Source organism: Prunus avium, chromosome 5 (assembly GCF_965620075.1).
Source record: "Prunus avium chromosome 5, drPruAviu1.hap1.1, whole genome shotgun sequence".
Classification (NCBI taxonomy): Eukaryota; Viridiplantae; Streptophyta; class Magnoliopsida; order Rosales; family Rosaceae; genus Prunus; species Prunus avium.
The window spans coordinates 1,940,891-2,012,979 of NC_142288.1; the positions used below are offsets into that span (position 1 = coordinate 1,940,891).

General features: G+C 40.6%; 1 protein-coding gene and 1 non-coding gene across 2 annotated transcripts; one reads left to right on the forward strand and one right to left on the reverse strand.

Annotated features, from left to right (window-relative positions):
- Positions 1-12,375: 12,375 nt before the first annotated feature.
- LOC148294204 (uncharacterized) lies at positions 12,376-17,940 on the reverse strand. The gene is made up of 4 exons (XM_088253328.1): positions 16,887-17,940; positions 15,212-15,347; positions 14,457-14,599; positions 12,376-12,386 (listed from the first exon to the last, which is right to left on the reverse strand). The coding sequence occupies exons 1-4, from the start codon at positions 17,938-17,940 to the stop codon at positions 12,376-12,378; spliced, it is 1,344 nt and encodes a 447-aa protein (XP_088109454.1).
- Positions 17,941-18,859: 919 nt separating this feature from the next.
- LOC148294205 (small nucleolar RNA R71) lies at positions 18,860-18,966 on the forward strand. The gene has a single exon (XR_015836143.1). It is a non-coding gene; the product is annotated as a small nucleolar RNA R71 (small nucleolar RNA).
- Positions 18,967-72,089: the final 53,123 nt, after the last annotated feature.

Here is a 72,089-nt window from a genome sequence, read left to right on the forward strand (position 1 = left end):
ATGAACTGCCGTTGAACTTGAATTGTCCAATTTCTCACACCTATTGATTTCGGAACGAGCCCCAAACTTGGTCAACATCATAATATGGTGGGAGGAGTCATTTGGTGAGTTTTGAGTGAAATCCAATCGCTGGAAGTATGGAATACACCAACCACTCCAATTAGGAACGAACTGCCGTTGAACTTGGATTGTCCAATTTGGAACACCTATTGATTTCGGATCGATCCCCAAACTTGGGCAACATCATAATATGGTGGGAGGAGTCATTTGGTGAGTTTTGAGTGAAATCCATTCGCTAGAAGTGTGGAAGACACCAACCATTCGAATTAGGAACGAACTGCCGTTGAACTTTAATTGTCCAATTTCGAACACCTATTGATTTCGGATCAGGCCCAAAACTTGGGCAACATCATAATATGGTGGGAGGAGTCGTTTGGTGAGTGTTGAGTGAAATCCAATCGCTAGAAGTATGGAATACACCAACCACTCCAATTTGGACCGAACGGCCGTTGAACTTGAATTCTTCAATTTGGAACACCTATTGACTTCGGATCGAGCCCAAACTTGGGCAACATCATAATATGGTGGGAGGAGTCATTTGGTGAGTTTTGAGTGAAATCCAATCGCTAGAAGTATGAAATACACCAACCACTCCAATTAGGAACGAAGTGCTGTTGAACTTGAATTGTCAAATTTGGAACACCTATTGATTTCGGATCGAGCCCAAAACTTGGGCAACATCATAATATGGTGGGAGGAGTCGTTTGGTGAGTTTTGAGTGAAATCCAATCGCTAGAAGTATGGAATACATCAACCACTCCAATTAGGAACGAACTGCCGTTGAACTTGAATTGTCCAATTTGGAACACCTATTGATTTCGGATGGAGCCACAAACTTGGGCAACATCATAATATGGTGGGAGGAGTCATTTGGTGAGTTTTGAGTGAAATCCAATCGCTAGAAGTATGGAATACACCAACCACTCCAATTAGGAACGAACTGCCGTTGAACTTGAATTGTCCAATTTCTCACACCTATTGATTTCGGATCGAGCCCAAAACTTGGGCAACATCATAATATGGTGGGAGGAGTCATTTGGTGAGTTTTGAGTGAAATCCAATCGCTAGAAGTATGGAATACACCAACCACTCCAATTCGGAACGAACTGCCGTTGAACTTGAATTGTCCAATTTGAAACACCTATTGATTTCGGATCGAGCCCAAAACTTGGGCAACATCATAATATTGTGGGAGGAGTCATTTGGTGAGTTTTGAGTGAAATCCAATCGCTAGAAGTATGGAATACACCAACCACTCCAATTAGGAACGAACTGCGTTGAACTTGAATTGTCCAATTTCTCGCACCTATTGATTTTGGATCGAGCCAAAAACTTGGGCAAGATCATAATATGGTGGGAGGAGTCATTTGTTGAGTTTTGAGTGAAATCCAATCGCAAGAAGTGTGGAATACACCAACCACTCCAATTTGGAACGAAGTGCCGTTGAACTTGAATTGTCCAATTTCTCACGCCTATTGATTTCGGATCGAGCCCAAAACTTGGGCAACATCATAATATGGTGGGAGGAGTCATTTGGTTAGTTTTGAGTGAAATCCAATCGCTAGAAGTAAGGAATACACCAACCACTCCAATTAGGAACGAACTGCCGTTGAACTTGAATTGTCAAATTTGGAACACCTATTGATTTCGGATCGAGCCCAAAACTTGGGCAACATCATAATATGGTGGGAGGAGTCGTTTGGTGAGTTTTGAGTGAAATCCAATCGCTAGAAGTATGGAATACATCAACCACTCCAATTAGGAACGAACTGCCGTTGAACTTGAATTGCCCAATTTGGAACACCTATTGATTTCGGATGGAGCCACAAACTTGGGCAACATCATAATATGGTGGGAGGAGTCATTTGGTGAGTTTTCAGTGAAATCCAATCGCTAGAAGTATGGAATACACCAACCACTCCAATTAGGAACGAACTGCCGTTGAACTTGAATTGTCCAATTTCTCACACCTATTGATTTCGAATCGAGCCCAAAACTTGGGCAACATCATAATATGGTGGGAGGAGTCATTTGGTGAGTTTTGAGTGAAATCCATTCGCTAGAAGTGTGGAAGACACCAACCACCCGTATTAGGAACGAACTGCCGTTGAACTTGAATTGTCCAATTTCTCACACCTATTGATTTCGGATCGAGCCCCAAACTTGGGAAATATCATAATATGGTGGGAGGAGTCATTTGGTGAGTTTTGAGTGAAATCCAATTGCTAGAAGTGTGGAATACACCAACCACTCCAATTAGGAATGAACTGCCGATGAACTTGAATTGTCAAATTCGGAACACCTATTGATTTCGGATCGAGCCCAAAACTTGGGCAACATCATAATATGGTGGGAGGAGTCATTTGGTGAGTTTTGAGTGAAATCCAATCGCTAGAAGTATGGAATACACCAACCACTCCAATTCGGAACGAACTGCCGTTGAACTTGAATTGTCCAATTTGAAACACCTATTGATTTCGGATCGAGCCCAAAACTTGGGCAACATCATAATATTGTGGGAGGAGTCATTTGGTGAGTTTTGAGTGAAATCCAATCGCTAGAAGTATGGAATACACCAACCACTCCAATTAGGAACGAACTGCGTTGAACTTGAATTGTCCAATTTCTCGCACCTATTGATTTTGGATCGAGCCAAAAACTTGGGCAAGATCATAATATGGTGGGAGGAGTCATTTGTTGAGTTTTGAGTGAAATCCAATCGCAAGAAGTGTGGAATACACCAACCACTCCAATTTGGAACGAAGTGCCGTTGAACTTGAATTGTCCAATTTCTCACGCCTATTGATTTCGGATCGAGCCCAAAACTTGGGCAACATCATAATATGGTGGGAGGAGTCATTTGGTTAGTTTTGAGTGAAATCCAATCGCTAGAAGTAAGGAATACACCAACCACTCCAATTAGGAACGAACTGCCGTTGAACTTGAATTGTCAAATTTGGAACACCTATTGATTTCGGATCGAGCCCAAAACTTGGGCAACATCATAATATGGTGGGAGGAGTCATTTGGTTAGTTTTGAGTGAAATCCAATCGCTAGAAGTATGGAATACACCAACCACTCCAATTAGGAACGAACTGCCTTTGAACTTGAATTGTCAAATTTGGAACACCTATTGATTTCGGATCGAGCCCAAAACTTGGGCAACATCATAATATGGTGGGAGGAGTCATTTGGTTAGTTTTGAGTAAAATCCAATCGCTAGAAGTTTGGAATACACCAACCACTCCAATTAGGAACGAACTGCCGTTGAACTTGAATTGTCCAATTTCTAATCCCTATTGATTTCGGATCGAGCCAAAAACTTGGGCAACATCATAATATGGTGGGAGGAGTCATTTGTTGAGTTTTGAGTGAAATCCAATCGCTAGAACTGTGGAATACACCAACCACTCCAATTTGGAACGAACTGCCGTTGAACTTGAATTGTCCAATTTCTCACACCTATTGATTTCGGATCGAGCCCAAAACTTGGGCAACATCATAATATGGTGGGAGGAGTCATTTGGTTAGTTTTGAGTGAAATCCGATCGCTAGAAGTATGGAATACACCAACCACTCTAATTAGGAACGAACTGCCGTTGAACTTGAATTGTCCAATTTCTCACACCTATTGATTTCGGATCAAGTCCAAAACTTGGGCAACATCATAATATGGTGGGAGGAGTCATTTGGTGAGTTTTTAGTGAAATCCAATCGCTAGAAGTATGGAATACACCAACCACTCCAATTAGGAATGAACTGCCGTTGAACTTGAATTGTCCAATTTCTCACACCTATTGATTTCGGAACGAGCCCCAAACTTGGTCAACATCATAATATGGTGGGAGGAGTCATTTGGTGAGTTTTGAGTGAAATCCAATCGCTGGAAGTATGGAATACACCAACCACTCCAATTAGGAACGAACTGCCGTTGAACTTGGATTGTCCAATTTGGAACACCTATTGATTTCGGATCGATCCCCAAACTTGGGCAACATCATAATATGGTGGGAGGAGTCATTTGGTGAGTTTTGAGTGAAATCCATTCGCTAGAAGTGTGGAAGACACCAACCATTCGAATTAGGAACGAACTGCCGTTGAACTTTAATTGTCCAATTTCGAACACCTATTGATTTCGGATCAGGCCCAAAACTTGGGCAACATCATAATATGGTGGGAGGAGTCGTTTGGTGAGTGTTGAGTGAAATCCAATCGCTAGAAGTATGGAATACACCAACCACTCCAATTAGGACCGAACGGCCGTTGAACTTGAATTCTTCAATTTGGAACACCTATTGACTTCGGATCGAGCCCAAACTTGGGCAACATCATAATATGGTGGGAGGAGTCATTTGGTGAGTTTTGAGTGAAATCCAATCGCTAGAAGTATGAAATACACCAACCACTCCAATTAGGAACGAAGTGCTGTTGAACTTGAATTGTCCAATTTCTCACACCTATTGATTTCGAATCGAGCCCAAAACTTGGGCAACATCATAATGTGGTGGGAGGAGTCATTTGGTGAGTTTTGAGCGAAATCCAATCGCTAGAAGTATGGAATACACCAACCACTCCAATTAGGAACGAACTGCCATTGAACTTGAATTGTCCAATTTGGAACACCTATTGATTCCGGATCGAGCCTAAAACTTGGGCAACATCATAATATAGTGGGAGGAGTCATTTGGTGAGTTTTGAGTGAAATCCAATCGCTAGAAGTATGGAATACACCAACCACTCCAATTAGGAACGAACTGCCGTCGAACTTGAATTGTCCAATTTGGAACACCTATTCTTTTCGGATCGAGCCCAAAACTTGGGCAACATCATAATATGGTGGGAGGAGTCATTTGGTTAGTTTTGAGTGAAATCCAATCGCTAGAAGTATGGAATACACCAACCTCTCCAATTAGGAACGAACTGCCGTTGAACTTTAACTGTCCAATTTCGAACACCTATTGATTTCGGATCAGGCCCAAAACTTGGGCAACATCATAATATGGTGGGAGGAGTCATTTGGTGAGTTTTGAGTGAAATCCAATCGCTGGAAGTATGGAATACACCAACCACTCCAATTAGGAACGAACTGCCGTTGAACTTGGATTGTCCAATTTGGAACACCTATTGATTTCGGATGGAGCCCAAAACTTGGGCAACATCATAATATGGTGGGAGGAGTCATTTGGTGAGTTTTGAGTGAAATCCAATCGCTAGAAGTGTGGAATACACCAACCACACCCATTAGGAACGAACTGCCGTTGAACTTGAATTATCCAATTTCTCACACCTATTGATTTCGTATCGAACCCCAAACTTGTGCAACACCATAATATGGAGGGAGGAGTCGTTTGGTGAGTGTTGAGTGAAATCCAATCGCTAGAAGTATGGAATACACCAACCACTCCAATTAGGACCGAACGGCCGTTGAACTTGAATTCTCCAATTTGGAACACCTATTGACTTCGGATCGAGCCCAAACTTGGGCAACATCATAATATGGTGGGAGGAGTCATTTGGTGAGTTTTGAGTGAAATCCAATCGCTAGAAGTATGAAATACACCAACCACTCCAATTAGGAACGAAGTGCTGTTGAACTTGAATTGTCCAGTTTCTCACACCTATTGATTTCGAATCGAGCCCAAAACTTGGGCAACATCATAATATGGTTGGAGGAGTCATTTGGTGAGTTTTGAGTGAAATCCAATCGCTGGAAGTATGGAATACACCAACCACTCCAATTAGGAACGAACTGCCGTTGAACTTGGATTGTCCAATTTGGAACACCTATTGATTTCGAATCGAGCCCAAAACTTGGGCAACATCATAATATGGTGGGAGGAGTCATTTGGTGAGTTTTGAACGAAATCCAATCGCTAGAAGTATGGAATACACCAACCACTCCAATTAGGAACGAACTGCCATTGAACTTGAATTGTCCAATTTGGAACACCTATTGATTCCGGATCGAGCCTAAAACTTGGGCAACAACATAATATAGTGGGAGGAGTCATTTGGTGAGTTTTGAGTGAAATCCAATCGCTAGAAGTATGGAATACACCAACCACTCCAATTAGGACCGAACGGCCGTTGAACTTGAATTCTCCAATTTGGAACACCTATTGACTTCGGATCGAGCCCAAACTTGGGCAACATCATAATATGGTGGGAGGAGTCATTTGGTGAGTTTTGAGTGAAATCCAATCGCTAGAAGTATGAAATACACCAACCACTCCAATTAGGAACGAAGTGCTGTTGAACTTGAATTGTCCAATTTCTCACACCTATTGATTTCGAATCGAGCCCAAAACTTGGGCAACATCATAATATGGTGGGAGGAGTCATTTGGTGAGTTTTGAGCGAAATCCAATCGCTAGAAGTATGGAATACACCAACCACTCCAATTAGGAACGAACTGCCATTGAACTTGAATTGTCCAATTTGGAACACCTATTGATTCCGGATCGAGCCTAAAACTTGGGCAACAACATAATATAGTGGGAGGAGTCATTTGGTGAGTTTTGAGTGAAATCCAATCGCTAGAAGTATGGAATACACCAACCACTCCAATTAGGACCGAACGGCCGTTGAACTTGAATTCTCCAATTTGGAACACCTATTGACTTCGGATCGAGCCCAAACTTGGGCAACATCATAATATGGTGGGAGGAGTCATTTGGTGAGTTTTGAGTGAAATCCAATCGCTAGAAGTATGAAATACACCAACCACTCCAATTAGGAACGAAGTGCTGTTGAACTTGAATTGTCCAATTTCTCACAACTATTGATTTCGGAACGAGCCCCAAACTTGGTCAACATCATAATATGGTGGGAGGAGTCATTTGGTGAGTTTTGAGTGAAATCCAATCGCTGGAAGTATGGAATACACCAACCACTCCAATTAGGAACGAACTGCCGTTGAACTTGGATTGTCCAATTTGGAACACCTATTGATTTCGGATGGAGCCCAAAACTTGGGCAACATCATAATATGGTGGGAGGAGTCATTTGGTTTTCTTTGAGTGAAATCCAATTGCTAGAAGTATGGAATACACCAACCACTCCAATTAGGAACGAACTGCCGTTGAACTTGAATTGTCCAATTTGGAACACCTATTGATTTCGGATCGAGCCCCAAACTTGGGCAACATCATAATATGGTGGGAGGAGTCATTTGGTGAGATTTGAGTGAAATAAAATCGCTAGAAGTATGGAATACTCCAACCACTCCAGTTAGGAACGAACTGCCGTTGAACTTGAATTTTCCAATTTGGAACACCTATTGATTTTGGATCGAGCCCAAAACATGGGCAACATCATAATATGGTGGGAGGAGTCATTTGGTGAGTTTTGAGTGAAATCCAATCGCTAGAAGTATGGAATACACCAACCACTCCAATTAGGAACGAACTGCCGTTGAATTTGAATTGTCCAATTTCTCACACCTATTGATTTCGGATCGAGCCCAAAACATGGGCAACATCATAATATGGTGGGAGGAGTCATTTGGTGAGTTTTGAGTGAAATCCAATCGCTAGAAGTATGGAATACACCAACCACTCCCATTAGGAACGAACTGCCGTTGAACTTGAATTGTCCAATTTCTCACACCTATTGATTTCGGATCGAGCCCCAAACTTGGGCAACATCATAATATGGTGGGAGGAGTCATTTGTTGGGTTTTGAGTGAAATCCAATCGCTAGAAGTGTGGAATTCACCAACCACTCCAATTTGGAACGAACTGCCGTTGAACTAGAATTGTCCAATTTCTCACACCTATTGATTTCGGATCGAGCCCAAAACTTGGGCAACATCATAATATGGTGGGAGGAGTCATTTGGTTAGTTTTGAGTGAAATCCAATCGCTAGAAGTAAGGAATACACCAACCACTCCAATTAGGAACGAACTGCCATTGAACTTGAATTGTCAAATTTGGAACACCTATTGATTTCGGATCGAGCCCAAAACTTGGGCAACATCATAATATGGTGGGAGGAGTCGTTTGGTGAATTTTGAGTGAAATCCAATCGCTAGAAGTATGGAATACACCAACCACTCCAATTAGGAACGAACTGCCGTTGAACTTGAATTGTCCAATTTGGAACACCTATTGATTTCGGATGGAGCCACAAACTTGGGCAACATCATAATATGGTGGGAGGAGTCATTTGGTGAGTTTTGAGTGAAATCCAATCGCTAGAAGTATGGAATACACCAACCACTCCAATTTGGAACGAACTACAGTTGAACTTGAATTGTCCAATTTCTCACACCTATTGATTTCGAATCGAGCCCAAAACTTGGGCAACATCATAATATGGTGGGAGGAGTCATTTGGGGAGTTTTGAGTGAAATCCATTCGCTAGAAGTGTGGAAGACACCAACCACTCGTATTTGGAACGAACTGCCGTTGAACTTGAATTGTCCAATTTCTCACACCTATTGATTTCGGATCGAGCCCCAAACTTGGGCAACATCATAATATGGTGGGAGGAGTCATTTGGTTAGTTTTGAGTGAAATCCAATCGCTAGAAGTATGGAATACACCAACCACTCCAATTAGGAACGAACTGCCTTTGAACTTGAATTGTCCAATTTCTCACACCTATTGATTTCGGATCGAGCCCAAAACTTGGGCAACATCATAATATGGTGGGAGGAGTCATTTGGTTAGTTTTGAGTAAAATCCAATCGCTAGAAGTATGGAATACACCAACCACTCCAATTAGGAACGAACTGTCGTTGAACTTGAATTGTCCAATTTGGAACACCTATTGATTTCGGATCGAGCCCCAAACTTGGGCAACATCATAATATGGTGGGAGGAGTCATTTGGTGAGTTTTGAGTGAAATCCAATCGCTAGAAGTATGGAATACACCAACCACTCCAATTAGGAACGAACTGCCGTTGAACTTGAATTGTCCAATTTCTCACACCTATTGATTTCGAATCGAGCCCAAAACTTGGGTAACATCATAATATGGTGGGAGGAGTCATTTGGTGAGTTTTGAGCGAAATCCAATCGCTAGAAATGTGGAATACAACAACCACTCCAATTTGGAACGAACTGCCGTTGAACTTGAATTGTCCAATTTCTCACACCTATTGATTTCGGATCGAGCCCAAAACTTGGGCAACATCATAATATGGTGGGAGGAGTCATTTGGTGAGTTTTGAGTGAAATCCAATCGCTAGAAGTATGGAATACACCTACCACTCCAATTAGAAACGAACTGCCGTTGAACTTGAATTGTCCAATTTGGAACACATATTAATTTTGGATGGAGCCCCAAACTTGGGCAACATCGTAATATGGTGGGAGGAGTCATTTCGTGAGTTTTGAGTGAAATCCAATCGCTGGAAGTATGGAATACACCAACCACTCCAATTAGGAACGAACTGCCGTGGAACTTGAATTGTCCAATTTCGAACACCAATTGATTTCGGATCGAGCCTAAAACTTGGGCAACATCATAATATGGAGGGAGGAGTCGTTTGGTGAGTTTTGAGTGAAATCCAATCGCTAGAAGTATGGAATACACCAACCACTCCAATTAGGACCGAACGGCCGTTGAACTTGAATTCTCCAATTTGGAACACCTATTGACTTCAGATCGAGCCCCAAACTTGGGCAACATCATAATATGGTGGGAGGAATCATTTGGTGAGTTTTGAGTGAAGTCCAATCGCTAGAAGTTTGGAATACACCAACCACTCCAATTAGGAACGAACTGCTGTTGAACTTGAATTGTCCAATTTCTCACACCTATTGATTTCGAATCGAGCCCAAAACTTGGGCAACATCATAATATGGTGGGAGGAGTCATTTGGTGAGTTTTGAGCGAAATCCAATCGCTAGAAGTATGGAATACACCAATCACTCCAATTAGGAACGAACTGCCATTGAACTTGAATTGTCCAATTTGGAACACCTATTGATTTCGGATCGAGCCTAAAACTTGGGCAACATCATAATATAGTGGGAGGAGTCATTTGGTGTGTTTTGAGTGAAATCCAATCGCTAGAAGTATGGAATACACCAACCACTCCAATTAGGAACGAACTGCCGTCGAACTTGAATTGTCCAATTTGGAACACCTATTGATTTCGGATCGAGCCCAAAACTTGGGCAACATCATAATATGGTGGGAGGAGTCATTTGGTTAGTTTTGAGTGAAATCCAATCGCTAGAAGTATGGAATACACCAACCACTCCAATTAGGAACGAACTGCCGTTGAACTTGAATTGTCCAATTTCTCACATCTATTGATTTCGGATCGAGCCCCAAACTTGGGCAACATCATAATATGGTGGGAGGAGTCATTTGGTGAGTTTTGAGTGAAATCCAATCAGTAGAAGTATGGAATACACCAACCACTCCAATTAGGAACGAACTGCCGTTGAACTTGAATTGTCCAATTTCTCACACCTATTTATTTCGGATCGATCCCCAAACTTGGGCAACATCATAATATGGTGGGAGGAGTCATTCGGTGAGTTTTGAGTGAAATCCAATCGCTAGAAGTATGGAATACACCAACCACTCCAATTAGGAACGAACTGCCGTTGAACTTTAATTGTCCAATTTCGAACACCTATTGATATCGGATCAGGCCCAAAACTTGGGCAACATCATAATATGGTGGGAGGAGTCATTTGGTGAGTTTTGAGTGAAATCCAATCGCTAGAAGTATGGAATACACCAACCACTCCAATTAGGAACGAACTGCCGTTGAACTTGAATTGTCCAATTTGGAACACCTATTGATTTCGGATCGAGCCCAAAACTTGGGCAACATCATAATATGGTGGGACGAGTCATTTGGTTAGTTTTGAGTGAAATCCAATTGCTAGAAGTATGGAATACACCAACCACTCCAATTGGGAACGAACTGCCGTTGAACTTGAATTGTCCAATTTGGAACACCTATTGATTTCGGATCGAGCCCCAAATTTGGGCAACATCATAATATGGTGCGACGAGTCATTTGGTGAGTTTTGAGTGAAATCCAATCGCTGGAAGTATGGAATACACCGACCACTCCAATTAGGAACGAACTGCCGTTGAACTAGAATTGTCCAATTTGGAACACATATTAATTTTGGATCGAGCCCCAAACTTGGGTAACATCGTAATATGGTGGGAGGAGTCATTTGGTGAGTTTTGAGTGAAATCCAATCGCTGGAAGTATGGAATACACCAACCACTCTGTTCACACCACTTTGCAAAACCCAAGGGAGATGTCGTATAGCAGTGTAGGTCGGAAGTCCGAGTGTCGTATCCACAGAGAGCAGTGTATAGAAAATAACAGAGATGAAAAAGAACAATTATGATTGAGAGGTAGATTTATGCAAGATTTGATTTAGAGAAAATTTAATTGATTAAAACACTAAGGCATTGGGGTTCCACTTTTAACATAAGCATGCAACTCTTAATAATTTGATCCACAAAATATTTTCCACTGTAGTTGTTCAAAATAATTAAAGCTCTTTTTAATTTCCTTTAGAAGTATTCTAAGCATAACTTGTACCATTGGCAACAAACTATCAAAAAATAAACTTCATCGAAATTCTATTAATCTTTAGTAATTCTCTTCTCTTTTAAAAGCATGAAAGTTTTTACTACACAATGGGAAAAACATGATTGAACCCATGAAATAGATTATCAAACATTCATCAATTAATTAAAAAGAAAACTACAAATTCCATTTGAACAAAAAACTACAAATTCACATTAAAGCTTAAGTTTGGATCAAACTAATAACAATTACACACTCATATTAAAAGCTTTCCCCCTAGCCTTAGCTAGGGAGTTAGTTCCCCATAAAATAAAACTAAAACAGAAATTTAGAACTAGAAGAATTGGAGGAAGGAGAGAGAGCTCAAGAGAAGATTGTGAGCTTGGTGTATTTTCCTTCTATGGCAACACTCTATTTATAGAGAATGGGAATTGCTCATGTTGCAACTTGCTTTGATTAAACTATTATTCCACATTGCTACTACCAAGTGTTTCACCCGTCAATTGCCATCAAATGCTTCCTTTTGCTTAATTCATTGTGTTGATGACTCCACTTCCTCTTGCTTTTGTTATTCAATCTCTTTTATTTTGGCTAAGTGCGGCACCTTCTATCTTCATTCTTCATTTAATTTGCTGCACTCATAAATTTATTATTCCATGATTCCAAATCTTCTCAAGCCACCATCCAAACAACAATTGTTTACTTCCATTAAGTCTTGTTTGTTGCTTCATCCACTTCATGTTTTTCTTTCTTACTCTTTTATGTGTGGTGGGTATGAACATAGCCAATGAACCTCAAAGTCTAGCTACAAAGAGATAAACACACAAAATAATATCAAATTAAATAAAATTAGTTACTAACAAATATAATGTAGGGATAATAAATGTGATAATTATGTACTCATCAAATACCCCCAAACCTATAATTTGCTAGTCCTCGAGCAAACTAAAATTAAAAACTAAGCATAAATGAAAACTAACTAAGCCACTTTCGTAGGGATCTCGATTGCATTTAGCGCATGCAATAAGCCTTTAAACCCCTAGGTTGCCCTAGTGGACGAGTTGTAGTCTCGTGAGGGTTTACAGGGATGATACCCCCAAACATCTGAAATTTTAAGTAACTCTCCTGCCAAATCATCATCAAGAATGTCAAAGCTCAAAAACCAAGATTCTCAATTCATGAACAAATTTAAAAGAGCGAACACAAATCCAAAACTTTAAGTTCTCCCAGTCTAAAGTCAAAGTCATTTATCACCATTAATAAACTTTTCATTTGCTTGCTTTGGTGTAAAGTGAACTAACACAGTTGAGAAGACAAAAATTCAATCATAATCACACCATCCTTGCTATCTTAGATTTTTTTTTATTTTTTTAATAAATATATACATGCTATTATGTGGACTGTGCAATGTTTAGCTCCCTTAAGCTTTCTAATTAACCCATGTAGCGAGTGTTAGGCCAATGACTCTCAAACACAAAGGCTTTAAGGCATTAGGTGTTAAAACACCCCGATGAGCTTAATAACTCGAGTTAAAAAGGCTACAAAGCTAAACAAGTCACACATGCTTTTTTTTTTTTTCTTTTTTTTTTAAAAAGAACTTCACGGTTTGACGCGAACACTCACTACTGATTAGGCAAGAGGCCCGGTTACTAAGTGAAAGTTCTCTTTTTATTCTTTTTTATTCTTTTTTTTTTTAAGACAACAAAGATAAATACAATCAATCTCAAACTCTATCTTCTCAAGCGCATTAGTGTGAGTGTGAATTTTTCAAAGCTTAGCTCATAAATCATTCATTAAGTAGAAATAAATGAAAAAGACTAAAGACTGGATTAGTTATCGTATCGCTCAAGTGTTCTCAATTTTAAACTCATGCATGAATATCAAATCTCAATTTAATGCAAATATATTTCGATGACAACAAGCATAGAGGTTTTTTTTTTTTTTTTTAAGGAGAAAATTTTAGAAACAAATTGTGATAACTAATTCCACTCCCCCCCCAACTTGAATGAAACATTGTCCTCAATGTATAAAACTTAGAAATAAGCAATGTTATAACAACAAATGAAGGGTATTAAAGTAAAATAAAAAAAAATTAAAATACAAAATAAATAGAAAATACAATTACAAAACAAATAACAAACAAACAAAAGAAACAGGAACCCTTAATCACACAAGTACACAAGCAACTCATGGATGACCAGTTAAGGGCCTCAGAAAAGACAGCCAGGGGTTCCGGGAAGGTGGGAGGGGTCACAATGGTCCCGCTTAAAACCCAAACTTCTTAGACACCGAAAGTGTCGCCTAAAGAACTCCTAGACACTGTATTGACAGAGACGCTCACTGGAGTTACCAAAAGTCAACTCATATTATTTTAATTATTTAAAAATTTAAAAAAAAAAAAAAAAAAACTTAAAATAATAACCAAATAAGTAAAGAGAAAGGATTGGAATGCTCCCCCTTGAAGCGATTAGGTCGAGCATGATACCAAGTAAAGATAGTCTGAAAATTCAATCCTGATAAACAGGATTCTCCAAGTGAATCGTGTCATCCTGCAAAACAAAATTCTCCAAAAATGGTTTAAGACGTTGACCATTAACTTTAAAAACATTACCATTCTTTGGATCCTCAATCTCTACTGCTCCAAAAGGAAAAACTTTTGTGACCACAAATGGACCTGTCCATCTGGAACGCAGTTTACCAGGAAAAATATGCAATCTTGAATTATATAAGAGAACTTTCTGTGATGGTTCAAAGTTTTTCCTCAAAATATTTCTATCATGAAAAACCTTCATTTTCTCTTTGTAAATTCGAGAGTTTTCATAAGCATCATTCCTTAATTCTGCCAACTCATTCAACTGAAGCTTCCTATTCGAACTTGCATTATTTAAACCAAAATTAAACAATTTAATTGCCCAATATGCCTTATGTTCAAGTTCAACTGGTAAATGACAAGCCTTATCGTAGACAAGTCTGTACGGTGACATCCCTATGGGGGATTTGTATGCTGTACGGTATGCCCATAAAGCATCAGTTAATCTCAAAGACCAATCTTTACGGTTAGGACTCACAGTTTTTTCCAAAATTTGTTTTATCTCCCGATTAGCAAGTTCAACTTGACCGCTTGTTTGTGGGTGATATGGGGTAGCGACTTTATGAGTGACACCATATTTTTTCATTAAAGCCTCAAAAGGTTTATTACAAAAGTGTTTCCCCCCATCACTTATTATAGCTCGAGGTGTTCCAAATCTTGAGAAAATGTTTTCTTTTAAAAACCGCAAAACAGTTTTATGATCATTATGTCGACAAGGAACAGCCTCAACCCATTTGGAAACATAATCAATACCAACCAAGATATAAAGATATCCAAAAGAAATAGGAAATGGACCCATAAAATCAATGCCCCAACAATCAAATATTTCAATTACCAAAATTGGGTTCAAAGGCATCATATTTCTACGGGTAATTGCCCCTAACTTTTGACAACGGTCACAAGTTCGACAAAAAGAATTAGTGTCTTTAAAAAGCGTAGGCCAATAAAATCCACACTGCAAAATCTTTGCAGCGGTTTTCTTTACAGAAAAATGACCACCACATGCTTCATTATGACAAAAAGAAATTACTGCATGGATTTCATTATCAGGTACACACCTCCTAATGATTTGATCAGGGCAGTATTTAAACAGATAGGGGTCATCCCAAAAGAAATTTTTAACCTCTGTAAGAAATTTCCTCTTGTCTTGAGCAGTCCAATCAGATGGAATTTTACCTGTAGCAAGAAAATTAACAATGTTAGCAAACCAAGGTAATTCCGAAATAGTAAATAATTGCTCATCTGGAAAAGAATCATTAATTGGCAATGTTTCAATGGAATCCTCAAAACTCAATCTAGACAAATGATCAGCCACTACATTTTCTACTCCCTTTTTGTCTTTGATTGTGATGTCAAATTCTTGAAGTAGTAGGATCCACCTAATCAGTCGAGCTTTAGCATCTTTCTTTTCAAAAAGGTATTTTAAAGCTGCATGGTCAGTGAAAATAACAATAGGTGATCCAACTATATAAGAACGAAACTTATCCAAAGCAAATACCACAGCAAGGAGTTCTTTTTCAGTTGTAGAATAATTCATCTAAGCACTGTTCAAGGTTCTGCTTGCATAATGGATGACATGTGGCTTCTTATCCTTTCTTTGCCCCAAAACAGCTCCAACCGCAAAATCACTGGCATCACACATAATTTCAAAAGGTAAAGTCCAGTTAGGTGGTTGCATAATTGGAGCAGATGTGAGCAATTCAATTAATTTATCAAAAGCCTTTTGACATGAATCAGACCACTCAAATTTACTGTCTTTTAATAGGAGATTACACAAGGGTCTAGATATTGCACTAAAATTCTGAATAAATCTCCTATAAAAACCAGCATGACCTAAAAATGATCTGACATCTTTAACAGTTTTTGGAACTGGCAATTTTGAAATCAATTCAATTTTAGCTTTATCCACTTCAATTCCTTTAGATGAAACAATATGACCAAGAACAATTCCAGAAGAAACCATAAAATGACATTTCTCCCAATTTAAAACAAAGTTTTTCTCTTGGCATCGAACCAACACTTTTTCCAAATTACTCAAGCAATTATCAAAAGAATCACCGAAAACAGATATATCATCCATGAAAACTTCAAGAAATTGCTCAACCATATCACTGAAAATACTGATCATGCATCTTTGAAAAGTAGCAGGAGTATTACATAATCCGAAAGGCATTCTACGAAAAGCAAAAGTACCAAAAGGACATGTAAAAGTAGTTTTTTCTTGATCTTCAATGGCAATTTCAATTTGATAATAACCTGAGTATCCATCTAAGAAGCAATAAAATTCATGACCGGCTACCCTTTCTAAGATTTGATCAATGAAAGGTAAAGGGAAATGGTCTTTTCTAGTTGCAGAATTTAGCTTTCTATAATCAATGCACATGCGCCAACTTGAAACAACTCTAGTAGGTATCAATTCATTTTTATCATTTTCAACCACAGTTATGCCAGATTTCTTAGGTACAACTTGAGTAGGACTTACCCATTTACTATCAGAGATGGAATAAATAATACCTGCATCTATTAATTTCAACACCTCAGTTTTAACAACATCTTTCATGATTGGGTTTAACCTACGCTGTGCCTCCCTGGAAGACTTGGCTTCATCCTCTAAAAATATTTTATGAGTACAAACAAGAGGACTAATTCCCTTAATGTCAGCAAGAGTCCAACCAATGGCAGATCTATGAGAATTCAACACATTAAGTAACTTACCTTCTTGCAAAGAGTCAAGTTCAGAAGATATTACCACTGGAAAAGTGTTGTTGGCCCCCAAGAATGCATGTTTAAGTCCCATGGGTAAAGGCTTCAATTCTAGATTAGGAACTTCCACATTTGATGGCAATGTCTTTTCCTTCTGAGGTGGAAGCTTCTCAAACCTTGGCGTCCATTTATCAACCTGCAAGGAATTAAATAATGAATTAAGATAAGCAATTTCCGGATCCTCAAGTAATTCAGATTCTTTAGAATTCAATAAAAGATCCTCTAAAGGTTCAGAAATACTGGTCTTCTCAAATTGATCTTGCACAAGAGCTTCAATCAAGTTCACCACTGCGCAATCATCATCTTCATAAGGTCGCCTGAAAACATTAAAAATGTTAATTTCCAATGTCATGTTACCAAAACTGAGTTTCATTACCCCACTTCTGCAACTAATGTGTGCGTCACATGTAGCAAGGAAGGGACGTCCTAAAATGACAGGAATTTCATTTTCAGAATGCAAAACAGGTTGTGTATCCAAAACAACAAAGTCAACAGGGTAGTAAAATTTGTCCACTTGGACCAATACATCCTCAATTACCCCTCTCGGCACTCGTACAGAACGATCAGCAAGTTGCAACTTCATTGTTGTGGGCTTCAATTCACCAAGACCTAACTGCAAATATACTGAATATGGCAATAAATTTACACTAGCCCCCAAATCAAGCAAAGCACAATTGATGTAATTTTTTCCAATTACACATGAAAGAGTAGGACTTCCTGGATCTTTGTATTTAGGAGGGACCTTATGTTGCAACAATGCACTCACATGTTCAGTCAAAAATGCAGTTTTCTTCACCTGATGCTTTCTTTTAAAAGTGCACAGATCTTTTAAAAATTTAGCATAAGAAGGGATCTGTTTAATAGAATCTAACAAAGGAATATTAACTTTGACTTCTTTAAAAACATCCAAAATTTCAGAATTTTGATTCAATTTCTTTGGAGGATTTAAAGCTTGAGGAAAAGGAGCAGGAAAATGATATTCATTTGATTCATTCAAGTTGGACATGTTAAGTTTATCATTATTCTTAGATTTTTCAACTTCCTTCGGTGAAGGTGTGTTATCAATTATTTTACCACTTCTAAGAGCAATGACAGACTTAGCATGTTCAATTGAGGTTTCACACGAATTAACATTCTTTGGATTTGGTTGAGTTTGAGAAGGAAATTTTCCTTTTTCATTTATTGCAAAAGAATTTGTCAATTTAGAAATTTGGCTTTTAATTTCTTTATTTTCTTCAACCATTTGACCAAACAAGGTATCATACCTTTGATTTTGCTTCTGTTGTTCCTGCATAAATGCTTGAAGAGTATCGCTCAAAGAAGGTCTAGCATTAAATGTATTAGTTGCAGGAAACTGATGATTGAAAGAATTTCTATCACTTACTTGAGGTTGTGAATCATTGCTCCAACGAAAGTTTGGATAATTCCTTGTTGCTGGATTGTAAGTGTTGGAAAAAGGAGAATACTGTTGTTTGAAGTTTCCAACGGTAGCACAACGCTCCTCATAAGCTCCTTTCATTTCCTGAAAAATTGGGCAGTTTTTAACAGTATGACCAATCTCATAACAAGAATCACATACTTGATTAACATCAGCTTGAAAAACAGGTTGAGGCAAATTTGATTTTTCCGTTTTCAAAGCAGCTATCTCTTTAGTCAAAACCTCAAATTTTAATTTCCAATCATCTTCTTCTTTTAATTGGTAAATTCCTTTATTAGTAGAAGATGTGACAATTCTTGAACGATCAGTGGTTTCAACTAGACTGGGGACAGTCCATTGATGAGCTTTTTCAGCAATTTCATCCAAAAATTCTAGGGCATCATCAGGGTCTTTTTGCATAAAATTTCCATTACACATAGACTCAACAAATTGGCGATCACGAGGGAGAAGTCCCTCATAGATATAACTAGCAAGACGCCAGTTTTCAAAGCCATGGTGTGGGCACAAATTCAAAAGCTCTTTAAATTTTTCCCAAGTTTGGTACAAAGTTTCATTTTCTTTTTGAGAGAAATTTGAGATTCTTTTCTTAAGAGCAATTGTCTTGTGATTTGGAAAATATTTGTTAAAAAATGCTTGAGTCATTTCCCTCCAAGAACCTATGGATCTAGCCCTTAATGAATACAACCAACTTTTAGCCTTTTCTTTTAAGGAAAAAGGAAAAAATTTCAACCTTATGAAATTAATCCTATCAAGTTGAACATTGTAAAAAGTGCCAATAGCCTCTTCAAATTCCCTCACATGCACATAAGGATTTTCACTTTCCATGCCATGAAAAATGGGAAGCAGTTGAATCATTCCAGGTTTGAAATCATAATTTGGCATGTTAGGTGGAAACATGATGCATGAAGGATTTGGTGCACGAATAGGATGCAAAAATGTCTCTAAAGTTCTAGGTGCAACTACTTCTCTTATTTCATCATTCACAATCTGAGCATTAACCATTTGTTCATTATTCGCAATTTCTTGTTCATCATTCACAATTGCTGCCATGCTTTCAGATTTGTTGGATATTTCAGTTGAAGAAGTTGAAGCAGAATGTTCTAAATTAACAGTTTCAGACTTTTTGACAAACCTTCCTAGATGATCTCTAGGTCGCATAAAGTAAATAAATAAATATAAAAAAACAAAAACAAAAATAAAATAAAACAAAAAATTAAAAAATAAATAAATTATTAACAATAAGATGAAAGTTGGAAAGAGTGTACCATATGTGAAGAATTTCACATAACCAGCAAACCTCTGACCAAGGGGATCTCTGTACTCTTTGACCAGCCGCTCCCCGGCAACGGCGCCAATTTGTTCGCACCACTTTGCAAAACCCAAGGGAGATGTCGTATAGCAGTGTAGCTCGGAAGTCCGAGTGTCGTATCCACAGAGAGCAGTGTAAAGAAAATAACAGAGATGAAAAAGAACAATTATGATTGAGAGGTAGATTTATGCAAGATTTGATTTAGAGAAAATTTAATTGATTAAAACACTAAGGCATTGGGGTTCCACTTTTAACATAAGCATGCAACTCTTAATAATTTGATCCACAAAATATTTTCCACTGTAGTTGTTCAAAATAATTAAAGCTCTTTTTAATTTCCTTTAGAAGTATTCTAAGCATAACTTGTACCATTGGCAACAAACTATCAAAAAATAAACTTCATCGAAATTCTATTAATCTTTAGTAATTCTCTTCTCTTTTAAAAGCATGAAAGTTTTTACTACACAATGGGAAAAACATGATTGAACCCATGAAATAGATTATCAAACATTCATCAATTAATTAAAAAGAAAACTACAAATTCCATTTGAACAAAAAACTACAAATTCACATTAGAGCTTAAGTTTGGATCAAACTAATAACAATTACACACTAATATTAAAAGCTTTCCCCCTAGCCTTAGCTAGGGAGTTAGTTCCCCATAAAATAAAAATAAAACAGAAATTTAGAACTAGAAGAATTGGAGGAAGGAGAGAGAGCTCAAGAGAAGATTGTGAGCTTGGTGTATTTTCCTTCTATGGCAACACTCTATTTATAGAGAATGGGAACTGCTCATGTTGCAACTTGCTTTGATTAAACTATTATTCCACATTGCTACTACCAAGTGTTTCACCCGTCAATTGCCATCAAATGCTTCCTTTTGCTTAATTCATTGTGTTGATGACTCCACTTCCTCTTGCTTTTGTTATTCAATCTCTTTTATTTTGGCTAAGTGCGGCACCTTCTATCTTCATTCTTCATTTAATTTGCTGCACTCATAAATTTATTATTCCATGATTCCAAATCTTCTCAAGCCACCATCCAAACAACAATTGTTTACTTCCATTAAGTCTTGTTTGTTGCTTCATCCACTTCATGTTTTTCTTTCTTACTCTTTTATGTGTGGTGGGTATGAACATAGCCAATGAACCTCAAAGTCTAGCTACAAAGAGATAAACACACAAAATAATATCAAATTAAAAAAAATTAGTTACTAACAAATATAATGTAGGGATAACAAATGTGATAATTATGTACTCATCACACTCCAATTAGGAACGAACTGCCGTGGAACTTGAATTGTCCAATTCCGAACACCAATTGATTTCGGATCGAGCCTAAAACTTGGGCATCATCATAATATGGAGGGAGGAGTCGTTTGGTGAGTTTTGAGTGAAATCCAAACGCTAGAAGTATGGAATACACCAACCACTCCAATTAGGACCGAACGGCCGTTGAACTTGAATTCTCCAATTTGGAACACCTATTGACTTCGGATCGAGCCCCAAACTTGGGCAACATCATAATATGGTGGGAGGAGTCATTTGGTGAGTTTTGAGTGAAATCCAATCGCTAGAAGTATGGAATACACCAACCACTCCAATTAGGAACGAACTGCTGTTGAACTTGAATTGTCCAATTTCTCACACCTATTGATTTCGAATCGAGCCCAAAACTTGGGCAACATCATAATATGGTGGGAGGAGTCATTTGGTGAGTTTTGAGCGAAATCCAATCGCTAGAAGTATGGAATACACCAACCACTCCAATTAGGAACGAACTGCCATTGAACTTGAATTGTCGAATTTGGAACACCTATTGATTTCGGATCGAGCCTAAAACTTGGGCAACATCATAATATAGTGGGAGGAGTCATTTGGTGAGTTTTGAGTGAAATCCAATCGCTAGAAGTATGGAATACACCAACCACTCCAATTAGGAACGCACTGCCGTCGAACTTGAATTGTCCAATTTGGAACACCTATTGATTTCGGATCGAGCCCAAAACTTGGGCAACATCATAATATGGTGGGAGGAGTCATTTGGTTAGTTTTGAGTGAAATCCAATCGCTAGAAGTATGGAATACACCAACCACTCCAATTAGGAACGAACTGCCGTTGAACTTGAATTGTCCAATTTCTCACACCTATTGATTTCGGATCGAGCCCCAAACTTGGGCAACATCATAATATGGTGGGAGGAGTCATTTGGTGAGTTTTGAGTGAAATCCAATCGGTAGAAGTATGGAATACACCAACCACTCCAATTAGGAACGAACTGCCGTTGAACTTGAATTGTCCAATTTCTCACACCTATTTATTTCGGATCGATCCCCAAACTTGGGCAACATCATAATATGGTGGGAGGAGTCATTTGGGGAGTTTTGAGTGAAATCCAATCGCTAGAAGTATGGAATACACCAACCACTCCAATTAGGAACGAACTGCCGTTGAACTTTAATTGTCCAATTTCGAACACCTATTGATTTCGGATCAGGCCCAAAACTTGGGAACATCATAATATGATGGGAGGAGTCATTTGGTGAGTTTTGAGTGAAATCCAATCGCTAGAAGTATGGAATACACCAACCACTCCAATTAGGAACGAACTGCCGTTGAACTTGAATTGTCCAATTTGGAACACCTATTGATTTCGGATCGAGCCCAAAACTTGGGCAACATCATAATATGGTGGGAGGAGTCATTTGGTTAGTTTTGAGTGAAATCCAATTGCTAGAAGTATGGAATACACCAACCACTCCAATTAGGAACGAACTGCCGTTGAACTTGAATTGTCCATTTTGGAACACCTATTGATTTCGGATCGAGCCCCAAACTTGGGCAACATCATAATATGGTGGGACGAGTCATTTGGTGAGTTTTGAGTGAAATCCAATCGCTGGAAGTATGGAATACACCAACCACTCCAATTAGGAACGAACTGCCGTTGAACTTGAATTGTCCAATTTCTCACACCTATTGATTTCGGATCGATCCCCAAACTTGGGCAACATCATAATATGGTGGGAGGAGTCATTTGGTGAGTTTTGAGTGAAATCCAATCGCTAGAAGTATGGAATACACCAACCACTCCAGTTAAGAACGAACTGTCGTTGAACTTGAATTGTCCAATTTCTCACACCTATTGATTTCGGATCGAGCCCAAAACTTGGGCAACATCATAATATGGTGGGAGGAGTCATTTGGTTAGTTTTGAGTGAAATCCAATCGCTAGAAGTATGGAATACACCAACCACTCCAATTAGGAACGAACTGCCGTTGAAATTGAATTGTCCAATTTGGAAAACTTATTGATTTCGGATCGAGCCCAAAACTTGGGCAAAATCATAATATGGTGGGAGGATTCATTTGGTGAGTTTTGACTTAAATCCAAACGCTAGAAGTATGGAATACACCAACCACTCCAATTTGGAACGAACTGCCGTTGAACTTGAATTGTCCAATTTCGAACACCTATTGATTTCGGATCGAGCCCAAAACTTGGGCAACATCATAATATAGTGGGAGGAGTCATTTGGTGAGTTTTGAGTGAAATCCAATCGCTAGAAGTATGGAATACACCAACCACTCCAATTAGGAACGAACTGCCGTTGAACTTGAATTGTCCAATTTCTCACACCTATTGATTTCGGATCGAGCCCCAAACTTGGGCAACACCATAATATGGTGGGAGGAGTCATTTGGTGAGTTTTGAGTGAAATCCAATCGCTAGAAGTATGGAATACACCAACCACTCCAATTAGGAACGAACTGCCTTTGAACTTGAATTGTCCAATTTCTCACACCTATTGATTTCGGATCGAGCCCAAAACTTGGGCAACACCATAATATGGTGGGAGGAGTCATTTGGTGGGTTTTGAGCGAAATCCAATCGCTAGAAGTATGGAATACACCAACCACTCCAATTAGGAACGAACTGCCATTGAACTTGAATTGTCCAATTTGGAACACCGATTGATTTCGAAGCGAGCCCAAAACTTGGGCAACATGATATTATAGTGGGAGGAGTCATTTGGTGTGATTTGAGTGAAATCCAATCGCTAGAAGTATGGAATACACCAACCACTCCAATTAGGAACGAACTGCCGTTGAACTTGAATTGTCCAATTTGGAACACCTATTGATTTCGGATCAAGCCCAAAACATGGGCAACATCATAATATGGTGGGAGGAGTCATTTGGTTAGTTTTGAGTGAAATCCAATCGCTATAAGTATGGAATACACCGACTACTCCAATTAGGAACGAACTGCCGTTGAACTTGAATTGTCAAATTTGGAACACCTATTGATTTCGGATCGAGCCCAAAACTTGGGCAACATCATAATATGGTGGGAGGAGTCATTTGGTTAGTTTTGAGTGAAATCCAATCGCTAGAAGTATGGAATACACCAACCACTCCAATTAGGAACGAACTGCCGTTGAACTTGAATTGTCCAATTTCTCACACCTATTGATTTCGGATCGAGCCCAAAACTTGGGCAACATCATAATATGGTGGGAGGAGTCATTTGGTTAGTTTTGAGTGAAATCCAATCGCTAGAAGTATGGAATACACCAACCACTCCAATTAGGAACGAACTGCCGTTGAAATTGAATTGTCCAATTTGGAACACCTATTGATTTCGGATCGTGCCCGAAACTTGGGCAACATCATTATATGGTGGGAGGAGTCATTTGGTTAGTTTTGAGTGAAATCCAATCGCTAGAAGTATGGAATACACCAACCATTCCAATTAGGAACAAACTGCCGTTGAACTTGAATTGTCCAATTTCTCACACCTATTGATTTCGGATCGAACCTAAAACTTGGGCAACATCATAATATGGTGGGAGGAGTCATTTGGTGAGTTTTGAGTGAAATCCAATCGCTAGAAGTGTGGAATACACCAACCACTCCAATTTGGAACGAACTGCCGTTGAACTTGAATTGTCCAATTTCTCACACCTATTGATTTCGGATCGAGCCCCAAACTTGGGCAACATCATAATATGGTGGGAGGAGTCATTTGGTGAGTTTTGAGTGAAATCCAATTGCTGGAAGTATGGAATACACCAACCACTCCAATTGGGAACGAACTGCCGTTGAAATTGAATTGTCCGATTTCGAACACCAATTTGGAACACCTATTGATTTCGGATCGAGCCCAAAACTTGGGCAACATCATAATATAGTGGGAGGAGTCATTTGGTGTGTTTTGAGTGAAATCCAATCGCTAGAAGTACGGAATACACCAACCACTCCAATTTGGAATGAACTGCCGTTGAACTTGAATTGTCCAATTTGGAAAACCTATTGATTTCGGATCGAGCCCAAAACTTGGGCAACATCATACTATGGTGGGAGGAGTCATTTGGTTAGTTTTGAGTGAAAACCAATCGCTAGAAGTATGGAATACACCAACCACTCCAATTAGGAACGAACTGCCGTTGAACTTGAATTATCCAATTTGGAACACTTATTGATTTCGGATCGAGCCCCAAACTTGGGCAACAACGTAATATGGTGGGAGGAGTCATTGGGTGAGTTTTGAGTGAAATCCAATCGCTAAAAGTTTGGAATACACCAACAACTCCAATTAGGAACGAACTGCCGTTGAACTTGAATTGTCCAATTTGGAACACCTATTGATATTGGATCGAGCCCCAAACTTGGGCAACATCGTAATATGGTGGGAGGAGTCATTTGGTGAGTTTTGAGTGAAATCCAATCGCTAGAATTATGGAATACACCAACCACTCCAATTAGGAACGAACTGCTGTTGAACTTGAATTGTCCAATTTCTCACACCTATTGATTTCGGATCGAGCCCCAAACTTGGGCAAAATCATAATATGGTGGGAGGAGTCATTTGGTGAGTTTTGAGTGAAATCCAATCGCTAGAACTATGGAGTACACCAACCACTTCCATTTGGAACGAACTGCCGTTGAACTTGAATTGTCCAATTTCTAACACCTATTGATTACGGATCGAGCCCAAAACTTGGGCAACATCGTAATATGGTGGGAGGAGTCATTTGGTGAGTTTTGAGTGAAATCCAATCGCTAGAAGTATGGAATACACCAACCACTCCAATTAGGAACGAACTGCCGTTGAACTTGAATTGTCCAATTTGGAACACCTATTGATTTCTGATCGAGCCCAAAACTTGGGCAACTTCATAATATGGTGGGAGGAGTCAATTGGTGAGATTTGAGTGAAATCCAATCGCTAGAAGTATGGAATACACCAACCACTCCAATTAGGAACGAACTGCCGTTGAACTTGAATTATCCAATTTGGAACACTTATTGATTTCGGATCGAGCCCCAAACTTGGGCAACATCATAATATGGTGGGAGGAGTCATTTGGTGACTTTTGAGTGAAATCCAATCGCTAGAAGTATGGAATACACCAACCACTCCAATTAGGAACGAACTGCCGTTGAACTTGAATTGTCCAATTTGGAAAACCTATTGATTTCGGATCGAGCCCAAAACATGGGCAACATCATAATGTGGTGGGAGGAGTCATTTGGTGAGATTTGAGTGAAATCCAATCGCTAGAAGTATGGAATACACCAACCACTCCAGATAGGAACGAACTTCCGTCGAACTTGAATTGTCCAATTTGGAACACCTATTGATTTCGGATCGAGACCAAAACATGGGCAACATCATAATATGGTGGGAGGAGTCATTTGGTGAGTTTTAAGTGAAATCCAATCGTTAGAAGTATGGAATACACCAACCACTCCCATTACGAACGAACTGCCGTTGAACTTGAATTGTCCAATTTCTAACACCTATTGATTTCGGATCGAACCCCAAACTTGTGCAACATCATAATATGGTGGGAGGAGTCATTTGGTGAGTTTTGAGTGAAATCCAATCGCTAGAAGTATGGAATACACCAACCACTCCAATTAGGAACGAACTGCCGTTGAACTTGAATTGCCCAATTTCTCACACCTATTGATTTCGGATCGAGCCCCAAACTTGGGCAAAATCATAATATGGTGGGAGGAGTCATTTGGTGAGTTTTGAGTGAAATCCAATCGCTAGAACTATGGAGTACACCAACCACTTCCATTTGGAACGAACTGCCGTTGAACTTGAATTGTCCAATTTTTAACACCTATTGATTTCGGATCGAGCCCAAAACTTGGGCAACATCGTAATATGGTGGGAGGAGTCATTTGGTGAGTTTTGAGTGAAATCCAATCGCTAGAAGTATGGAATACACCAACCACTCCAATTAGGAACGAACCGCCGTTGAACTTGAATTTTCCAATTTGGAACACTTATTGATTTCGGATCGAGCCCCAAACTTGGGCAACATCATAATATGGTGGGAGGAGTCATTTGGTGAGTTTTGAGTGAAATCCAATCGCTAGAAGTATGGAATACAGCAACCACTCCAATTTGGAACGAACTGCCGTTGAACTTGAATTGTCCAATTTGGAAAACCTATTGATTTCGGATCGAGCCCAAAACTTGGGCAACAGCATACTATGGTGGGAGGAGTCATTTGGTTAGTTTTGAGTGAAATCCAATCGCTAGAAGTGTGGAATACACCAACCATCCAATTAGGAACGAACCGCCGTTGAACTCGAATTGTCCAATTTGGAACACCTATTGATTTCGGATCGAGCACAAAACTTGGGCAACATCATAATATGGTGGGACGAGTCATTTGGTGAGTTTTGAGAGAAATCCAATCGCTAGAAGTATGGAATACACCAACCACTCCAATTAGGAACGAACTGCCGTTGAACTTGAATTGTCCAATTTGGAACACCTATTGATTTCGGATCGAGCCCGAAACATGGGCAACATCATAATATGGTGGGAGGAGTCATTTGGTGAGTTTTGAGTGAAATCCAATCGCTAGAACTATGGAGTACACCAACCACTTCCATTTGGAACGAACTGCCGTTGAACTTGAATTGTCCAATTTCTAACACCTATTGATTTCGGATCGAGCCCAAAACTTGGGCAACATCGTAATATGGTGGGAGGAGTCATTTGGTGAGTTTTGAGTGAAATCCAAACGCTAGAAGTATGGAATACACCAACCACTCCAATTAGGAACGAACTGCCGTTGAACTTGAATTGTCCAATTTGGAACACCTATTGATTTCGGATCGAGCCCAAAACTTGGGCAACATCATAATATGGTGGGAGGAGTCATTTGGTGAGTTTTGAGTGAAATCCAATCGCTAGAAGTGTGGAATACACCAACCACTCCAATTAGGAACGAACTGCCGTTGAACTTGAATTGTCCAATTTCTCACACCTATTGATTTCTGATCGAGCCCAAAACTTGGGCAACATCATAATATGGTGGGAGGAGTCAATTGGTGAGATTTGAGTGAAATCCAATCGCTAGAAGTATGGAATACACCAACCACTCCAATTAGGAACGAACTGCCGTTGAACTTGAATTATCCAATTTGGAACACTTATTGATTTCGGATCGAGCCCCAAACTTGGGCAACATCATAATATGGTGGGAGGAGTCATTTGGTGACTTTTGAGTGAAATCCAATCGCTAGAAGTATGGAATGCACCAACCACTCCAATTAGGAACGAACTGCCGTTGAACTTGAATTGTCCAATTTGGAAAACCTATTGATTTCGGATCGAGCCCAAAACATGGGCAACATCATAATGTGGTGGGAGGAGTCATTTGGTGAGTTTTAAGTGAAATCCAATCGTTAGAAGTATGGAATACACCAACCACTCCCATTACGAACGAACTGCCGTTGAACTTGAATTGTCCAATTTCTAACACCTATTGATTTCGGATCGAACCTCAAACTTGTGCAACATCATAATATGGTGAGAGGAGTCATTTGGTGAGTTTTGTTTGAAATCCAATCGCTAGAAGTATGGAATACACCAACCACTCCAGTTAGGAACGAACTTCCGTCGAACTTGAATTGTCCAATTTGGAACACCTATTTATTTCGGATCGAGCCCAAAACATGGGCAACATCATAATATGGTATGAGGAGTCATTTGGTGAGTTTTAAGTGAAATCCAATTGTTAGAAGTATGGAATACACCAACCACTCCCATTACGAACGAACTGCCGTTGAACTTGAATTGCCCAATTTCTAACACCTATTGATTTCGGATCGAACCCCAAACTTGTGCAACATCATGATATGGTGGGTGGAGTCATTTGGTAAGTTTTGAGTGAAATCCAATCGCTAGAAGTATGGAATACACCAACCACTCCAATTAGGAACGAACTGCCGTTGAACTTGAATTGCCCAATTTCTCACACCTATTGATTTCGGATCGAGCCCCAAACTTGGGTAAAATCATAATATGGTGGGAGGAGTCATTTGGTGAGTTTTGAGTGAAATCCAATCGCTAGAAGTAAGGAATACACCAACCACTCTCATTACGAACGAACTGCCGTTGAACTTGAATTGTCCAATTTCTAACACCTATTGATTTCGGATCGAACCCCAAACTTGTGCAACAACATAATATGGTGGGAGGAGTCATTTGGTGAGTTTTGAGTGAAATCCAATCGCTAGAAGTATGGAATACACCAACCACTCCAATTAGGAACGAACTGCCGTTGAACTTGAATTGCCCAATTTCTCACACCTATTGATTTCGGATCGAGCCCCAAACTTGGGCAAAATCATAATATGGTGGGAGGAGTCATTTGGTGAGTTTTGAGTGAAATCCAATCGCTAGAAGTAAGGAATACACCAACCACTCCAATTAGGAACGAACTGCCGCTGAACTTGAATTGTCCAATTTGGAACACATATTGATTTCGGATCGAGCCCAAAACTTGGGCAACATCATAATATGGTGGGAGGAGTCGTTTGGTTAGTTTTGAGTGAAATCCAATCGCTAGAAGTATGGAATACACCAACCACTCCAATTAGGAACGAACTGCCGTTGAACTTGAATTGTCCAATTTCTCACACCTATTGATTTCGGATCGAGCCCCAAACTTGGGCAAAATCGTAATATGGTGGGAGGAGTCATTTGGTGAGTTTTGAGTGAAATCCAATCGCTAGAAGTATGGAATACACCAACCACTCCAATTAGGAACGAACTGCCGTTGAACTTGAATTGTCCAATTTGGAACACCTATTGATTTCGGATCGAGCCCAAAACTTGGGCAACATCATAATATGGTGGGAGGAGTCATTTGGTGAGTTTTGAGTGAAATCCAATCGCTAGAAGTATGGAATACACCAACCACTCCAATTAGGAACGAACTGCCGTTGAAATTGAATTGTCCAATTTGGAAAACCTATTGATTTCGGATTGAGCCCGAAACTTGGGCAACATCGTAATATGGTGGGAGGAGTTATTTGTTTAGTTTTGAGTGAAATCCAATCGCTAGAAGTATGGAATACACCAACCACTCCAATTAGGAACGAACTGCCGTTGAACTTGAATTGTCTAATTTCTCACACCTATTGATTTCGGATCGAGCCCAAAACTTGGGCAACATCATAATATGGTGGGAGGAGTCATTTGGTGAGTTTTGAGTGAAATCCAATCGCTAGAAGTGTGGAATACGCCAACCACTCCAATTAGGAACGAACTGCCGTTGAACTTGAATTGTCCAATTTCTCACACCTATTGATTTCGGATCGAGCCCAAAACATGGGCAACATCATCATATGGTGGGAGGAGTCATTTGGTTAGTTTTGAGTGAAATCCAATCGCTAGAAGTATGGAATACACCAACCACTCCAATTAGGAACGAACTGCCGTTGAACTTGAATTGTCCAATTTGGAACACCTATTGATTTCGGATCGAGCCCAAAACTTGGGCAACATCATAATATGGTGGGAGGAGTCATTTGGTGAGTTTTTAGTGAAATCCAATCGCTAGAAGTATGGAATACACCAACCACTCCAATTAGGAACGAACTGCCGTTGAACTTGAATTGTCCAATTTCTCACACCTCTTGATTTCGGATCGAGCCCCAAACTTAGGCAACATCATAATGTGGTGAGAGGAGTCATTTGGTAAGTTTTGAGTGAAATCCAATCGCTAGAAGTATGGAATACACCAACCACTCCAGTTAGGAACGAACTGCCATTGAACTTGAATTGTCCAATTTGGAACAACTATTGATTTCGGATCGAGCCCAAAACTTGGGCAACATCATAATATGGTGGGAGGAGTCATTTGGTGAGTTTTGAGTGAAATCCAATTGCTAGAAGTATGGAATACACCAACCACTCCAATTAGGAACGAACTGCCGTTGAACTTGAATTGTCCAATTTCTCACAGCTATTGATTTCGGATCGAACCCCAAACTTGGGCAACATGATAATATGGTGGGAGGAGTCATTTGGTGAGTTTTGAGTGAAATCCAATCGCTAGAAGTATGGAATACACCAACCACTCCAGTTAGGAACGAACTGCCATTGAACTTGAATTGTCCAATTTGGAACACCTATTGATTTCGGATCGAGCCCAAAACTTGGGCAACATCATAATATGGTGGGAGGAGTCATTTGGTTATTTTTGAGTGAAATCCAATCGCTAGAAGTATGGAATACACCAACCACTCCAATTAGGAACGAACTGTCGTTGAAATTGAATTTACCAATATCTCACACCTATTGATTTCGGATCGAGCCCAAAACTTGGGCAACAACATAATATGGTCGGAGGAGTCATTTGGTGAGTTTTGAGTGAAATCCAATCGCTAGACGTATGGAATACCCCAACCACTCCAATTAGGAACGAACTGTCGTTGAAATTGAATTGACAAATTTCAAAAAATTATTGACGTCGGATCGAGCCCAAAACTTGGGCAACATCATAATATGGTGGGAGGAGTCATTTGGTGAGTTTTGAGTGAAATCCAATCGCTAGAAGTATGGAATACACCAACCACTCCAGTTAGGAACGAACTGCCATTGAACTTGAATTGTCCAATTTGGAACACCTATTGATTTCGGATTGAGCCCAAAACTTGGGCAACATCATAATATGGTGGGAGGAGTCATTTGGTGAGTTTTGAGTGAAATCCAATCGCTAGAAGTATGGAATACACCAACCACTCCAATTAGGAAAGAACTGCCGTTGAACATGAATTGTCCAATTTCTCACACCTATTGATTTCGGATCGAGCCCCAAACTTGGGCAACATCATAATATGGTGGGAGGAGTCATTTGGTGAGTTTTGAGTGAAATCCAATTGCTAGAAGTATGGAATACACCAACCACTCCAATTAGGAACGGACTGCCGTTGAACTTGAATTGTCCAATTTCTCACACCTATTGTTTTCTGATCGAGCCCAAAACTTGTTTCAACATCATAATATGGTGGGAGGAGTCATTTGGTGAGTTTTGAGTGAAATCCAATCGCTAGAAGTATGGAATACACCAACCACTCCAATTAGGAACGAACTGCCGTTGAACTTGAATTGTCCAATTTCTCACACATATTGATTTCGGATCGAGCCCAAAACTTGGAAAACATCATAATATGGTGGGAGGAGTCATTTGGTGAGTTTTGAGTGAAATCCAATCGCTAGAAGTATGGAATACACCAACCACTCCAATTAGGAAAGAACTGTCGTTGAAATTGAATTGACCAATTTCTCACACCTATTGAATTTGGATCGAGCCAAAAATTGGGCAACATCATAATATGGTGGGAGGGGTCATTTGGTGGGTTTTGAGTGAAATCCAATCGCTAGAAGTATGGAATACACCAACCACTCCATTTTGGAACGCACTGCCGTCGAACTTGAATTGTCCAATTTGGAACACCTATTGATTTCGGATCGAGCCCAGAACTTGGGCAACATCATAATATGGTGGGAGGAGTCATTTGGTGAGTTTTGAGTGAAATCCAATCGCTAGAAGTATGGAATACAACAACCACTCCAATTAGGAACGAACTGCCGTTGAACATGAATTGTCCAATTTCTCACACCTATTGATTTCGGATCGAGCCCAAAACTTGGACAACGTCATAATTTGGTGGGAGGAGTCATTTGGTGAGTTTTGAGTGAAATCCAATCGCTAGAAGTATGGAATAAACCAACCACTCCAGTTAGGAACGAACTGCCGTTGAACTTGAAATGTCCAATTTGGAACACCTATTGATTTCGGATCGAGCCCAAAACTTGGGCAACATCATAATATGGTGGGAAGAGTCATTTGGTGAGTTTTGAGAGAAATTCAATCGCTAGAAGTATGGAATACACCAACCACTCCAATTAGGAACGGACTGCCGTTGAACTTGAATTGTCCAATTTCTCACACCTATTGTTTTCTGATCGAGCCCAAAACTTGTTTCAACATCATAATATGGTGGGAGGAGTCATTTGGTGAGTTTTGAGTGAAATCCAATCGCTAGAACTATGGAATACACCAACCACTCCAATTAGGAACGAACTTCCGTTGAACTTCAATTGTCCAATTTCTCACACCTATTGATTTCGTATCGAGCCCAAAACTTGGGCAACATCATAATATGGTGGGAGGAGTCATTTGGTGAGTTTTGAGTGAAATCCAATCGCTCGAAGTATGGAATACACCAACCACTCCAATTAGGAACGAACTGCTGTTGAACTTGAATTGACCAGTTTCTCACACCTATTGATTTCGGATCGAGCCCAAAACTTGGGCAACATCAGAATATGGTGGGAGGAGTCATTTGGTTAGTTTTGAGTTAAATCCAATCGCTAGAAGTATGGAATACACCAACCACTCCAATTAGGAACAAACTGCCGTTGAACTTGAATTGTCCAATTTCTGACACCTATTGATTTCGGATCGAGTCCCAAACTTGGGCTACGTCATAATATTGTGGGAGGAATCATTTGGGGAGTTTTGAGTGAAATCCAATCGCTAGAAGTATGGAATACACCAACCACTCCAATTAGGAACGAACTGCCGTTGAACTTGAATTGTCCAATTTCGAACACCTATTGATTTCGGATCGAGCCCAAAACTTGGAGAAATTATAGAATGGTACTGTATCACCACGTCAGCTGGTGATACTCCCACTCAAAATATGCCATGTGTCTTAATTTTTTAACAACTCAAATTTTATTTTACACCTGGAGTTCAACCTAATTTTAACCCTTTAAAATAAAATTAAGAAAATAAGAAAATCGAAAGAAGAAGAAAAAAGAGCAGAGCCACCGCCCACCGCAATACGCCAACCCCGCGCCGCCTGCTCTGGCCGTCGTCCCTTCCCTATCTTTTATCTCTCTCCCTCCATCTCTCTCTCTCTGTTGCCCTTTTTTAACTTTCTCAACCTTTCAGTGACTATCCCCTAGATCCATACATATTTTCTCGTTGATGAAGGTTTCCCTAGCAGATGGGATTCGCGAAGAAGATTGGGATGGAATTGGGTGTATCATATCAACCGTAACACAATCCCCAAAACCCAACAACGCCCTTAGTCTCACGAACGACACCCCGACTTGAGTCTTGAGAGGCCGTCAATCATGCTTTACCATGTCACCATCCAAATGCTTATTAGATCCAATATAATACCTAATCTTCTTTGTGATACATGGTTGCAATAATTTATTGGGCTATGGGGAATTGGCTTACTCGCAAGCAGAGGAAGAGGAAGATCTGGGTGGCGTGGGGGTTGGCGTTGGGTTGCTGAGATATTCTCTTTTCTTTTTTCCTTTAAGTTTTTTTTTATTTTTCTAATTTTATTTCAATGGATAAAAATAAGTCCAGCTGTAAAATAAAATTTGAGTTGTTAAAAAATTAAGACACATGGCATATTTTGAGTGGGAGTATCACCAGCTGACGTGGTGGTACGGTACCATTCTATAATTTCTCCAAAACTTGGGCAACATCGTAATATGGTGGGAGGAGTCATTTGGTGAGTTCTGAGTGAAATCCAATCGCTAGAAGTATGGAATAAACCAACCACTCCAATTAGGAACGAACTGCCGTTGAACTTGAATTGTCCAATTTGGAACACCTATTGATTTCGGATCGAGCCCAAAACTTGGGCAACATCATAATATGGAGGGAGGAGTCATTTGGTGAGTTTTGAGTGAAATCCAATCGATAGAAGTATGGAATACACCAACCACTCTAATTAGCAACGAATTGCGGTTGAACTTGAATTGTCCAATTTCTCACACCTATTGATTTTGAATCGAGCCCAAAACTTGGGCAACATCATAATATGGTGGTAGGAGTCCTTTGGTGAGTTTTGAGAGAAATCCAATCGCTAGAAGTATGGAATACACCAACCACTCCAATTAGGAACGAACTGCCGTTGAACTTGAATTGTTCAATTTCTCACGCCTGTTGATTTCGGATCGAGCCCAAAACTTGGGCAACATCATAATATGGTGGGAGGAGTCATTTGGTGAGTTTTGAGTGAAATCCAATTGCTAGAAGTATGGAATACACCACCCACTCCAATTAGGAACGAAATGCCATTGAAATTGAATTGACCAATTTCTCACACCTATTGATTTCGGATCGAGCCCAAAACTTGGGCAACATCATAATATGGTGGGAGGACTCATTTGGTGAGTTTTGAGTGAAATCCAATCGCTAGAAGTATGGAATACACCAACCACTCCAATTAGGAACGAACTGCCGTTGAACTTGAATTGTCCAATTTCTCACACCTATTGATTTCGGATCGAGCCCAAAACTTGGGCAACATCATAATATGGTGGGAGGAGTCATTTGGTGAGTTTTGAGTGAAATCCAATCGCTAGAAGTATGGAATACACCAACCACTCCAATTAGGAACGAACTGCCGTTGAACTTGAATTGTCCAATTTGGAACACCTATTGCTTTCGGATCGAGCCCAAAACTTGGGCAACAAAATAACATGGTGGGAGTAGTCATTTGGTTAGTTTTGAGGGAAATCCAATCGCTAGAAGTATGGAATACACCAACCACTCCAACTAGGAACGAACTGCCGTTGAACTTGAATTGTCCAACTTCGAACACCTATTGATTTCGGATCGAGCCCAAAACTTGGGCAACATCATAATATGGTGGGAGGAGTCATTTGGTGAGTTTTGAGTGAAATCCAATCGCTAGAAGTATGGAATACACCAACCCCTCCAATTAGGAACGAACTGCCGTTGAACTTGAATTGTCCAATTTGGAACACCTATTGATTTTGGATCGAGCCCAAAACTTGGGGAACATCATAATATGGTGGGAGGAGTCATTTGGTGAATTTTGAGTGAAATCCAACCGCTAGAAGTATGGAATACACCAACCCCTCCAATTAGGAACGAACTGCCGTTGAACTTGAATTGTCCAATTTGGAACCCTATTGATTTCGGATCGAGCCCAAAACTTGGGCAACATCATAATATGGTGGGAGGAGTCATTTGGTGAGTTTTGAGTGAAATCCAATCGCTAGAAGTATAGAATACACCAACCCCTCCAATTAGGAACGAACTGCCGTTGAACTTGAATTGTCCAATTTGGAACACCTATTGATTTCGGATCGAGCCCAAAACTTGGGCAACATCATAATATGGTGGGAGGAGTCATTTGGTGAGTTTTGAGTGAAATCCAATCGCTAGAAGTATGGAATACACCAACCACTCCAATTAGGAACGAACTGCCGTTGAACTTGAATTGTCCAACTTGGAACACCTATTGATTTCGGATCGAGCCCAAAACTTGGGCAACATCATTATATGGTGGGAGGAGTCATTTGGTGAGTTTTGAGTGACATCCAATCTTTAGAAGTATGGAATACACCAACCACTCCAATTAGGAACGAACTGCCGTTGAACTTGAATTGTCCAATTTCTCACACCTATTGATTTCGGATCGAGCCCCAAACTTGGGCAACATCATAATATGGTGGGAGGAGTCATTTGGTGAGTTTTCAGAGAAATCCAATCGCTAGAAGTGTGGAATACACCAACCACTCCAATTAGGAACGAATTGTCGTTGAAATTGAATTGACCAATTTCTTACACCTATTGATTTCGGATCGAGCCCAAAACTTGGGCAACATCGTAATATGGTGGGAGGAGTCATTTGGTGAGTCTTGAGTGAAATCCAATCTCTAGAAGTATGGAATACACCAACCACTCCAATTAGGAACGAACTGCCGTTGAACTTGAATTGTCCAATTTGGAACACCTATTGATTTCGGATCGAGCCCAAAACTTGGGCAACATCATAATATGGTGGGAGGAGTCATTTGGTGACTTTTGAGTGAAATCCGATCGATAGAAGTATGGAATACACCAACCACTCCAATTAGGAACGAACTGCCGTTGAACTTGAATTGTCCAATTTCTCACACCTATTGATTTCTGATCGAGCCCAAAACTTGGGCAACATCGTAATATGGTGGGAGGAGTCATTTGGTGAGTTTTGAGAGAAATCCAATCCCTAGAAGTATGGAATACACCAACCACTCCAATTAGGAACGAACTGCCGTGGAACTTGAATTGTCCAATTTCTCACACCTATTGATTTCGGATCGAGCCCCAAACTTGGGCAACAACATAATATGGTGGGAGGAGTCATTTGGTGAGTTTTGAGTGAAATCCAATCGCTAGAAGTATGGAATACACCAACCACACCAATTAGGAACGAACTGCCGTTGAACTTGAATTGTCCAATTACTCACACCTATTGATTTCGGATCGAGCCCAAAACTTGGGCAACATCATAATATGGTGGGAGGAGTCATTTGGTTAGTTTTGAGTGAAATCCAATCGCTTGAAGTATGGAATACACCAACCACTCCAATTAGGAACGAACTGCCGTTGAACTTGAATTGTCCAACTTCGAACACCTATTGATTTCGGATCGAGTCCAAAACTTGGGCAACATCATAATATGGTGGGAGGAGTCATTTGGTTAGTTTGGAGTGAAATCCAATCGCTAGAAGTGTGGAATACACCAACCACTCCAATTAGGAACGAACTGCCGTTGAACTTGAATTGTCCAATTTGGAACACCTATTGATTTTGGATCGAGCCCAAAACTTGGGCAACATCATAATATGGTGGGAGGAGTCATTTGGGGAGTTTTGAGTGAAATCCAATCGCTAGAAGTGTGGAATACACGAACCACTCCAATTTGGAACGAACAGCCGTTGAACTTGAATTCTCCAATTTCTCTCACCTATTGATTTCGGATCGAGCCCAAAACTTGGGCAACATCATAATATGGTGGGAGGAGTCATTTGGTTAGTTTGGAGTGAAATCCAATCTTTAGAAGTACGGAATACACCAACCACTCCAATTAGGAACGAACTGCCGTTGAATTTGAATTGTCCAATTTGGAACACCTATTGATTTCGGATCGAGCCCAAAACTTGGGCAACATCATAATATGGTGGGAGGAGTCATTTGGTGAGTTTTGAGTGAAATCCAATCGCTAGAAGTATGGAATACACCAACCACTCCAATTAGGAACGAACTGCCGTTGAACTTGAATTGTCCAATTTCTCACACCTATTGTTTTCTGATCGAGCCCAAAACTTGGGCAACATCATAATATGGTGGGAGGAGTCATTTGGTGAGTTTTGAGAGAAATCCAATCGCTAGAAGTATGGAATACACCAACCACACCAATTAGGAACGAACTGCCGTTGAACTTGAATTGTCAAATTACTCACACCTATTGATTTCGGATCGAGCCCAAAACTTGGGCAATATCATAATATGGTGGGAGGAGTCATTTGGTTAGTTTTGAGTGAAATCCAATCGCTAGAAGTATGGAATACACCAACTACTCCAATTAGGAACGAACTGCCGTTGAACTCTAATTGTCAAATTTGGAAGACCTATTGATTTCGGATCGAGTCCAAAACTTGGGCAATATCATAATATGGTGGGAGGAGTCATTTGGTGAGTTTTCAGTGAAGTCCAATCGCTAGAAGTATGGAATACACCAACTACTCCAATTAGGAACGAACTGCCGTTGAACTTGAATTGTCCAATTTGGAACACCCATTGACTTCGGATCGAGCCCAAAACTTGGGCAACATCATAATATGGTGGGAGGAGTCATTTGGTGAGTTTTGAGTGAAATCCAATCGCTAGAAGTATGGAATACACCAACCACTCCCATTAGGAACGAACTACCGCTGAACTTGAATTGTCCAATTTCTCACAACTATTGATTTCGGATCGAACCCCAAACTTGTGCAACATCATAATATGGTGGGAGGAGTGATTTGGGGAGTTTTGAGTGAAATCCAATCGCTAGAAGTATGGAATACACCAACCACTCCAATTAGGAACGAACTGCCGTTGAACTTGAATTGTCCAATTACTCACACCTATTGATTTCGGATTAAGCCCAAAACTTGGGCAACATCATAATATGGTGGGAGGTGTCATTTGGTTAGTTTTGAGTGAAATCCAATCGCTAGAAGTATGGAATACACCAACCACTCCAATTAGGAACGAACTGCCGTTGAACTCTAATTGTCAAATTTGGAAGACCTATTGATTTCGGATCGAGTCCAAAACTTGGGCAACATCATAGTATGGTGGGAGGAGTCATTTGGTGAGTTTTGAGTGGAGTCCAATCGCTAGAAGTATGGAATACACCAACCTCTCCAATTAGGGCCGTTGAACTTGAATTGTCCAATTTGGAACACCTATTGATTTAGGATCGAGCCCAAAACTTGGGCAACATCATAATAAGGTGGGAGGAGTCATTTGGTGAGTTTTGAGTGAAATCCAATCGCTAGAAGTATGGAAGACACCAACCACTCCAATTAGGAACGAACTGCCGTTGAACTTGAATTGTCCAATTTCTCACACCTATTGATTTCGGATCGAGCCCCAAACATGGGCAACATCATAATATGGTGGGAGGAGTCATTTGGTGAGTTTTGAGTGAAATCCAATCGCTAGAAGTATGGAATACACCAACCACTCAAATTAGGAACGAACTGCCGTTGAACTTGAATTGTCCAATTTCTCACACCTATTGATTTCGGATCGAGCCCCAAACTTGGGCAACATCATAATATGGTGGGAGGAGTCATTTGGTGAGTTTTGAGTGAAATCCAATCGCTAGAAGTACGGAATACACCAACCACTCCAATTAGGAAAGAACTGTCGTTGAAATTGAATTGACCAATTTCTCACACCTGTTGAAATCGGATCGAGCCCAAAACTTGGGCAACATCATAATATGGTGGGAAGTCATTTGGTGAGTTTTGAGTGAAATCCAATCGCTAGAAGTATGGAATAGACCAACCACTCCTATTAGGAACGAACTGCCGTTGAACTTGAATTCTCCAATTTCTCACACCTATTGATTTCGGATCGAGCCCAAAACTTGGGCAACATCATAATATGGTGGGAGGAGTCATTTGGTTAGTTTTGAGTGCAATCCAATCGCTAGAAGTATGGAATACACCAACCACTCCAATTAGGAACGAACTGCCGTTGAACTTGAATTGTCCAATTTGGAACACCTATTGATTTCGGATCGAGCCCAAAACTTGGGCAACATCATAATATGGTGGGAGGAGTCATTTGGTGAGTTTTTAGTGAAATCCAATCGCTAGAAGTATGGAATACACCAACCACTCCAATTAGGAACGAACTGCCGGTGAACTTGAATTGTCCAATTTGGAACACCTATTGATTTCGGATCGAGCCCAAAACTTGGGCAACATCATAATATGGTGGGAGGGGTCATTTGGTGAGTTTTTAGTGAAATCCAATCGCTAGAAGTATGGAATACACCAACGACTCCAATTAGTAACGAACTGCCGTTGAACTTGAATTGTCTAATTTGGAACACCTATTGATTTCGGATCGAGCCCAAAACTTTTGCAACATCATAATCTGGTGGGAGGAGTCATTTGATGTGTTTTGAGTGAAATCCATTCGCTAGAAGTATGGAAGACACCAACCACTCCAATTAGGAACGAACTGCCGTTGAACTTGAATTGTCCAATTTCTCACACCTATTGATTTCGGATCGAGCCCCAAACTTGGGCAACGTGATATTATGGTGGGAGGAGTCATTTGGTGAGTTTTGTGTGAAATCCAATCGCTAGAAGTATGGAATACACCGACCACTCCAATTAGGAACGAACTGCCGTTGAACTTGAATTGTCCAATTTCTCACACGTATTGATTTCGGATCGAGCCCAAAAGTTGGGCAACATCATATTATGGTGGGAGAAGTCATTTGGTGAGTTTTGAGTGAAATCCAATCGATAGAAGTACGGAATACATCAACCACTCCAACTAGGAACGAACTGCCGTTGAACTTGAATTATCCAATTTGGAACACCTATTGATTTAGAAATCGAGCCCAAAACTTGGACAACATCATAATATGGTGGGGGGAGTCATTTGGTGAGTTTTCAGGGAAATCCAATCGCTAGAAGTATGGAATACAACAACCACTCCAATTAGGAACGAACTGCCGTTGAACTTGAATTGTCCAATTTCTCACACCTATTGATTTCGGATCGAGCCCCAAACTTGGGCAACATCATAAAATGGTGGGAGGAGTCATTTGGTTTGTTTTGAGTGAAATCCAATCGCTAGAAGTATGGAATACACCAACCACTCCAATTAGGAACGAACTGCCGTTGAACTTGAATTGTCCAATTTCTCACCCCTATTGATTTCGGATCGAGCCCCAAAACTTGGGCAACATCATAATATGGTGGGAGGAGTCATTTGGTTAGTTTTTAGTGAAATCCAATCGCTAGAAGTATGGAATACACCAACCACTCCAATTAGGAACGAACTGCCGTTGAACTTGAATTGTCCAATTTCTCACACCTATTGATTTCGGATCAAGCCCAAAACTTGGGCAACATCATAATACGGTGGGAGGAGTCATTTTGTGAGTTTGGAGTGAAATCCAATCGCTAGAAGTATGGAATACACCAACCACTCCAATTAGGAACGAACTGCCGTTTAACTTGAATTGTCCAATTTCTCACACCTATTGATTTCGGATCGAACCCCAAACTTGGGCAACATCATAATATGGTGGGAGGAGTCATTTGGTGAGTTTTGAGTGAAATCCAATCGCTAGAAGTATGGAATACACCAACCACTCCAATTAGGAACGAACTGCCGTTGAACTTGAATTGTCCAATTTGGAAGACCTATTGAATTCGGATGGAGCCCAAAACTTGGGCAACATCATAATATGGTGGGGGGAGTCATTTGGTGAGTTTTGAGTGAAATCCAATCGCTAGAAGTATGGAATACACCAACCACTGCAATTAGGAACGAACTGCCGTTGAACTTGAATTGTCCAATTTGGAAAACCTATTGATTTCGGATCGAGCCTAAAACTTGGGCAATGTCATAATATGGTGGGAGGAGTCATTTGGTTAGTTTTGAGTGAAATCCAATCGCTAGAAGTATGGAATACACCAACCACTCCAATTAGGAACGAACTGCCGTTGAACTTGAATTGTCCAATTTGGAACACCTATTGATTTCGGATCGAGCCCAAAACTTGGGCAACATCATAATATGGTGGGAGGAGTCATTTGTTTAGTTTTGAGTGAAATCCAATCGCTAGAAGTATGGAATACACCAACCACTCCAATTAGGAACGAACTGCCGTTGAACTTGAATTGTCCAATTTGGAACACCTATTGATTTCGGATCGAGCCCAAAACTTGGGCAACATCATAATATGGTGGGAGGAGTCATTTGGTGAGTTTTGAGTTAAATCCAATCGCTAGAAGTATGGCATACACCAACCACTCCAATTAGGAACGAACTGCCGTTGAACTCTAATTGTCAAATTTGGAAGACCTATTGATTTCGGATCGAGTCCAAAACTTGGGCAACATCATAATATGGTGGGAGGAGTCATTTGGTGAGTTTTGAGTGAAATCCAATCGCTAGAAGTACGGAATACACCAACCACTCCCATTAGGAACGAACTGCCGTTGAACTTGAATTGTCCAATTTCGAACACCTATTGATTTCGGAACGAACCCAAAACTTGGGCAACATCATAATATGGTGGGGGGAGTCATTTGGTGAGTTTTGAGTGAAATCCAATCGCTAGAAGTATGGAATACACCAACCACTGCAATTAGGAACGAACTGCCGTTGAACTTGAATTGTCCAATTTGGAAAACCTATTGATTTCGGATCGAGCCTAAAACTTGGGCAATGTCATAATATGGTGGGAGAAGTCATTTGGTGAGTTTTGAGTGAAATCCAATCGCTAGAAGTGTGGAATACACCAACCACTCCAATTAGGAACGAACTGCCGTTGAACTTGAATTGTCCAATTTCTCACACCTATTGATTTCTGATCGATCCCAAAACTTGGGCAACATCATAATATGGTGGGAGGAGTCATTTGGTGAGTTTTGAGTGAAATCCAATCGCTAGAACTATGGAATACACCAACCAATCCAATTAGGAACGAACTACCGTGGAACTTGAATTGTCCAATTTGGAACACCTATTGATTTCGGATCGAGCCCAAAACTTGGGCAACATCATAATATGGTGGGAGGAGTCATTTGGTGAGTTTTGAGTGAAATCCAATCGCTAGAAGTGTGGAATACACCAACCACTCCAATTTGGAACGAACTGCCGTTGAACTTGAATTGTCCAATTTGGAACACCTATTGATTTCGGATCGAGTCCAAAACTTGGGCAACATCATAATATGGTGGGAGTAGTCATTTGGTGAATTTTGAGTGAAATCCAATCGCTAGAAGTATGGAAGACACCAACCACTCCAATTGGGAACGAACTGCCGTTGAACTTGAATTGTCCAATTTGGAACACCTATTGATTTCGGCACGAGCCCAAAACTTGGGCAACATCATAATATGGTGGGAGGGATCATTTGGGGAGTTTTGAATGAAATCCCATCGCTAGAAGTATGGAATACACCAACCACTCCAATTAGGAACGAACTGCCGTTGAACTTGAATTGTCCAATTTCTCACACCAATTGATTTCGGATCGAGCCCAAAACTTGGGCAACATCATAATACGGTGGGAGGAGTCATTTGGTGAGTTTTGAGTGAAATCCAACCGCTTGAAGTATGGAATACACCAACCACTCCAATTCGGAACGAACTGCCGTTGAACTTGAATTGTCCAATTTGGAACACCTATTGATTTCGGATCGAGCCCAAAACTTGGGCAACATCATAATACGGTGGGAGGAGTCATTTGGTGAGTTTTGAGTGAAATCCAATCGCCACCAACGACTCCAATTACGAACGAACTGCCGTTGAACTTGAATTGTCCAATTTCTCACACCTATTGATTTCGGATCGAGCCCCAAACTTGGACAACATCATAATATGGTGGGAGGACTCATTTGGTGCGTTTTGAATAAAATCCAATCGCTAGAAGTATGGAATACACCAACCACTCCAATTAGGAACGAACTGCCGTTGAACTTGAATTGTCCAATTTCTCACACCTACTGATTTCGGATCGCGCCCAAAACTTGGGCAACATCATAATATGGTGGGAGGAGTCATTTGGTGAGTTTTGAGTGAAATCCAATCGCTAGAAGTATGGAATACACCAACCACTCCCATTCGGAACGAACTGCCGTTCAACTTGAATTGTCCAATTTCTCACACCTATTGATTTCGGATCGAACCCCAAACTTGTGCAACATCATAATATGGTGGGAAGAGTCATTTGGTGAGTTTTGAGTGAAATCCAATCGCTAGAAGTATGGATTCCACCAACCACTCCAATTAGGAACGAACTGCCGTTGAACTTGAATTATCCAATTTCTCATACCTATTGATTTCGGATCGAGCCCAAAACTTGGGCAACGTCATAATATGGTGGGAGGAGTCATTTGGTGAGTTTTGAGTGAAATCCAATCGCTAGAAGTAAGGAATACACCAACCACTCCAATTAGGAACGAACTGCCGTTGAACTTGAATTGTCCAATTTCTCACACCTATTGATTTCAGATCGAGCCCAAAACTTGGGCAACATCATAATATGGTGCGAGGAGTCATTTGGTTAGTTTTGAGGGAAATCCAACCGCTAGAAGTATGGAATACACCAACCACTCCAATTAGGAACGAACTGCCGTTGAACTTGAATTGTCCAATTTCTCACACATATTGATTTCGGATCGAGCCCAAAACTTGGGCAACATCATAATATGGTGGAAGGAGTCATTTGGTTAGTTTTGAGTGAAATCCAATCGCTAGAAGTATGGAATACACCAACCACTCCGATTAGGAACGAACTACCGTTGAACTTGAATTGTCCAATTTCTCACACCTATTGATTTCGGATCGAGCCCAAAACTTGGACAACATCATAATATGGTGGGAGGAGTCATTTGGTTAGTTTTGAGTGAAATCCAATCGCTAGAAGAATGGAATAGACCAACCACTCCAATTAGGAACGAACTGCCGTTGAACTTGAATTGTCAAATTTCTCACACCTATTGATTTCGGATCGAGCCCAAAACTTGGGCAACATCATAATATGGTGGGAGGAGTCATTTGGTTAGTTTTGAGTGAAATCCAATCGCTAAAAGTATGGAATACACCAACCACTGCAATTAGGAACGAACTGTCGTTGAACTTGAATTGTCCAATTTGGAACACCTATTGATTTCGGATCGAGCCCAAAACTTGGGCAACATCAAAATATGGTGGGAGGAGTCATTTGGTGAGTTTTGAGTGAAATCCAATCGCTAGAAGTAAGGAATACACCAACCACTCCAACCAGGAACGAACTGCCGTTGAACTTGAATTGTCCAATTTCTCACACCTATTGATTTCGGATCGAGCCCCACACTTTTGGCTACATCACAATATGGTGGGAGGAGTCATTTGGTGACTTTTGTGTGAAATCCAATCGCTAGAAGTATGGAATACACCAACCACTGCAATTAGGAACGAACTGTCGTTGAACTTGAATTGTCCAATTTGGAACACCTATTGATTTCGGATCGAGCCCAAAACTTGGGCAACATCATAATATGGTGGGAGGAGTCGTTTGGTGAGTTTTGAGTGAAATCCAATCGCTAGAAGTATGGAATACACCAACCACTCCGATTAGGAACGAACTACCGTTGAACTTGAATTGTCCAATTTCTCACACCTATTGATTTCGGATCGAGCCCAAAACTTGGGCAACATCATAATATGGTGGGAGGAGTCATTTGGTTGGTTTTGAGTGAAATCCAATCGCTAGAAGAATGGAATACACCAACCACTCCAATTAGGAACGAACTGCCGTTGAACTTGAATTGTCCAATTTCTCACACCTATTGATTTCGGATCGAGCCCCAAACTTGGACAACATCATAATATGGTGGGAGGAGTCATTTGGTGAGTTTTGAGTGAAATCCAATCGCTAGAAGTATGGATTCCACCAACCACCCCAATTAGGAACGAACTGCCGTTGAACTTGAATTATCCAATTTCTCACACCTATTGATTTCGGATCGAGCCCAAAACTTGGGCAACGTCATAATATGGTGGGAGGAGTCATTTGGTGAGTTTTGAGTGAAATCCAATCGCTAGAAGTAAGGAATACACCAACCACTCCAATTAGGAACGAACTGCCGTTGAACTTGAATTGTCCAATTTCTCACACCTATTGATTTCGGATCGAGCCCAAAACTTGGGCAACATCATAATATGGTGCGAGGAGTCATTTGGTTAGTTTTGAGGGAAATCCAACCGCTAGAAGTATGGAATACACCAACCACTCCAATTAGGAACGAACTGCCGTTGAACTTGAATTGTCCAATTTCTCACACATATTGATTTCGGATCGAGCCCAAAACTTGGGCAACATCATAATATGGTGGAAGGAGTCATTTGGTTAGTTTTGAGTGAAATCCAATCGCTAGAAGTATGGAATACACCAACCACTCCGATTAGGAACGAACTACCGTTGAACTTGAATTGTCCAATTTCTCACACCTATTGAATTCGGATCGAGCCCGAAACTTGGACAACATCATAATATGGTGGGAGGAGTCATTTGGTTAGTTTTGAGTGAAATCCAATCGCTAGAAGAATGGAATAGACCAACCACTCCAATTAGGAACGAACTGCCGTTGAACTTGAATTGTCAAATTTCTCACACCTATTGATTTCGGATCGAGCCCAAAACTTGGGCAACATCATAATATGGTGGGAGGAGTCATTTGGTTAGTTTTGAGTGAAATCCAATCGCTAAAAGTATGGAATACACCAACCACTGCAATTAGGAACGAACTGTCGTTGAACTTGAATTGTCCAATTTGGAACACCTATTGATTTCGGATCGAGCCCAAAACTTGGGCAACATCATAATATGGTGGGAGGAGTCATTTGGTGAGTTTTGAGTGAAATCCAATCGCTAGAAGTAAGGAATACACCAACCACTCCAACCAGGAACGAACTGCCGTTGAACTTGAATTGTCCAATTTCTCACACCTATTGATTTCGGATCGAGCCCCAAACTTTTGGCTACATCACAATATGGTGGGAGGAGTCATTTGGTGACTTTTGTGTGAAATCCAATCGCTAGAAGTATGGAATACACCAACCACTGCAATTAGGAACGAACTGCCGTTTAACTTGAATTGTCCAATTTGGAACACCTATTCATTTCGGATCGAGCCCAAAACTTGGGCAACATCATAATATGGTGGGAGGAGTCATTTGGTGAGTTTTGAGTGAAATCCAATCGCTAGAAGTATGGAATACACCAACCACTCCGATTAGGAACGAACTGCCGTTGAACTTGAATTGTCCAATTTCTCACACCTATTGATTTCGGATCGAGCCCAAAACTTGGGCAACATCATAATATGGTGGGAGGAGTCATTTGGTTAGTTTTGAGTGAAATCCAATCGCTAGAAGAATGGAATACACCAACCACTCCAATTAGGAACGAACTGCCGTTGAACTTGGATTGTCCAATTTCTCACACCAATTGATTTCGGATCGAGCCCAAAACTTTGGCAACATCATAATATGGTGCGAGGAGTCATTTGGTTAGTTTTGAGGGAAATCCAACCGCTAGAAGTAAGGAATACACCAACCACTCCAATTAGGAACGAACTGCCGTTGAACTTGAATTGTCCAATTTCTCACACCAATTGATTTCGGATCGAGCCCAAAACATGGGCAACATCATAATATGGTGGGAGGACTCATTTGGTTAGTTTTGAGTGAAATCCAATCGCTATAAGTATGGAATACACCAACCACTCCAATTAGGAACGAACTTCCGTTGATCTTGAATGGTCCAATTTGGAACACCTATTGATTTCGGAACGAGCCCAAAACTTGGGCAACATCATAATATGGTGGGAGGAGTCATTTGGTGAGTTTTGAGTGAAATCCAATCGCTAGAAGTATGGAATACACCAACCACTCCAATTAGGAACGAACTGCCGTTGAACTTGAATTGTCCAATTTCTCACACCTATTGTTTTTGGATTGAGCCCCAAACTTGGTCAACGTCGTAATATGGTGGGAGGAGTTATGTGGTGAGTTTTAAGTGAAATCCAATCGCTAGAAGTATGGAATACACCAACCACTCCAATTAGGAACGAACTGCCGTTGAACTTGAATTGTCCAATTTGGAACACCTATTGATTTCGGATCGAGCCCAAAACTTGGGCAACATCATAATATGGTGGGAGGAGTCATTTGGTAAGTTTTGAGTGAAATCCAATCGCTAGAAGTATGGAGTACACCAACCACTCCAATTAGGAACGAACTGCCGTTGAACTTGAATTGTCAAATTTCTCACACCTATTGATTTCGGATCGAGCCCGAAACTTGGGCAACATCATAATATGGTGGTAGGAGTCATTTGGTGAGTTTTGAGTGAAATCCAATCGCTACAAGTATGGAATACACCAACCACTCCAATTAGGAACGAACTGCCGTTGATCTTGAATTGTCCAATTTGGAACACCTATTGATTCCGAATTGAGCCCAAAACTTGGGCAACATTATAATATGCTGGGAGGAGTCATTTGGTGAGTTTTGAGTGAAATCCAATCGCTAGAAGTATGGAATATACCAACCACTCCAATTTGGAACGAACTGCCGTTGAACTTGAATTGTCCAATTTCTCACACCTATTGATTTCGAATCGAGCCCAAAACTTGGGCAACATCATAATATGGTGGGAGGAGTCGTTTGGTGAGTTTTGAGTGAAATCCAATCGCTAGAAGTATGGAATACACCACCCACTCCAATTAGGAAAGAACTGCCGTTGAACTTGAATTGTCCAATTTGGAACACCTATTGTTTTTGGATCGAGCCGCAAACTTGGTCAACATCGTAATATGGTGGGAGGAGTCATTTGGTGAGTTTTGAGTGAAATCCAATCGCTAGAAGTATGGAATACACCAACCACTCCAATTAGGAACGAACTGCCGTTGAACTTGAATTGTCCAATTTCTCACACCTATTGATTTCGAATCGAGCCCAAATTTGGGCAACATCATAATATGGTGGGAGGAGTCATTTGGTGAGTTTTGAGCGAAATCCAATCGCTAGAAGTGTGGAATACAACAACCACTCCAATTAGGAACGAACTGCCGTTGAGCTTGAATTGTCCAATTTGGAACACCTATTGATTTCGGATCGAGCCCAAAACATGGGCAACATCATAATATGGTGGGAGGAGTCATTTGGTGAGTTTTGAGTGAAATCCAATCGCTAGAAGTATGGAATACACCAACCACTCCAGTTAGGAACGAACTGCCGTTGTACTTGAATTGTCCAATTTCTCATACCTATTGATTTCGGATCGAGCCCAAAACTTGGGCAACATCATAATATGGGGGGAGGAGTCATTTGGTTAATTTTGAGTGAAATCCACGCTAGAAGTATGGAATACACCAACCACTCCAATTAGGAACGAACTGCCGTTGAACTTGAATTGTCCAATTTCTCACACCTATTGATTTCGAATCGAGCCCAAAACTTGGGCAACATCATAATATGGTGGGAGGAGTCATTTGGTGAGTTTTGAGCGAAATCCAATCGCTAGAAGTGTGGAATACAACAACCACTCCAATTAGGAACGAACTGCCGTTGAACTTGAATTGTCCAATTTGGAACACCTATTGATTTCGGATCGAGCCCAAAACATGGGCAACATCATAATATGGTGGGAGGAGTCATTTGGTGAGTTTTGAGTGAAATCCAATCGCTAGAAGTATGGAATACACCAACCACTCCCATTAGGAACGAACTGCCGTTGAACTTGAATTGTCCAATTTCTCACACCTATTGATTTCGGATCGAACCCCAAACTAGTGCAACATCATAATATGGTGGGAGGAGTCATTTGGTGAGTTTTGAGTGAAATCCAATCGCTAGAAGTATGGAACACACCAACCACTCCAATTAGGAACGAACTGCCCTTGAACTTGAATTGTCCAATTTCTCACACCTATTGATTTCGAATCGAGCCCAAAACATGGGCAACATCATAATATGGTGGGAGGAGTCATTTGGTGAGTTTTGAGCGAAATCCAATCGCTAGAAGTGTGGAATACAACAACCACTCCAATTAGGAACGAACTGCCGTTGAACTTGAATTGTCCAATTTCTCATACCTATTGATTTCGGATCGAGCCCAAAACTTGGGCAACATCATAATATGGGGGGAGGATTCATTTGGTGAGTTTTGAGTGAAATCCATTCGCTAGAAGTGTGGAATACACCAACCACTGCAATTAGGAACTAACTGCCTTTGAACTCGAATTGTCCAATTTCTCACACCTATTGATTTCGGATCGAGCCCAAAACTTGGGCAACATCATAATATGGTGTTAGGAGTGATTTGGTGAGATTTAAGTGAAATGCAATCGCTGGAAGTATGGAATACTCCAACCACTCCAGTTAGGAACGAACTGCCGTTGAACTTGAATTGTCCAATTTGGAACACCTATTGATTTCGGATCGAGCCCAAAACATGGGCAACATCATAATATGCTGGGAGGAGTCATTTGGGGAGTTTTGAGTGAAATCCAATTGCTAGAAGTATGGAATACACCAACCACTCCCATTAGGAACGAACTGCCGTTGAACTTGAATTGTCCAATTTGGAACACCTGTTGATTTTGGATCGAGCCCAAAACTTGGGCAACATCGTAATATGGTGGGAGGAGTCATTTGGTGAGTTTTGAGTGAAATCCAATCGCTAGAAGTATGGAATACACCAACCACTCCAATTAGGAACGAACTGCCATTGTACTTGAATTGTCCAATTTGGAACACCTATTGATTTCGGATCGAGCCCAAAACTTGGGCAACATCATAATATAGTGGGAGGAGTCATTTGGTGAGTTTTGAGTGAAATCGAATCGCTAGAAATGTGGAATACACCAACCACTCCAATTAGGAACGAACTGCCGTTGAACTTGAATTGTCCAATTTCTCACACGTATTGATTTCGGATCGAGCCCAAAACTTGGGCAACATCATAATATGGTGGGAGGAGTCATTTGGTTAGTTTTGAGTGAAATCCAATCGCTAGAAGTGTGGAATACACCAACCGCTCCAATTAGGAACGAACTGCCGTTGAACTTGAATTGTCCATTTTCTCACACCTATTGATTTCGGATCGAGCCCAAAACTTGGGCAACATCGTAATATGGTGGGAGGAGTCATTTGGTGAGTTTTGAGGGAAATCCAATCGCTGGAAGTGTGGAATACACCAACCACTCCAATTAGGAACGAACTGCCGTTGAACTTGAATTGTCCAATTTGGAACACCTATTGATTTCGGATCGAGCCCAAAACTTGGGCAACATCATAATATGGTGGGAGGAGTCATTTGGTGAGTTTTGAGTGAAATCCAATCGCTGGAAGTGTGGAATACACCAACCACTCCAATTAGGAACGAACTGTCGTTGAACTTGAATTGTCCAATTTCTCACACCTATTGATTTTGGATCGAGCCCAAAATTTGGGCAACATCATAATCTGGTGGGAGGAGTCATTTGGTGAGTTTTGAGTGAAATCCAATCGCTAGAAATGTGGAATACACCAACCACTCCAATTAGGAACGAACTGCCGTTGAACTTGAATTGTCTTATTTCTCACACCTCTTGATTTCGGATCGAGCCCCAAATTTGGGCAACATCATAATATGGTGGGAGGAGTCATTTGGTGAGTTTTGAGTGAAATCCAATCGCTGGAAGTGTGGAATACACCAACCACTCCAATTAGGAACGAACTGCCGTTGAACTTGAATTGTCCAATTTCGAACACCAATTGATTTCGGATCGAGCCCAAAAGTTGGGCAACATTATAATATGGTGGGAGGAGTCATTTGGTGAGTTTTGTGTGAAATCCAATCACTAGAAGTGTGGAATACACCAACCACTCCAATGAGGAACGAACTATCGTTGAACTTGAATTGTCCAATTTGGAACACCTATTGATTTCGGATCGAGCCCCAAACTTGGGCAACATCATAATATGGTGGGAGGAGTCATTTGGTGAGTTTTGAGTGAAATCCAATCGCTAGAAGTATGGAATACACCAACCACTCCAATTAGGAACGAACTGCCGTTGAACTTGAATTGTCCAATTTCTCACACCTATTGATTTTGGATCGAGCCCAAAACTTGGGCAACATCATAATATGGTGGGAGGAGTCATTTGGTGAGTTTTGAGTGAAATCCAATCGCTAGAAGTATGGAATACACCAACCACTCCAATTAGGAACGAACTGCCGTTGAACTTGAATTGTCAAATTTGGAACACCTATTGATTTCGGATCGAGCCCAAAACTTGGGCAACATCATAATATGGTGGGAGGAGTCATTTGGTGAGTTTTGAGTGAAATCCAATCGCTAGAAGAATGGAATACACCAACCACTCCAATTTGGAACGAACTGCCGTTGAACTCGAATTGTCCAATTTCTCACACCTATTGATTTCGGATCGATCCCCAAACTTGGGCAACATCATAATATGGTGGGAGGAGTCATTTGGTGAGTTTTGAGTGAAATCCAATCGCTAGAAGTATTGAATACACCAACCACTCCAATTAGGAACGAACTGCCGTTGAACTTGAATTGTCCAATTTCGAACACCTATTGATTTCGGATCTAGCCCAAAACTTGGGCAACATCATAATATGGTGGGAGGAGTCAGTTGGTGAGTTTTGATTGAAATCCAATCCCTAGAAGTGTGGAATACACCAACCACTCCAATTAGGAACGAACTGCCGTTGAACTTGAATTGTCCAATTTCTCACACCTATTGATTTCGAATCGAGCCCAAAACTTGGGCAACATCATAATATGGTGGGAGGAGTCATTTGGTTAGTTTTGAGTGAAATCCAATCGCTAGAAGTATTGAATACACCAACCACTCCAATTAGGAACGAACTGCCGTTGAACTTGAATTGTCAAATTTGGAACACCTTTTGATTTCGGATTGAGCCCAAAACTTGGGCAACATCATAATATGGTGGGAGGAGTCATTTGGTGAGTTTTGAGTGAAATCCAATCACTAGAAGTATTGAATACACCAACCACTCCAATTAGGAACGAACTGCCGTTGAACTTGAATTGTCCAATTTGGAACAACTATTGATTTCGGATCGAGCCCAAAACTTGGGCAACATCATAATATGGTGGGAGGAGTCATTTGGTGAGATTTGAGTGAAATCCAATCGCTAGAAGTATGGAATACTCCAACCATTCCAATTGGGAACGAACTGCCGTTGAACTTGAATTGTCCAATTTGGAACACCTATTGATTTCGGATCGAGCCCAAAACTTGAGCAACATCATAATATGGTGGGAGGAGTCATTTGGTGAGTTTTGAGAGAAATCCAATTGCTAGAAGTATGGAATACACCAACCACTCCAATTAGGAACAAACTGCCGTTGAACTTGAATTGTCCAATTAGGAACACCTATTGATTTCGGATCGAGCCCAAAACATGGGCAACATCATTATATGGTGGGAGGAGTCATTTGGTGAGTTTTGAGTGAAATCCAATCTCTAGAAGTATGGAATACACCAACCTCTCCAATTAGGAACGAACTGCAGTTGAACTTGAATTGTCCAATATCGAACACCTATTGATTTCGGATCGAGCCCCAAACTTGGGCAACATCATAATATGGTGGGAGGAGTCATTTGGTGAGTTTTGAGTGAAATCCAATCGCAAGAAGTATGGAATACACCAACCAATCCAATTAGGAACGAACTGCCGTTGAACTTGAATTGTCCAATTTGGAACACCTATTGATTTCGGATCGAGCCCAAAACTTGGGCAACATCATACTATGGTGGGTGGAGTCATTTGGTGAGTTTTGAGTGAAATCCAATCGCTAGAAGTATGGAATACACCAACCACTCCAATTAGGAACGAATTGCCGCTGAAATTGAAATGTCCAATTTCTCACACGTATTGATTTCTGATCGAGCCCAAAACTTGGGAAACATCATAATATGGTGGGAGGAGTCATTTTGTGAGTTTTGAGAGAAATCCAATCGCTAGAAGTATGGAATACACCAACCACTCCAATTAGGAACGAACTGCCGTTGAACTTGAATTGTCCAATTTGGAACACCTATTGATTTCGGATCGAGCCCAAAACTTGGGCAACATCATAATATGGTGGGAGGAGTCATTTGGTGAGTTTTGAGTGAAATCCAATTGCTAGAAGTATGGAATACACCAACCACTCCAATTAGGAACGAGCTGCCGTTGAAATTGAATTGTACAATTTCTCACACCTATTGATTTCGGATCGAGCCCAAAACTTGGGCAACATCATAATACGGTGGGAGGAGTCATTTGGTGAGTTTTGAGTGAAATCCAATCTCTAGATGTATGGAATACAGCAACCACTCCAATTAGGAACGAACTGCCGTTGAACTTGAATTGTCCAATTTCTCACACCAATTGATTTCGGATCGAGCCCAAAACTTGGGCAACATCATAATATGGTGGGAGGAGTCATTTGGTGAGTTTTGAGTGAAATCCAATCGCTAGAAGTATTGAATACACCAACCACTCCAATTAGGAACGAACTGCCGTTGAACTTGAATTGTCAAATTTGGAACACCTATTGATTTCGGATCGAGCCCAAAACTTGGGCAACATCATAATATGGTGGGTGGAGTCATTTGGTGAGTTTTGAGTGAAATCCAATTGCTAGAAGTATGGAATACACCAACCACTCCAATTAGGAACGAATTGCCGCTGAAATTGAAATGTCCAATTTCTCACACGTATTGATTTCTGATCGAGCTCAAAACTTGGGAAACATCATAATATGGTGGGAGGAGTCATTTGGTGAGTTTTGAGTGAAATCCAATCGCTAGAAGTATTGAATACACCAACCACTCCAATTAGGAACGAACTGCCGTTGAACTTGAATTGTCAAATTTGGAACACCTATTGATTTCGGATCGAGCCCAAAACTTGGGCAACATCATAATATGGTGGGAGGAGTCATTTGGTGAGTTTTGAGTGAAATCCAATCGCTAGAAGTATTGAATACACCAACCACTCCAATTAGGAACGAACTGCCGTTGAACTTGAATTGTCCAATTTCGAACACCTATTGATTTCGGATCAAGCCCAAAACTTGGGCAACATCATAATATGGTGGGAGGAGTCATTTGGTGAGTTTTGAGTGAAATCCAATCGCTAGAAGTGTGGAATACACCAACCACTCCAATTAGGAACGAACTGCCGTTGAACTTGAATTGTCCAATTTCTCACACCTATTGATTTCGAATCGAGCCCAAAACTTGGGCAACATCATAATATGGTGGGAGGAATCATTTGGTTAGTTTTGAGTGAAATCCAATCGCTAGAAGTATGGAATACACCAACCACTTCAATTAGGAACGAACTGCCGTTGAACTTGAATTATCAAATTTGGAACACCTATTGATTTCGGATCGAGCCCAAAACTTGGGCAACATCATAATATGGTGGGAGGAGTCATTTGGTGAGTTTTGAGTGAAATCCAATCGCTAGAAGTATGGAATACACCAACCACTCCAATTAGGAACGAACTGCCGTTGAACTTGAATTGTCAAATTTGGAACACCTATTGATTTCGGATCGAGCCCAAAACTTGGGCAACATCATAATATGGTGGGAGGAGTCATTTGGTGAGTTTTGAGTGAAATCCAATCGCTAGAAGAATGGAATACACCAACCACTCCAATTTGGAACGAACTGCCGTTGAACTCGAATTGTCCAATTTCTCACACCTATTGATTTCGGATCGATCCCCAAACTTGGGCAACATCATAATATGGTGGGAGGAGTCATTTGGTGAGTTTTGAGTGAAATCCAATCGCTAGAAGTATTGAATACACCAACCACTCCAATTAGGAACGAACTGCCGTTGAACTTGAATTGTCCAATTTCGAACACCTATTGATTTCGGATCTAGCCCAAAACTTGGGCAACATCATAATATGGTGGGAGGAGTCATTTGGTGAGTTTTGATTGAAATCCAATCCCTAGAAGTGTGGAATACACCAACCACTCCAATTAGGAACGAACTGCCGTTGAACTTGAATTGTCCAATTTCTCACACCTATTGATTTCGAATCGAGCCCAAAACTTGGGCAACATCATAATATGGTGGGAGGAGTCATTTGGTTAGTTTTGAGTGAAATCCAATCGCTAGAAGTATTGAATACACCAACCACTCCAATTAGGAACGAACTGCCGTTGAACTTGAATTGTCAAATTTGGAACACCTTTTGATTTCGGATTGAGCCCAAAACTTGGGCAACATCATAATATGGTGGGAGGAGTCATTTGGTGAGTTTTGAGTGAAATCCAATCACTAGAAGTATTGAATACACCAACCACTCCAATTAGGAACGAACTGCCGTTGAACTTGAATTGTCCAATTTGGAACAACTATTGATTTCGGATCGAGCCCAAAACTTGGGCAACATCATAATATGGTGGGAGGAGTCATTTGGTGAGATTTGAGTGAAATCCAATCGCTAGAAGTATGGAATACTCCAACCATTCCAATTGGGAACGAACTGCCGTTGAACTTGAATTGTCCAATTTGGAACACCTATTGATTTCGGATCGAGCCCAAAACTTGAGCAACATCATAATATGGTGGGAAGAGTCATTTGGTGAGTTTTGAGAGAAATCCAATTGCTAGAAGTATGGAATACACCAACCACTCCAATTAGGAACAAACTGCCGTTGAACTTGAATTGTCCAATTAGGAACACCTATTGATTTCGGATCGAGCCCAAAACATGGGCAACATCATTATATGGTGGGAGGAGTCATTTGGTGAGTTTTGAGTGAAATCCAATCTCTAGAAGTATGGAATACACCAACCTCTCCAATTAGGAACGAACTGCAGTTGAACTTGAATTGTCCAATATCGAACACCTATTGATTTCGGATCGAGCCCCAAACTTGGGCAACATCATAATATGGTGGGAGGAGTCATTTGGTGAGTTTTGAGTGAAATCCAATCGCAAGAAGTATGGAATACACCAACCAATCCAATTAGGAACGAACTGCCGTTGAACTTGAATTGTCCAATTTGGAACACCTATTGATTTCGGATCGAGCCCAAAACTTGGGCAACATCATACTATGGTGGGTGGAGTCATTTGGTGAGTTTTGAGTGAAATCCAATCGCTAGAAGTATGGAATACACCAACCACTCCAATTAGGAACGAATTGCCGCTGAAATTGAAATGTCCAATTTCTCACACGTATTGATTTCTGATCGAGCCCAAAACTTGGGAAACATCATAATATGGTGGGAGGAGTCATTTTGTGAGTTTTGAGAGAAATCCAATCGCTAGAAGTATGGAATACACCAACCACTCCAATTAGGAACGAACTGCCGTTGAACTTGAATTGTCCAATTTGGAACACCTATTGATTTCGGATCGAGCCCAAAACTTGGGCAACATCATAATATGGTGGGAGGAGTCATTTGGTGAGTTTTGAGTGAAATCCAATTGCTAGAAGTATGGAATACACCAACCACTCCAATTAGGAACGAGCTGCCGTTGAAATTGAATTGTACAATTTCTCACACCTATTGATTTCGGATCGAGCCCAAAACTTGGGCAACATCATAATACGGTGGGAGGAGTCATTTGGTGAGTTTTGAGTGAAATCCAATCTCTAGATGTATGGAATACAGCAACCACTCCAATTAGGAACGAACTGCCGTTGAACTTGAATTGTCCAATTTCTCACACCAATTGATTTCGGATCGAGCCCAAAACTTGGGCAACATCATAATATGGTGGGAGGAGTCATTTGGTGAGTTTTGAGTGAAATCCAATCGCTAGAAGTATTGAATACACCAACCACTCCAATTAGGAACGAACTGCCGTTGAACTTGAATTGTCAAATTTGGAACACCTATTGATTTCGGATCGAGCCCAAAACTTGGGCAACATCATAATATGGTGGGTGGAGTCATTTGGTGAGTTTTGAGTGAAATCCAATTGCTAGAAGTATGGAATACACCAACCACTCCAATTAGGAACGAATTGCCGCTGAAATTGAAATGTCCAATTTCTCACACGTATTGATTTCTGATCGAGCTCAAAACTTGGGAAACATCATAATATGGTGGGAGGAGTCATTTGGTGAGTTTTGAGTGAAATCCAATCGCTAGAAGTATTGAATACACCAACCACTCCAATTAGGAACGAACTGCCGTTGAACTTGAATTGTCAAATTTGGAACACCTATTGATTTCGGATCGAGCCCAAAACTTGGGCAACATCATAATATGGTGGGAGGAGTCATTTGGTGAGTTTTGAGTGAAATCCAATCGCTAGAAGTATTGAATACACCAACCACTCCAATTAGGAACGAACTGCCGTTGAACTTGAATTGTCCAATTTCGAACACCTATTGATTTCGGATCAAGCCCAAAACTTGGGCAACATCATAATATGGTGGGAGGAGTCATTTGGTGAGTTTTGAGTGAAATCCAATCGCTAGAAGTGTGGAATACACCAACCACTCCAATTAGGAACGAACTGCCGTTGAACTTGAATTGTCCAATTTCTCACACCTATTGATTTCGAATCGAGCCCAAAACTTGGGCAACATCATAATATGGTGGGAGGAATCATTTGGTTAGTTTTGAGTGAAATCCAATCGCTAGAAGTATGGAATACACCAACCACTTCAATTAGGAACGAACTGCCGTTGAACTTGAATTATCAAATTTGGAACACCTATTGATTTCGGATCGAGCCCAAAACTTGGGCAACATCATAATATGGTGGGAGGAGTCATTTGGTGAGTTTTGAGTGAAATCCAATCGCTAGAAGTATGGAATACACTAACCACTCCAATTAGGAACGAATTGCCGTTGAAATTGAAATGTCCAATTTGGAACACGTATTGATTTCTGATCGAGCCAAAAACTTGGGCAACGGCATAATATGGTGGGAGGAGTCATTTGGTGGGTTTTGAGTGAAATCCAATCGCTAGAAGTATGGAATACACCAACCACTCCAATTTGGAACGAACTGCCGTTGAACTTGAATTGTCAAATTTGGAACACCTATTGATTTCGGATCGAGCCCAAAACTTGGGCAACATCATAATATGGTGGGAGGAGTCATTTGGTGAGTTTTGAGTGAAATCCAATCGCTAGAAGAATGGAATACACCAACCACTCCAATTAGGAACGAACTGCCGTTGAACTCGAATTGTGCAATTTCTCACACCTATTGATTTCGGATCGATCCCCAAACTTGGGCAACATCATAATATGGTGGGAGGAGTCATTTGGTGAGTTTTGAGTGAAATCCAATCGCTAGAAGTATTGAATACACCAACCACTCCAATTAGGAACGAACTGCCGTTGAACTTGAATTGTCCAATTTCGAACACCTATTGATTTCGGATCAAGCCCAAAACTTGGGCAACATCATAATATGGTGGGAGGAGTCATTTGGTGAGTTTTGAGTGAAATCCAATCGCTAGAAGTATTGAATACACCAACCACTCCAATTAGGAACGAACTGCCGTTGAACTTGAATTGTCCAATTTGGAACACCTATTGATTTCGGATCGAGCCCCAAACTTGGGCAACAACATAATATGGTGGGAGGAGTCATTTGGTGAGTTTTGACAGAAATCCAATTGCTAGATGTATGGAATACAACAACCACTCCAATTAGGAACGAACTGCCGTTGAACTTGAATTGTCCAATTTGGAACACCTATTGATTTCGGATCGAGCCCAAAACTTGGGCAACATCATAATATGGTGGGAGGAGTCATTTTGTGAGTTTTGAGTGAAATCCAATCGCTAGAAGTTTGGAATACACCAACCAATCCAATTAGGAACGAACTGCCGTTGAACTTGAATTGTCCAATTTGGAACACCTATTGATTTCGGATCTAGCCCAAAACTTGGGCAACATCATTATATGGTGGGAGGAGTCATTTGGTGAGTTTTGAGTGAAATCCAATCGCTAGAAGTATGGAATACACCAACCACTCCAATTAGGAACGAACTGCCGTTGAACTTGAATTGCCCAATTTCTCACACCTATTGATTTCGGATCGAGCCCCAAACTTGGGCAACATCATAATATGGTGGGAGGAGTCATTTGGTGAGTTTTGAGTGAAATCCAATCGCTAGAAGTATGGAATACTCCAACCATTCCAATTGGGAACGAACTGCCGTTGAACTTGAATTGTCAAATTTGTTACACCTATTGATTTTGGATCGAGCCCAAAACTTGGGCAACATCATAATATGGTGGGTGGAGTCATTTGGAGAGTTTTGAGTGCAATCCAATCGCTAGAAGTATGGAATACACTAACCACTCCAATTAGGAACGAATTGCCGTTGAAATTGAAATGTCCAATTTCTCACACGTATTGATTTCTGATCGAGCCAAAAACTTGGGCAACGGCATAATATGGTGGGAGGAGTCATTTGGTGGGTTTTGAGTGAAATCCAATCGCTAGAAGTATGGAATACACCAACCACTCCAATTAGGAACGAATTGCCGTTGAATTTGAAGTGTCCAATTTCTCAAACGTATTGATTTCTGATCGAGCCCAAAACTTGGGCAACATCATAATATGGTGGGAGGAGTCATTTGGTGAGTTTTGAGAGAAATCCAATTGCTAGAAGTATGGAATACACCAACCAATCCAATTTGGAACGAACTGCCGTTGAACTTGAATTGTCCAATTTCGAACACCTATTGATTTCGGATCGAGCCCAAAACTTGGGCAACATCATAATATGGTGGGAGTAGTCATTTGGTGAGTTTTGAGTGAAATCCAATCGCTAGAAGTATGGAATACACCAACCACTCCAATTTGGAACGAACTGCCGTTGAACTTGAATTGTCCAATTTTGAACACCTATAGATTTCGGATCGAGTCCAAAACTTGGGCAACATCATAATATGGTGGGAGGAGTCATTTGGTGAGTTTTGAGTGAAATCCAATCGCTCGAAGTATGGAATACACCAACCACTCCAATTGGGAACGAACTGCCGTTGAACTTGAATTGTCCAATTTGGAACACCTATTGATTTCGGATCGAGCCCCAAGCTTGGGCAACATCATAATATGGTGGGAGGAGTCATTTGGTGAGTTTTGAGAGAAATCCAATTGCTAGAAGTATGGAATACACCAACCACTCCAATTAGGAACGAACTGCCGTTGAACTTGAATTGTCCAATTAGGAACACCTATTGATTTCGGGTCTAGCCCAAAACTTGGGCAACATCATAATATGGTGGGAGGAGTCATTTGGTGAGTTTTGAGTGAAATACAACCGCTAGATGTATGGAATACAACAACCACTCCAATTAGGAACGAACTGCCGTTGAACTTGAATTGTCCAATTTGGAACACCTATTGATTTCGGATCGAGCCCAAAACTTGGGCAACATCATAATATGGTGGGAGGAGTCATTTTGTGAGTTTTGAGTGAAATCCAATCGCTAGAAGTTTGGAATACACCAACCAATCCAATTAGGAACGAACTGTCGTTGAACTTGAATTGTCCAATTTGGAACACCTATTGATTTCGGATCGAGCCCAAAACTTGGGCAACATCGTTATATGGTGGGAGGAGTCATTTGGTGAGTTTTGAGTGAAATCCAATCACTAGAAGTATGGAATACACCAACCACTCCAATTAGGAACGAACTGCCGTTGAACTTGAATTCCCCAATTTGGAACACCTATTGATTTCGGATCGAGCCCAAAACTTGGGCAACATCATTATATGGTGGGAGCAGTCATTTGGTGAGTTTTGAGTGAAATCCAATCGCTAGAAGTATCTAATACACCAACCACTCCAATTAGGAACGAACTGCCGTTGAACTTGAATTGTCCAATTTCTCACACCTATTGATTTCGAATCGAGCCCCAAACTTGGGCAACCTCATAATATGGTGGGAGGAGTCATTTGGTGAGTTTTCAGTGAAATCCAATCGCTAGAAGTATGGAATACTCCAACCATTCCAATTGGGAACGAACTGCCGTTGAACTTGAATTGTCAAATTTGTTACACCTATTGATTTCGGATCGAGCCCAAAACTTGGGCAACATCATAATATGGTGGGAGGAGTCATTTGGAGAGTTTTGAGTGAAATCCAATCGCTAGAAGTATGGAATACACTAACCACTCCAATTAGGAACGAATTGCTGTTGAAATTGAAATGTCCAATTTCTCACACGTATTGATTTCTGATCGAGCCCAAAACTTGGGCAACAGCATAATATGGTGGGAGGAGTCATTTGGTGAGTTTTGAGTGAAATCCAATCACTAGAAGTATGGAATACACCAACCACTCCAATTAGGAACGAACTGCCGTTGAACTTGAATTCCCCAATTTGGAACACCTATTGATTTCGGATCGAGCCCAAAACTTGGGCAACATCATTATATGGTGGGAGCAGTCATTTGGTGAGTTTTGAGTGAAATCCAATCGCTAGAAGTATGGAATACACCAACCACTCCAATTAGGAACGAACTGCCGTTGAACTTGAATTGTCCAATTTCTCACACCTATTGATTTCGGATCGAGCCCAAAACTTGGGCAACATCATTATATGGTGGGAGGAGTCATTTGGTGAGTTTTGAGTGAAATCCAATCACTAGAAGTATGGAATACACCAACCACTCCAATTAGGAACGAATTGCCGTTGAAATTGAAATGTCCAATTTCTCACACGTATTGATTTCTGATCGAGCCCAAAACTTGGGCAACAGCATAATATGGTGGGAGGAGTCATTTGGTGAGTTTTGAGTGAAATCCAATCACTAGAAGTATGGAATACAACAACCACTCCAATTAGGAACGAACTGCCGTTGAACTTGAATTCCCCAATTTCTCACACCTATTGATTTCGGATCGAGCCCAAAACTTGGGCAACATCATTATATGGTGGGAGGAGTCATTTGGAGAGTTTTGGGTGAAATCCAATCGCTAGAAGTATGGAATACACTAACCACTCCAATTAGGAACGAATTGCTGTTGAAATTGAAATGTCCAATTTCTCACACGTATTGATTTCTGATCTAGCCCAAAACTTGGGCAACAGCATAATATGGTGGGAGGAGTCATTTGGTGAGTTTTGAGTGAAATCCAATCGCTAGAAGTATGGAATACACCAACCACTCCAATTAGGAACGAATTGCCGTTGAAATTGAAATGTCCAATTTCTCACACGTATTGATTTCTGATCGAGCCCAAAACTTGGGCAACATCATAATATGGTGGGAGGAGTCATTTGGTGAGTTTTGAGAGAAATCCAATTGCCAGAAGTGTGGAATACACCAACCAATCCAGTTTGGAACGAACTGCCGTTGAACTTGAATTGTCCAATTTGGAACACCTATTGATTTCGGATCGAGCCCAAAACTTGGGCAACATCATAAGATGGTGGGAGGAGTCATTTGGTGAGTTTTTAGTTAAATCCAATCGCTAGAAGTATGGAATACACCAACCACTCCAGTTAGGAACGAACTGCCGTTATACTTGAGTTTTCCAATTTGGAACACCTATTGATTTCGGATCGAGCCCAAAACTTGGGCAACATCATAATATGGTGGGAGGAGTCATTTGGTGAGTTTTGAGTGAAATCCAATCGCTAGAAGTATGGAATACACGAACCACTCCAATTTGGAACGAACTGCCGTTGAACTTGAATTGTCCAATTTCTCACACCTATTGATTTCGTATTGATCGGTTCATAATTGTATATCATTTTGTACCCTTCTAGCTTATGATTTGGTTATGTTTTTGAGTTAAACTTGTGCTTTTAATCCTTTTTGTGTTTATCTTTCAGTTAATTGACATTTAGGTAACAATGATGACTTTGGATAGGAAATGATGCAATCCATGCATGTTAAGGCTTGATTTGGGTGAATGGAACAAGGGCTTAAAGACAAACACATTTTGGCTACAACCCCTTTCCAGCCCAATTTCGTAGGTCAACGTCTTGGCCTTGGATCAGCATGCTATGGGGCTCGAATGAGGTGAAGATCTTCATGAAACTTGTTCCAATGGGTGTCTACTACAACATATCCAAATTTCAGCCCAATTGGACATTTGTGGAGTGCTCAGCCCGTCCAACACCCAACCTTGCTCAGCAGGATTTGCAGCTGCCAGCTTTGAGCCTTATCTCCTCCTTTAAGCCATGTGCCTCACCCATGCTGCAACTGACTTTGGATCCAACATAATGAGTGAATTGGGGAGGCATTCCAGCTATGAAATTCTAAAGGAGCAAGTTGGTACATGCTGGAGTTATTATAGAGAAAGCATGTGCATGCATGTAAAGCAAAGAAATAAAATGAAGTCAATTCCAGTCTCTGTTCGGCTGCCAACTTGCAAGGCCCAAAACGCACACTTCTACTGCTCCGATGGGAATACTTTCTTCATAGAAGTTGTTCCAATGGGTGTCTAGTATAACATATCCAAATTTGAGCACCATTGGATACGTTTTGAAACCTCTGGTCTTCCTACACCAAGACTGGTTCAGAAAACTCGTTTTTCAGCAACCAAAAGGCAACCACATGGGTTGGCAACCAAAAGGCAACCACATGGGTTGGCAGCAAAGGCAGCCACAACTGATCACCTTTGAACCCATGTGAAGATGCTTGAGGTGCAGCAAAAGAAGTATGGGATGAGATTGATTCCAACCACATTAACATAGACAAGATGAAGTGTGAGTTATGGGTTGTATTAAAAGAGGAATGGTGGTGTTGGATTTCATCATGTTGTTCCTCCCTCTTAGCCCTATAAATAGAGAAGCCTTCAAGCTTCAAAACACACCCCAAGGGGGGGAGCTCTCAAACACTTCTCTAGAGCTCCCTTCCCTTCTCTCCCTCAAATTCTCTTAGTTTCCTTTCTAGTTTTCAATTGTTGTAATGAAATATTTGTGCTGAAATTCTCCTTAAGTTTTTCAAGTTCTACTTTACTTTTATTTGTAATGTACATTCTTTCTTAAGTATTCAAGTTTAATTAGTTTCCAAGTTTCAATTATGATTTTTGTTCTTATTCATTATGCTTATAAGTTAATATGCTAGTTTGAATGATTGATCACCATTTAGGCTTGCATGTTAGCTATCTTGGTTTGAATTAAGAGTAGACACCATGCTTTAATTCGAATTGAACTATGGATAAGAAGAGTATGTATGGACATTCGACAACAGGGATTAGATACATGCTTGGTTGTTTAAATTGTTCTTCTATGCTTAATGGGTTCCTAATGCTTAGTTTTAGGTTAGACAACAAATGATCAAATTAGGGAATTAGGAACACAAGGTTTTGACCAAACACCATGGCTTAATCATACTTTAGCTAGAATCAATCCATTAATCTAATTAAACTTGGGAATTTATTTGCTTGAGTTATTTCCTTTTTTCTTGTTTTATTTATTTTCTTTTTCATTTCTGTTTTATGTAGGGGAAATGAATTGGATCATTCAATCACCAATCCTCGTGGGATCGACCTCGCACTTACATATGCTATACTACCAAACGGCTCGTGCACTTGCGAGTATCACAAGTTGAGGATGCAGCTGAATCTATTTTGGTGCAGCTGAATCGAAGCAACACGTATCGAGCCCAAAACTTGGGCAACATCATAATATGGTGGGAGGAGTTATTTGGTGAGTTTTGAGTGAAATCCAATCGCTAGAAGTATGGAATACACCAACCACTCCAATTAGGAACGAACTGCCGTTGAAATTGAATTGTCCAATTTCTCACACCTATTGATTTCGGATCGAGCCCAAAACTTGGGCAACATCATAATTGGTGGGAGGAGTCATTTGGTGAGTTTTGAGTGAAATCCAATCGCTAGAAGTGTGGAATACACCAACCAAACCAATTAGGAACGAACTGTCGTAGAACTTGAATTGTCCAATTTGGAACACCTATTGATTTCGGATCGAGCCCAAAACTTGGGCAACCTCATAATATGGGGGGAGGAGTCATTTGGTGAGTTTTGAGTGAAATCCATTCGCTAGAAGTGTGGAAGACACCAACCACTCCAATTAGGAACGAACTGCCGTTGAACTTGAATTGTCCAATTTCTCACACCTATTGATTTCGTATCGAGCCCAAAACTTGGGCAACATCATAATTGGTGGAAGGACTCATTTGGTGAGTTTTGAGTGAAATCCAATCGCTAGAAGTGTGGAATACACCAACCAAACCAATTAGGAACGAACTGCCGTTGAACTTGAATTGTCCAAATTGGGACAGCTATTGATTTTGGATCGAGCCCAAAACTTGGGCAACCTCATAGTATGGTGGGAGGAGTCATTTGGTTCGTTTTGAGTGAAATCCAATCGCCAGAAGTATGGAATACACCAACCACTCCAATTAGGAACGAACTGCCGTTGAACTCTAATTGTCAACTTTGGAAGACCTACTGATTTCGGATCGAGCCCAAAACTTGGGCTACATCATAATTTGGTGGGAGGAGTCATTTGGTGAGTTTTGAATAAAATCCAATCGCCAGAAGTATGGAATACACCAACCCCTCCAATTAGGAACGAACTGCCGTTGAACTTGAATTGTCCAATTTGGAACACCTATTGATTTCGGATCGAGCCCAAAACTTGGGCAACATCATAATATGGTGGGAGGAGTCATTTGGTGAATTTTGAGTGAAATCCAACCGCTAGAAGTATGGAATACACCAACCACTCCAATTAGGAACGAACTGCCGTTGAACTTGAATTGTACAATTTGGAACACCTATTGATTTCGGATCGAGCCCAAAACTTGGGCGACATCATAATATGGTGGGAGGAGTCATTTGGTGAGTTTTGAGTGAAATCCAATCGCTAGAAGTATGGAATACAACAACCACTCCAATTAGGAACGAACTGCCGTTGAACTCTAATTGTCAAATTTGTACGACCTATTGATTTCGGATCGAGCCCAAAACTTGGGCAACATCATAATATGGTGGGAGGAGTCATTTGGTGAGTTTTGAGTGAAATCAAATCGCTAGAAGTATGGAATACACCAACCACTCCAATTAGGAACGAACTGCCATTGAACTTGAATTGTCCAATTTCTCACACCTATTGATTTCGGATCGAGCCCAAAAGTTGGACAACATCATAATATGGTGGGAGGAGTCATTTGGTGAGTTTTGAGTGAAATCCAATCGCTAGAAGTATGGAATACACCAACCACTCCAACTAGGAACGAACTGCCGTTGAACTTGAATTGTCCAATTTCCCACACCTATTGATTTCGGATCGAGCCCAAAACTTGGGCAACATCATAATATGGGGGGAGGAGTCATTTGGTTAGTTTTGAGTGAAATCCAAACGCTAGAGGTGTGGAATACACCAACCACACCAATTAGGAACGAACTGCCGTTGAACTTGAATTGTCCAATTTCTCACAGCTATTGATTTCGGACCGAGCCCCAAACTTGGGCAACATCATAATATGGTGGGAGGAGTCATTTGGTTAGTTTTGAGTGAAATCCAATCGCTAGAAGTGTGGAATACACCAACCACTCCAATTAGGAACGAACTGCCGTTGAACTTGAATTGTCCAATTTCTCACACCTATTGATTTTGGATCGAGCCCAAAACTTGGGCAACATCATAATATGGTGGGAGTAGTCATTTGGTGAGTTTTGAGTGAAATCCAATCGCTAGAAGTACGTAATACACTAACCACTCCAATTAGGAACGAACTGCCGTTGAACTTGAATTGTCCAATTGGGAACACCTATTGATTTCGGACCGAGCGCCAAACTTGGGCAACATCATAATATGGTGGGAGGAGTCATTTGGTGAGTTTTGAGTGAAATCCAATCGCTAGAAGTATGGAATACACCAACCACTCCAACTAGGAACGAACTGCCGTTGAACTTGAATTGTCCAATTTCGAACACCAATTGACTTCGGATCGAGCCCAAAACTTGGGCAACATCATAATATGGTGGGAGGAGTCATTTGGTGAGTTTTGAGTGAAATCCAATCGCTAGAAGTATGGAATACACCAACCACTCCAATTAGGAACGAACTGCCGTTGAACTTGAATTGTCCAATTTCGAACAACAATTGATTTCGGATCGAGCCCAAAACATGGGCAACATCATAATATGGTGCGAGGAGTCATTTGGTGAGTTTTGAGTGAAATCCAATCGCTAGAAGTATGGAATACACCAACCAGTCCAATTAGGAACGAACTGCCGTTGAACTTGAATTGTCCAATTTCTCACACCTATTGATTTCGGAATGAGCCCCAAACATGGGCAACATCATAATATGGTGGGAGGAGTCATTTGGTGAGTTTTGAGTGAAATCCAATCGCTTGAAGTATGGAATACACCAACCACTCCAATTAGGAACGAACTGCCGTTGAACTTGAATTGTCCAATTTCTCACACCTATTGATTTCGGATCGAGCCCAAAACTTGGGCAACATCATAATATGGTGGGAGGAGTCATTTGGGGAGTTTTGAGTGAAATCCAATCGCTAGAAATATGGAATACACCAACCACTCCAATTAGGAACGAACTGCCGTTGAACTTGAATTGTCCAATTTGGAACACCTATTGATTTCGGATCGAGCCCAAAACTTGGGAAACATCATAATATGGTGGGAGGAGTCATTTGGTGAGTTTTGAGTGAAATCCAATCGCTAGAAATATGGAATACACCAACCACTCCAATTAGGAACGAACTGCCGTTGAACTTGAATTGTCCAATTTCTCACACCTATTGATTTTGGATCGAGCCCAAAACTTGGGCAACATCATAATATGGTGGGAGTAGTCATTTGGTGAGTTTTGAGTGAAATCCAATCGCTAGAAGTACGTAATACACTAACCACTCCAATTAGGAACGAACTGCCGTTGAACTTGAATTGTCCAATTGGGAACACCTATTGATTTCGGACCGAGCGCCAAACTTGGGCAACATCATAATATGGTGGGAGGAGTCATTTGGGTAGTTTTGAGTGAAATCCAATCGCTAGAAGTGTGGAATACACCAACCCCTCGAAGTAGGAACGAACTGCCGTTGAACTTGAATTGTCCAATTTCTCACACCTATTGACTTTGGATCGAGCCCAAAACATGGGCAACATCATAATATGGTGGGAGTAGTCATTTGGTTAGTTTTGAGTGAATTCCAATCGCTAGAAGTATGGAATACACCAACCACTCCAACTAGGAACGAACTGCCGTTAAACTTGAATTGTCCAATTTGGAACACCTATTGATTTCGGATCGAGCCCAAAACTTGGGCAACATCATAATATGGTGGGAGGAGTCATTTGGTGAGTTTTCAGCGAAATCCAATCGCTAGAAGTATGGAATACACCAACCACTCCAATTAGGAACGAACTGCCGTTGAACTTGAATTGTCCAATTTCTCACACCTGTTGATTTCGGATCGAGCCCAAAACTTGGGAAACATCATAATATGGTGGGAGGAGTCATTTGGTGAGTTTTGAGTGAAATCCAATCGCTAGAAGTATGGAATACACCTACCACTCCAATTAGAAACGAACTGCCGTTGAACTTGAATTATCCAATTTCTCACACCTATTGATTTCGGATCGAGCCCAAAACTTGGGCAACATCATAATGTGGTGGGAGGAGTCATTTGGTGAGTTTTGAGTGAAATCCAATCGCTAGAAGTATGGAATACACCAACCACTCCAATTAGGAACGAACTGCCGTTGAACTTGAATTGACCAATTTCTCACACCTATTGATTTCGGATCGAGCCCCAAACTTGGGCAACATCATAATACGGTGGGAGGAGTCATTTGGTTAGTTTTGAGTGAAATCCAATCGCTAGAAGTATGGAATACACCAACCACTCCAATTAGGAACGAACTGCCGTTGAACTTGAATTGTCCAATTTCTCACACCTATTGATTTCGGATCGAGGACGAAACTTGGGCAACATCATAATATGGTAGGAGGAGTCATTTGGGGAGTTTTGAGTGAAATCCAATCGCTAGAAGTATGGAATACACCAACCACTCCAATTAGTAACGAACTGCCGTTGAACTTGAATTGTCCAATTTCTCAGACCTATTGATTTCGGATCGAGCCCCAAACTTGGGTAACATCATAATATGGTGGGAGGAGTCATTTGGTGAGTTTTGAGTGAAATCCAATCGCTAGAAGTATGGAATACACCAACCACTCCAATTAGGAACGAACTGCCGTTGAACTTGAATTGTCCAATTTTGAACACCTATTGATTTCGGATCGAGCCGAAAACTTGGGCAACATCATAATATGGTGGGAGGAGTCATTTGGTGAGTTTTCAGTGAAATCCAATCGCTAGAAGTATGGAATACACCAACCACTCCAATTAGGAACGAACTGCCGTTGAACTTGAATTGTCCAATTTGAAACACCTATTGATTTCGGATCGAGCCCAAAACTTGGGCAACATCATAACATGGTGGGAGGAGTCATTTGGTGAGTTTTGAGTGAAATGCAATCGCTAGAAGTTTGGAATACACCAACCACTCCAATTAGGAACGAACTGCCGTTGAACTTGAATTGTCCAATTTCTCACACCTGTTGATTTCGGATCGAGCCCAAAACTTGGGAAACATCATAATATGGTGGGAGGAGTCATTTGGTGAGTTTTGAGTGAAATCCAATCGCTACAAGTATGGAATACACCTACCACTCCAATTAGAAACGAACTGCCGTTGAACTTGAATTATCCAATTTCTCACACCTATTGATTTCGGATCGAGCCCAAAACTTGGGCAACATCATAATGTGGTGGGAGGAGTCATTTGGTGAGTTTTGAGTGAAATCCAATCGCTAGAAGTATGGAATACACCAACCACTCCAATTAGGAACGAACTGCCGTTGAACTTGAATTGACCAATTTCTCACACCTATTGATTTCGGATCGAGCCCCAAACTTGGGCAACATCATAATACGGTGGGAGGAGTCATTTGGTTAGTTTTGAGTGAAATCCAACCGCTAGAAGTATGGAATACACCAACCACTCCAATTAGGAACGAACTGCCGTTGAACTTGAATTGTCCAATTTCTCACACCTATTGATTTCGGATCGAGGACGAAACTTGGGCAACATCATAATATGGTAGGAGGAGTCATTTGGGGAGTTTTGAGTGAAATCCAATCGCTAGAAGTATGGAATACACCAACCACTCCAATTAGGAACGAACTGCCGTTGAACTTGAATTGTCCAATTCTCAGACCTATTGATTTCGGATCGAGCCCCAAACTTGGGTAACATCATAATATGGTGGGAGGAGTCATTTGGTGAGTTTTGAGTGAAATCCAATCGCTAGAAGTATGGAATACACCAACCACTCCAATTAGGAACGAACTGCCGTTGAACTTGAATTGTCCAATTTTGAACACCTATTGATTTCGGATCGAGCCGAAAACTTGGGCAACATCATAATATGGTGGGAGGAGTCATTTGGTGAGTTTTCAGTGAAATCCAATCGCTAGAAGTATGGAATACACCAACCACTCCAATTAGGAACGAACTGCCGTTGAACTTGAATTGTCCAATTTGAAACACCTATTGATTTCGGATCGAGCCCAAAACTTGGGCAACATCATAACATGGTGGGAGGAGTCATTTGGTGAGTTTTGAGTGAAATGCAATCGCTAGAAGTATGGAATACACAAACCACTCCAATTAGGAACGAACTGCCGTTGAACTTGAATTGTCAAATTTCTCACACCTATTGATTTCGGATCGAGCCCCAAACTTGGGCAACATCATAACATGGTGGAAGGAGTCATTTGGTGAGTTTTCAGTGAAATACAATCGCTAGAAGTTTGGAATACACCAACCACTGCAAATAGGAACGAACTGCCGTTGAACTTGAATTGTCCAATTTGGAATACCTATTGATCTCGGATCGAGCCTAAAACTTGGGCAATGTCGTAATATGGTGGGAGGAGTCATTTG

Coding starts and splice junctions, on each gene's coding strand:
- LOC148294204 (XM_088253328.1), bottom strand. CDS start 17,940: ATGTCCAACTTGAATGAATCAAATGAATATCATTTTCCTGCTCCTTTT. Junction 15,348..16,886: donor ACTTGACTCTTTGCAAGAAG/GTAAGTTACTTA, acceptor TTCTTGCTACAG/GTAAAATTCCATCTGATTGG. Junction 14,600..15,211: donor AGGTGTGTACCTGATAATGA/AATCCATGCAGT, acceptor TGATGCTTTATG/GGCATACCGTACAGCATACA.